The 72,089-nt window shown below is 25.6% G+C and overlaps 2 protein-coding genes and 10 non-coding genes across 12 annotated transcripts; 11 read left to right on the top strand and 1 right to left on the bottom strand.

Annotated features, from left to right (window-relative positions):
* Positions 1-1,690: 1,690 nt before the first annotated feature.
* Positions 1,691-8,258, bottom strand: LOC145836648 (N-acetyltransferase ESCO2-like). The gene is made up of 5 exons (XM_082944435.1): positions 8,070-8,258; positions 6,423-6,801; positions 5,030-5,176; positions 2,999-3,318; positions 1,691-2,003 (listed from the first exon to the last, which is right to left on the bottom strand). Exons 1-5 carry the CDS (start codon positions 8,256-8,258, stop codon positions 1,785-1,787), a joined length of 1,254 nt encoding a protein of 417 aa, XP_082800561.1. The 3' UTR covers positions 1,691-1,784.
* Positions 8,259-18,900: 10,642 nt separating this feature from the next.
* Positions 18,901-19,004, top strand: LOC145837323 (U6 spliceosomal RNA). Its single transcript, XR_014369960.1, has one exon. It is a non-coding gene; the product is annotated as a U6 spliceosomal RNA (small nuclear RNA).
* A 1,116-nt stretch (positions 19,005-20,120) lies between these two features.
* LOC145837347 (U1 spliceosomal RNA) lies at positions 20,121-20,284 on the top strand. The gene has a single exon (XR_014369982.1). It is a non-coding gene; the product is annotated as a U1 spliceosomal RNA (small nuclear RNA).
* A 1,055-nt stretch (positions 20,285-21,339) lies between these two features.
* On the top strand, positions 21,340-21,503 carry LOC145837340 (U1 spliceosomal RNA). The gene has a single exon (XR_014369975.1). It is a non-coding gene; the product is annotated as a U1 spliceosomal RNA (small nuclear RNA).
* A 12,492-nt stretch (positions 21,504-33,995) lies between these two features.
* Positions 33,996-34,160, top strand: LOC145837375 (U1 spliceosomal RNA). The gene has a single exon (XR_014370008.1). It is a non-coding gene; the product is annotated as a U1 spliceosomal RNA (small nuclear RNA).
* A 902-nt stretch (positions 34,161-35,062) lies between these two features.
* On the top strand, positions 35,063-35,226 carry LOC145837305 (U1 spliceosomal RNA). Its single transcript, XR_014369944.1, has one exon. It is a non-coding gene; the product is annotated as a U1 spliceosomal RNA (small nuclear RNA).
* A 9,126-nt stretch (positions 35,227-44,352) lies between these two features.
* On the top strand, positions 44,353-44,455 carry LOC145837321 (U6 spliceosomal RNA). The gene has a single exon (XR_014369959.1). It is a non-coding gene; the product is annotated as a U6 spliceosomal RNA (small nuclear RNA).
* A 1,136-nt stretch (positions 44,456-45,591) lies between these two features.
* LOC145837343 (U1 spliceosomal RNA) lies at positions 45,592-45,755 on the top strand. The gene has a single exon (XR_014369978.1). It is a non-coding gene; the product is annotated as a U1 spliceosomal RNA (small nuclear RNA).
* Positions 45,756-52,303: 6,548 nt separating this feature from the next.
* Positions 52,304-52,467, top strand: LOC145837317 (U1 spliceosomal RNA). The gene has a single exon (XR_014369955.1). It is a non-coding gene; the product is annotated as a U1 spliceosomal RNA (small nuclear RNA).
* Positions 52,468-55,640: 3,173 nt separating this feature from the next.
* Positions 55,641-55,805, top strand: LOC145837351 (U1 spliceosomal RNA). Its single transcript, XR_014369986.1, has one exon. It is a non-coding gene; the product is annotated as a U1 spliceosomal RNA (small nuclear RNA).
* Positions 55,806-56,518: 713 nt separating this feature from the next.
* LOC145837373 (U1 spliceosomal RNA) lies at positions 56,519-56,682 on the top strand. The gene has a single exon (XR_014370006.1). It is a non-coding gene; the product is annotated as a U1 spliceosomal RNA (small nuclear RNA).
* A 9,032-nt stretch (positions 56,683-65,714) lies between these two features.
* Positions 65,715-70,410, top strand: LOC145836212 (DNA-directed RNA polymerase III subunit RPC8-like). The gene is made up of 5 exons (XM_082944030.1): positions 65,715-65,849; positions 66,966-67,079; positions 68,029-68,147; positions 68,289-68,356; positions 69,751-70,410. Exons 1-5 carry the CDS (start codon positions 65,752-65,754, stop codon positions 69,904-69,906), a joined length of 555 nt encoding a protein of 184 aa, XP_082800156.1. The 5' UTR covers positions 65,715-65,751; the 3' UTR covers positions 69,907-70,410.
* The last annotated feature ends 1,679 nt before the right edge of the window (positions 70,411-72,089 follow it).

The following is a 72,089-nucleotide window of genomic DNA, read 5'->3' as shown; positions in this document are numbered from 1 at the left end:
AAAGTTGTCCAATACTATCCTAAAAGTTTCATTAGTTTCAAAACATTTCATATTTAAACAGGATTGATTACAGAATACATAAGGCTTTTTTATAATTAAGTATTTTAATACATTTTATTGGGCTTATAAGAAAACAAATGTAACTTATTTTCTCAAGCCCTATAAACTACTTTGAACACAGCCCAAAAAGGCGTGCATAAGAAGTACCAGACTAAATTACATTTCGAACACAACTTTTTCGGCTCAAAAATTTGTACTCAATAGAAAAACTACTTTGTAAAATCGTGGGGGGCGATTATTTTTTAAATTTCTGAAAAGGGGGCGATTTAGAAAATGAGTTTGGGAAACCCTGTTCTAAACAGACATAAGTTAAATGTTGATAAAATAAGATACGTTCTGTTCACTCAGTAAATACATTGTGGAACAACTATAAATATTTAGTGATAATGGATCAATAAACACTAAAACTTAAATTATCAAAAACAGTTTATATTTAAATAAGATATCTTGTACAAGAAAAATTTAATTGAATAAGATTTTAATTAAATCTGAAGTTCTCTTTAAGAATGTTTGGTAACAAATATCCTTGATACATAGTATCTGTATCCTTGAACTCATGTTGAAAACTCTTACTGTTAAACAGTAATAAATTAAGTTTTAATAAACGAAATTGAAATACGAATTAAAGTTCTGAGCACAATGAACTTCTAAGCTTATACTAGTTTTTTAAAAACTTATTATATAGTATATACATACTTAAGTATTTAATAAAAATAATTAAACTACTTCATTTAAAAATAGAGAATGCCAACCAACCTTATAAAATTTTCCATACTTTTCCGCATATCATAAAATATCTATGTATGGTTCCAAAATTAAAAAAAAAGTTTTATGAAATTGGTAACTTAAGTGTTCAACATCGTTTAAGTCGTTATTAAAACGTTCAAGTGAAATAAACAAAGCATACACTCTTTCTTAATCAATTATCTAGTTTGCATTTTTATTAAGTCGACTTTTTTTTATAATGTTTAAATAATTTCTAGTTTCCGTGTTTAAAGTAGTTAGAAACATCTTCCAATGTAGTTACTTGATATCACTTGAAATCGTATTAAAATGAAATACATTACTTTTTTAGTTCAAATATTTAGTCAAAAATACATGATCTTTTTCTTTTTGAAATACTTTTTGTTTTTAAAAGTTCCTCAAAAAGTATTTCTATGCTAAAGTTTTTTCTTATTTGTATTTACTTAATTTAAAGATAAACATTTACAGTTATAAAAAAATATTATATATATTTTTAAATATATTTCAAATTGGCGACCGATTTAAAATATCACAAAAAGAGCTACTGAAGTAATATTATTAGACTCATATGTCAAACAGTAAGCAACATAAAAAGCTTAAATATAAAACTACAGTGAAATTGTAAATATCTTTAGACACTGAAAAAAATATTTGAACACTAAACAAGTACACCAACTTTAAAATGCATATTCTCATATACACCAAAAATAGAAAAAAAATTATGAACTAAAGAAAATTTTCAAACACTTCTGAAAATCGTTAATTTATTTTTTGCACTAGATTACAATAATTACTTATTAAAATAACCAATAAAAATTGTGCTAAAAACTGTCAAACAAACCAAATAATTTTGTAATTTTATATTGAAAAATGTTGGAATGTACAAAACTTATATAGTAATTTTAAATTCAAAAATTGTAAAAAATCAACTAAAATATTGCTAACGATAACAAGGCAAAAAAACAATAAAGACCGTAGTTCTAGAAGTGTGACGTCATAAAGGTTTTGTTGTAGGTCAAAAACTGGCTGCTTTCGTTATACTTGCTGGCAAACTTCATTCCGTCCTGGGTGGGGTCGCTGAAGGCAATTTGATCACGTGATAATTTTGAGCCACTCACAAACGAGTTTCGCATGCAATCGACCAATTGCGTGGCGACACCCCTTCTCCTGTAGTTCGGGTGCGTCCAAATCCTACTTACCTGATTTGTTAATTTTTTTAGCTGAATTTAAAATATTACAAACTATGAAAAAAATTTTGAAGTCACTTCTTAGATACACTTGTCAGCTTAACTAAGTTACATGATGGTTACTAGACCATCCAAATTTTGACAACTCAAATTCTTCTTAATAAAAAAATTTAAGAGGCAACATCTCAAAGAGTATAAATTAGAATAATAAAAATGTATTGTAGCTCTAAGTAATAAGGTTATGAAAATCAGAAATTTTGTATATTTCAAATAACAGTATTAAAACTTATTTTAGCAATATCTCAAAAAATACTCAAATTTTGAAAAAATAAAATGCTCTCGTAAGTAATTAATATAGTTACAATAGTATAAAAGATTTGGAAAAAAAATAAAAGAGATACATAAAAATAACTAAATTTGTAGAACTTGAATTGTCTGAATTTAAATAGTCGTGCACCCTGATATAATATCTTTGTGTTTGTCTAGTCAGTGTTATTTAACTACTTAAGCAAAATAATAAGTTTATACAAGTTCACAGTCTTTATAAAACATATTGCAATAATAGTGAACTAAACTGTTATACAATAATACTTTGAAATGTTTACATCTTTGTTTTAAATACTTTTAAATAGTATCATAAGCTCAATTACAAAGAAGTAAAGAAGAGCTTGAAGAAAAGTACTTTACAAAAAAAGATAGAAATATACTAAATAGACTTTTAATTATAAAAGTTTTTTTTATTTATTTAGCGTTGAAAGACTTCGACATGCAATATTGAAAATCTTTAAAATTTATTGAAATTTAGGGATTTAAGTAAAGGCCAAAGGGCTAAAATTATTGAACTAGTTTTATTTAAAAATTACTTCAATTTCATTAATTTCTATAACAATGTAGCTGGCAAATATACAATGAAATTTTGTAACCTTTTTTTTGTGGATGAAAAAATATATAACTTGAAAAATACTTTAGAACTAAAAGTAAAACTTAATAAAAAAAGATCAACAAACCCCACAGTCAACCGGCTCACCCACTTTTGAGGTCACCATCGCCCCATCGACGCGCCCTGACGACGAGGGGATCAACCTGAACGCGATTGTGAGCGGCTCGCAAGCGACCAAGCCGATCACGTGACCGTCGTCGTGCACGTATAAGTAGTGGGTGAGGGAATTACTCATGGTTAAAACTTCCCCAGCTTCGAAACCGAGGTCTTGGTCCACCACCTCCCTGATGCCGACCACCTTGTTGCGCATGAATTGGGGGTCGGTAGGGAGGACTTTGATGACGCGGCCGTTCATCAGTGACGTCACAAGACGTTCCTGATTCCAGCCTGGAATTGTTTTGTTATCATGATATTTATTTTGGGTCTTTAAAAACAAACTATTTGCTTGCAATAAAATGAAAAAAAAAATTTTTATGTATAACTCTTTTAACATTTTTATTTATAAGATAAATTGTTTTACTTATTCTCTAACTGTCCTGTTAACTTTAAAAAATGTATTTCCTTTAAATTAAACAACTTTAATTTCAGTATGCTAATTATAATGCAAAACTAAAATATAAAATGCATTCTAAACGAAAAAGTTACATTTATTACCATAGGTTGTTATGAAAAGAGTGTGCTAAAACTCTTTTTACAACTAAGAATGTCTATAGATACTCAGGCAAATTTTTTAATTAAACAGTTTCCAGGGTTCGTGCGCGAAATTTTTTTCATTTAGCCTGACTGGGACCAATTTAGCCTGACATTTTTTCAAAGTAAGGAAAATCCCCTTTAGAAGTCATTTTAGATATTGAGGGGTCTTAATTAGTACTATTGTAGTCTCCGACTTCAACTAGCTTTATCTCAAAAACATTTTGAGCTTTAAAAATCTGCAAAAAGCAACTCATAGCTTAGTTACAACTTAATAAAATAAGAAAATTAAAAAAAAGGTGATTGACCCCCCCTATGCCCTTAACATAACAAATTCAGTGATAAGTTTTAAAACAAGTGTTATATCTAATACTAGTGTAAAAACTTAATATATATTACTAAACACATTTGTTCAATTTAATTAAGCACTAAGTAAAAACATTATAAACAGAAAATTTTTTACAAAACGACGTGTGCATTGTCGTGTTTTATTAAAATTTAAAATGAAATGCTTGCACGAGTATTGAAATTCAAACAAACAGCTAAGTTGTTGAACTAAACTCTAACGTTTAAACTGTATTTTTTTTATGAATTTTCATAATTATGACGTATATAATCTACTCAAAACAAAATAACGAAGATAGAGATTCAACAAAAGGTTTTAAGCATTTATTTTTACAAATACTGACTGATTTGGTCTCTAATAAATTAATCATTATTTAGAAATAATTTCACATCTTAATTTGATCTTAAAAAGATTTCTTAATTCTTTTTAATCAAAAATTTTGAAGCATTTGAACTGAGAAAAACTGAGATTCTCAAATTTTTAAATAAAAAAACTGATTTAGCCTGACGTTTTTCAACTTTTTTCAAAAAAACTGATTTAGCCTGACTTAGCCTGATGCGCACGAACCCTGAGTTACACACAACATCTACAAAAAACCAAATAGTTATAGTTAAAAAAACTATAGTATTTAGAAAAACATTAGTTGGTTTATACTTTGTTTTTAAAAAGAAGTTAGCAATTGTTAAAAAAATACTTTTTATTTTCCAGCAATGAAATTTTTCTTTGTTTAAATAATAAACTTAAAAAAATTAGTATTCATTTAACTTCACATTTTAAAGAAGCATACCAGATAAACAATAATAAATAACTAAATGTATCTTAATTATCTATTTTAATTTGTATGCATGAGTAATACCTGGGTTAAATGACTACAAAGATATTTGAAAAAAAAAATTGAAATAGGAATTGGATCAAAAAAAAACTACATATAACTTGTTCTTACTAAAATATATCTAATTAACTACTTCTTTTGATAAAAAACGTCGGCAGTTCAAAAGCATTAACCAGTGCAGTCAAAATGAGAACTTACATCAAATTGTTACAAACATTAAAGAAACAAACCAGGGAATTTAAGGGCTTTTATAAATCTCTGATGATAGTAAGTGTGCTGCTTGCTGTCTGCAGGGTCGGAGCTGGAGTAGACCATCCCGCATAGCTTGCACTGCTGAGCTCCAAACTTCTTTTGCCCTGCGTCTATTATCATCTGACCTGATTGTTGTAAAACAGCAATGTAATAATTGAGCTTATTATTTATTTAAAAGTGGATTTTATTTTACTTTATTTATTATTTATTTAATTTTTTTATGCAGTTTTACTTGTGTTTTATCTTGGTTTTTATGTTACGTAGTTTAGATATTATCATTGTTGTGAAATTTTGATACCATTTTAATGGATATGTTTTTTCTTTCATGGAAATAACTCAGCTTAGTTTAAATAATGTTTATGTTGAAAATGATATAAATTTGTAACAACTTAGTTATTAATAGGCATTAGTTAAGCTAGTTTGTTCAACCAAAAACTCAAAATGACTAACAAAAACAAATAACAGCATATAAATAAGCCATTAAAATTTTTAAAATAAAAATACAGATAAATAATTTTTCTAAATAAATTTAACTTTAAACAGTTAAAAGTCTAAACTTAAAAAATAGTTGTTTAATGAAAATTATCAAAAATATTGGAACAACATTCAAAAAATAATGTTAGGCCTTATACTGAGATAAACTTTCCATAAGTTTTACGAGAAGTAGTAACAAAATAAATAAACATTTTAACTTGATTATAGTTTTTAACAAAAATTACCAATAACATGGCAATTATTTAACAATATTATTTGTAAAAAGTTCATTTTAAATTTCAGATAAATGTAAAAATACTAGTTTTCTGTTTTTTTTTTTCGTTTCAAAGAATTTATAAAATACTTTCAACAATAAGAAAACTTAAAACACTTTCAGTTTAAGACTTTTTATCAAAAACAATAACAATTTTTTTTAGTCTTCTTAGTTACTGACTGTTAGTTACTGCATCTTACAAATCTCTACTGACTCTTTTCAGGTTTTAATTAATGATTATATGAAAAAAAATTAACAAGAAAATATTTTTATTGATATAAATGTGAGATAAAATTACAAAACTTAGAAATTAATAACAGTAGAATTTAGCCTAAAGTATAACTCAGTAAAAACATAGTCCTTAATTAAATAAAAAATATTAATTATAGTACTACTTCAACATATAAAAATTGTAAATTATTTAAATTTAAATTAACTTTTATATGATGTTAATAATTTATTGCTTCTGTTATAAAAATTTATAGCTTTTTAAATTTGTAAAAAACTTTTTTTTTAATAATAAAAAGTTTAAGGAATAACAACAAAAAATTTAATTACTTTTTTAGAATTTACAGTTTATTTTTTATTACTTATTATAATTAAATCAATATATTTTGACTAACCTTGAATTTCTTGTTGTAATTTCTTTGAAGTTTTCTGATTATCATTAACTAAAGTTTTTTTTGATCTTGGACTAATTTGGCCAAGCTTTTTAATTTTCTTTGAAAATTTGTAATTAAACACAGGAAACAGTTTATCATTTAGCTTGGTTAGACTATTCTTTTGTTCTATCTCAGATTCAGAGCTCGAGCTTTTTACTTCAATATTTGAATCTTTAACATCTTCAACTGATGTACACTTTTTCAAAGCTTTGTTTTCAACATTTGTTTCTGCATTTAAATTAAGATCCGGCAAATCCATAATGTTTGAAGGCCAGCTCACTTTAACTGAGGTAAACTTTCTTTTGCTATAATCATTCACCTGGGGTGATTTAGACAGCTTCTAAATTTAAAAAATTATCATTAGCTAATTATCAAATAAAAGAAAAATTTTTAAAATGAGCTAAATATATTTCTAATTTTAAGATAATAACAGAGTTGCCACTATTTTAGTCAAAAACAACAAACCTGGACCTGAAAGACCAAAATCTATTGAATGATCTTAAAATGTCCTAAACTATCCTGAATTTTAAAAACCATTGTCAACATTTTTTATTTCAATTAACTTTAAAACTAGATTTAAATCATGTTTTTGAACAAAGTTGGCTATAAAATATCATAATACCAAATTTAGAACAATTAAGGCCATAGGGGGGTAGGCCATGTTTTTTACAAGTTGATCTTATTTTATAGAGATTTTACTAAGCTTCAAGTTGCTTTTTACCGTTTTTAAAAATTCAAATTAGTTTTTGAGATATGACCGGCCAAAGTTGGGCCGCATAACAGGTTCCTTATGGGGAAGGAAAAACTAAAACGGCGAAAAAAGACTAATGCATTCAAAATCTATCTCCTCCTTCATTTTTTAAGCAATCTTTTTCAAAATTTTACAGTCTATTCTTTATACAATAACAAAAAAACGTTATTTGTGACTTAAAAAAATTTCAAGTAAAATTACCTTTTTTTTGAAAAAAAAAATTTTTTTTGAAAAAAAATCACTTTTTTTTTTTTATTTTTGTCATAAAATTTTTATTTTTTTAAATTATTAAAATTCACAAATAACATTTTTTTCTCATAATGTAAGGAACATTTCCTTAAAATTTGAAGAAGATTGCTTGAAAAATGAAGGAGAAGATAGATTTTAAAGCTCGTTTTTAAAAACTCGAGAAAAACGGCTTTAAAGTTACCCCTTTATATACCCTTTATAAAGACAACCCTTTATATAACCAGTCATAAAAAAAAAGTTACTAAATATTTTTAAAATCTAAAAAAAGCATCTGAAAGATTATAAAATTTACTATAATATAAGTCTATATGTTATTTTTGGTCAAAAAATGGCTTCTACCCCCCCCCCCCTATGGCCTTTAACTTTTTGTTTTCTTTTCTAGAAAAAAACTAATTTATATATAAAAGTTAGTTGTTTCTAAAACTACCTGTTCATAAAAATAGTAAATTTTATAAGTTCTAATCTATTCGTACTTTAATTAGTCAGTTTATAATATACATGATGAAATTTAGATAAAACTTTTAATAAAAGTGAACACTAATTAAAAAAAATTATCAAGACTTTTAAATTTTGCTATTATTAAAATGTTTTTATATCTATAAACTAACTTTCTTTTTGTGCTTTTTTTTCTGAGGAGGCTCATACTCCATGTCAAAAACTTTCATTTTAATTTTTTGCTCAACTTTGATCCTCATCTCTTCTTGTTCTTTTTTAACTTTTTCCATATCTAAAGGAGCAAGATATTTAAAAATACCTACAGGTTTTTCAGCCAATTCTTTGTTCTTTGTACCTCCCATAATTTATTTTTTTAACAGAAGCTGATTATTTAAAAGTTTTGTTAATTGTATTACAATATTTACTTATTTTAATAAAAATTAATCTAATGAATTTTTTTTTTAAATATTAAAACCAGATTTATGCATGAAAATATGTTGAATAAAATATAACTTAATTTGCAATACCAATGTTTATTCTAAAAAATTATATAAATTTGATTAATTTTAGCAAGAAATTAACACAGTTTTTTCTTCAAATAAAGATAAATCTATTTTGGTCAAAACCAAAGAAAAAGGTCTGAAATTTTACATAATAGTCAAAATTATTAAACATATAAGATAATTAAGACAATAATAACCTAAATAAAGTAAATTCAATTTGTATTTTAGCTTTAACAGCATAAAAAAAGGATTACTGTAGTATTTTTCAAATAAAATAACATAATTTTTAGTTAATAGTTAGTTTACAATCATGAAAATTAAAACATAACTAAATCAAGTTTGTTAGTTAGTGATTAATAACTAAAACTTAATTATAATAATTTTATGTTGGTTCACATAATGACTTTTGCCTTACCAAGTAAAATAACTTGACATATTAAATGTGCTAAACTAGTTTAAATTCTGTCACTTAAGAAGCACTGTTGTAATTCTAAAAAACTCATCAAAGTTTTTTATAAAATATATGGTGTGAGGCTCAACGACTAAAAGGTCTTTCTCCATACCAATCATTTGACAATAGTTGTAAGTGTTCACATTTTTCTTTCTTTCTTGTACTTAATTAGACATGACGTTTAACTGTTCTGGTGAGTGACTTGATAACCAAAAGGTTTTATTTGTACACTATGAACTAAAAATTATTACTTGTGTCCTTGAACCAAACTTTTTGAACGTTTTTTTTTTGTCTTTCAATAAACAATATTATAACACTAGACTAGTATTTGTACACATTGTCAAAGTCTTAGTTTAATCTAACTAGTAAAAAAAAGAATATGGGATAGCTTATTTTTTTACTATCAGTTTATCTTGTATTTCAACACCGAAAAAACATTTTCATGTCTTTCAAATTGATAATAATAAATTTCTGTTGTTTGTTATTTATATTTGAACTCAAAAAACCGCCAGTCGAAATCATGCCATTTCAGAAACCTCCCCTAGGCTAAAACTATCTCGACCGTTTTATCAGGGAAATTTTTAAAGCAATTAAAAACTTTATTTAATTTGTTTTTAGTTTACTTATCTAAATAAACAAAAAAATTTCTCCGCTTTTTCTTAGAATTTCTTTTTTTTTTATTTCCATCCCTCTTTACCCAAAGCAACCTATTTGATCTCAACAATAAAAGTTGAAATCAGTTATTTTTTAAAAACAGCTTTGGTTTTTTACAGGTAAAAAATATTTTAAGTGTAATTTTAAGTTTTTTTATGTAACTTAAGTTGTTAGAAATAAAATAGTATCTACTTTTTAAATTTTTTTAGAATACAACTCTTTATAAAAGTAAAATAATTAAACCTTTTAAAAACCTTACTTTGCTAAAAACCTCTAGATTTTTTAAGTGTTATAAGTTCGTTAATGTTATTACAATCGTTGATCATTGTTTTTGCATTATTCTTTTACTTTACAACAACACCTTAATATTTTAGCATCTATATCTGATAAAAGAAACAACTTTCAGTAAATAAATTGATAAATATATAGAATTATATTAATAGTATGAAATTTAAGACTAGTTAATCCGCTTTCAAAATAAAATTAAGAGTTTTCGGTACTTATTAAAAATTAAAACTTTTTAATTATCATAGCTGGTGACATGTGATGTGAGGAATTGTAGAGGGTGTGAACTCCAGAGTAACATAAAATAACTTGTATATACTTATATCTCAAAATTTAACATTCAATTTGTTTTTAATTTTTACATAACTGGGTTGGGTACATTTGAGTACAAATATAATCGACGGTAGTTTAAAATAATCTTAATCGCTATATCTCTTGATTATAATGAAATCTATTTGATCAGAACTGTAGTATAATATATTATAGTAAAGTCTATAGTTTATAGAAAACACTGTGTCTGAATAAATATATTCAAGTGAAGAAGTATTCATAAATACTTAATCTTATTTGATTTTAAACAGGTAGAAGAACTTACAAGCAAGCTAGTAGCGTTTTTAAATTCCTGGTTTAAAAATTTATTTTTTATTAATAATTTATTTAAATGTAAATTTACAACATACTTTTTTTCTAGACTTTTTTTGATATTATTACTATTATTATATTGTTTATTGTGCAATGTTGAACTCAGGCATCAAAACCTGCGCCACTTGAACAGGACACACAAAAAGAGAAAAATAAAATAAACTTATATTCAACACTTTAAGATAAATTATATATATATATACAAAACATAATTTAAATGAAAACACAAGTTAAACACAATATGATATACAAATGAACTAAATTAAAAAAAATTCAATTCAAAAAAATCAAACTTATATATTACTTAGTACACACAATAAAGAAGTTTGTCTAAAATCATCGCTTATAAAACAAAATTCATAATTACAAAATAAATAAAAGTAAACTAATAGATTGTAGGGGGGGGGGGTAGGGAATAGAATATTTTTTTCTTTTGTTTATAGTGGAAAATTGGTGAATTTTACTGGTATTTATTGTATTTAAATCAAATCTTTTTAGTTTTAAACGAAGTTGTTCAACCCCCTAACAAGATACTATATCCTGAGGTAGTCTGTTCCACATAGCTTTTGCTCTGTGAAAAAATGCGCCTTGCCATTGACTGTTTTGAAAATCATGTTTACATTTTATTTTCAAATTATTTCCTCTTAGTTGATATTTTATTTGGGAAAAACTAAAAACTGGTTAAAAAAACTTTTATATTTGCAATTGATAATTTTGTAAAGAGTTAATAGATCAAATTCCCATCTTCTATATTCCAGTGAATCTAAGCCAAATTTATCATTCTATCATTATATGATGTGTAAGATATGTTGCAACGATTACAAATATGACGGGTAAAACTCCTTTGCACAGATTTAATTTTATTGATGTCATTTTTTAAATTGGGGGGACCAAATTTGAGTATTAAACTCAAGTTTAGGGCGAACGTTTGTTTTAAATAGTTTTGTCAGAATTGAAGCAGAATCAGTTTTAAAACTTTTTAATATTTGATAGCATCAAGTTTGTGCAATCTTATATAAATAGTTGATATGTTCATTCCATTTTAAATTTTTGGAAATATAAATTCCTAAATCTTTAAAAACTTTATCTTCTGGTAACTTGGTGTTATTGATTAAGAGGTCAGTTGGAGAAGATTTTTTTGTTTATGGTTAGAATTTTACATTTGCTGGGATTTAAGAGTTTAGCTTTCTTGTTTTTAACCATATGTAAATATTATCTAAAGATAGTTGTAATAAAGTATTTGACTGACTAAAGATTTTGGTATCATCTGCAAATAAGCAAAACTCACTTTAAATATCAATGTTTGAACAAATATCATTAATATAAATTAAAAAAAGAAGGGGACCAACTACACCACCTTGTAGTACTCCATTGTAGATTGTTAAAGAGTCAGAAAGCGTATTATTGATGAGTACTCTTTATGATCTATTATTTAAAAAGTTTCAAACCAATCAATTAAGTTTTCATGTAGCCCATACTGTTTAAAAATTTTTAATAATCTTTTGTGTGATACTGAATCTAAGGCTTTTTGAATATCCGTATAAACTACTTTAGTAAATTCATTTTTGAGATAAGGAACTAACCAAGAATGTAAGCATGTTAACAGTTGAATGGTTGATGAGCGGTTTGACTAAAAAAAATATTATTGTTATTTTTATTATTATTATTATTGTTATTATTTTTGCTAATTTTATTGTTATTGTTGTTGTTATTGTTATTATTATTATAACTGTTGTCGCTATCTCGTAGAGGTTCTACTTATATACTTATTTTTGGCCTGGTTTAATACGCAACGTGCGCTCTAACTTATATAAAGTAGAAGTCCCCAAGATAACGCTTAAATTATAATTGCTTAAATATACTAATATGAATTACTTACTATTTACTAAATGTTTAAAAAATCAGTTACTTAATTTAAATTGAGTTCGAATTTGTGATCATGAATATATTTACAATGAAATGCGAAACGAAAAGATGATAAAAAACTGCACAACATTACACTAGAATAACAGAAACTAAACACTACATGTTTAAACCAAACTAAAAAAACATTCTAAAATCGTAATCACTTCAACAAGATTGAAACCATTAAAACTTAAGTGCAGCAAAAAACTGCACTGAGTTCAGACCACTCAATGAAGTAGAAACTAGAAAAACTGAACTGTACTGAACTCAAGACCGTTCAATTTATATCGCTTGAGAAAAAAGAAGAAAGTAAAAAAAAGACAATTACCGCTCACGCGGTACAGCTTCAAGAAGTAAACAAGTCAGAAAAAACCCCTAATTAGAAACAACTCTAAACCGCTACCAAGCGGTTACACTGTTATTATTATTATTATTATTATTATTATTATTATTATTATTATTATTATTATTATTATTATTATTATTATTATTATTATTATTATTATTATTATTATTATTATTATTATTATTATTATTATTATTATTATTATTATTATTATTATTATTATTATTATTATTATTATTATTATTATTATTATTATTATCATTATTATTATTATTATTATTATTATTATTATTATTATTATTATTATTATTATTATTATTATTATTATCAAACGTTTTCTGAATGTCTGTATAAATTACATTGATAGATTTTTTAGTAAAAAAAGATACTAACCATGAATGAAAGCAATCTAATAATAAAATACAGGAAGTTTGTTTAAGAAGAAAACTAAATTGTTTCGGAGAAATAAGATTATTTAAAAAAAGATGATTAAGTATTTTTAAGAAATTATATGTTCAAAAGATCTGCAAAAGCTACTAGCTAGTGAAATTGGTCTGTAGTTTAATGGATTAATTCTGTTTCTTTTTTTGTACATTAGTATAAATAAGATATTTTACATTGTTTTGGTATGAAAGATATAGCTAAAGAGCGATTAAAAATTAATGAGATTGGAAAAATGAGAGAGCAAGTAGTTTGTTTTAAAAAATATTTAGGTATATTTTTGCTGTTCTAAGTATTTTATCTTTTAAATGATTTACAGATTCAATTATTTCATTATTACTAATTAAAAAATCTTGCATTTCAAGACAATTTTTATTAATAAGTTTCAAATGTTCATCTTGACAATCTTTACTAAATACTTTTTGTAATGATTTGTTAAAACAAGAGGCTTTATCAAAGTCAGAAGTTGATAGTAAAATGTTTTCATTTAGTAAAAGAGGATAGGAAGGTGTTAGATTTAGCTTTGATTTTACAAAAGAGTAAAACTTTCTTGAATTTGTATTTTAAAAAAAGCTTTTTTATGTTGTATGTCGATACTTTTTACAGCCTTTTGGTATGCTTTTGAAACTAGCTTGTATTTTTTAGTAATATGCTGATCTAACTTGCATTTTTTGTATAGCTTTTGCTTTTCTTTTAGTAGCTTTTTTAAATTAGAAGAATGCATTTTTCTTTTTAAGGAACAAATTTTTTGGTTGCAAGATTAATAATTAAAAAAGTTATCATAAAACTCCTGTAAATTTTCTGATTTATTATAAATAAATTTCTAATCTATACTTAAAAAATATACGTTAATACACTTATAATCCGCTCTGGAAAAAGCTGGGTAAAGTGTCACAGTAACTGATTTTATGCTTTATTAACATTAATCCCAAAATATATAAGGGAATGGTCATTAGTATTGGTTAAAGGTGAATCCACTGAATGAAATTTAACTCTATCTAATCTAATGGAATTACAAAGCACTAAATCAAGAATACCCCTTACGTATTTTTTTTCCAGACTTTATTTGATAAAGAAATTATGATTCAAACTAAAAAGCTATAAGTAGCTATAAACGTAACAGACTAAAGCAAAATTGTAGATAAAACTTATATAAGAAATACTTGGTTTATATCTTACAAGTAAAACTGCAAAAACTGAATTCAACTAAAAAGGAAACTTAGTATAGTGAATAAATTACTAAAGTGCTTGAGTTTATTTTGCTTGCGAAAATGATGGTATTTTGATTCAAGCATATACTCTAAGATTCTCAGTAGCTTCAAAAATTTCTTTTGACCATTTCTATTCATCTATAAATGAGCGTGCACTTAGAAAAATTAAAGTTTTAGATCCCACCGACAAAGATCTGATATCACCTGACATTTTTAAAGATAGAGACTTTAAATCGACAAAAGCGTTATTAAAATTATTAAAAACTTCATTTTCAGTTACGTACAACTTACTTTTTACATTTACTGAACTATGGTCTTCCCTTTCTTCTATCATACTTGGCATTAGTGTCCATTTATTTTCAAGAGATTTCAAAAAGTTTCTACTGTTTTAAGCAATTAGTCAAAAATCTCTTTACATCCACCAGAAAGCTGCATTAGTTCTTACTAATTTTGAATTCATTTTTCCAACCTATTTAACTTTGTTGTCATTAGTATCAAATTGTAAACAAATAGTAGTTTTTGATCTAAAGCTAAGTATTTAGCCTCCAATAAAATATATTTTATCTATAAAGGAGCATTCGCATGGGAGTTTACGATCCAAACAAACCATAAGTATTTCCTTCCATTCTTTTGTTAGACTAATATTTATCAAAAGACAAATCAAAGCTGCTAATACCACTAAATTTATAAACTTTTCCTTTTAAGCAAACTGTATTGAAATAAGAACTTTTTTTTTTAAATTGGTTTAAGACTGTTTTTCTTTTTTATATTACCTACATTAAACTCTTTTACTTGGTTAGCAACATTTTCAGATATAATGCCCCCAAAGATTGTTGTATTAAACATGTCATGGTTACAATTTATATTACTATTATACTTTGTTTGGTTTAAATCATATTTGTTATTTAAATACTTTTTTAGAGTTGTAACACATTAATTTCTTTAGAAACAGATGATGAAATATCTAACAAATACTGCAAAGTGTGGTTTAATAACAAAAATAACTGACCTTTCAAAATAATATTTTTTCATTTTTGCTACTTCTTTAAAAACTTAAATCCTGCCATTTATCAACAGCATCATAGACTTGAATTTATGTGGCAATGTGTAAATTAAAACTTGCAAATATTTTTTAAACGGAATTATACTCAAGGTTCCAAAAGTTATCTGTCTAAACTGTTACTGCAAAGTTAAAGTCTATGTAGCTAAACATAGTGTTTAAAACACCTGATAAACTGAAAAGTTTTGCTAGTTTATAAAAATATGCTGCTTTTTGAGTTACTAAAACTGCTTTAAGTCTACAAGTTGCTCTATTTACGATTTCAATTACATAAACTTTGTTTAATTTCATATCTAAAATTCTTATACAACCTTTTTGTGCCATATCACCTAAGAAAAATAAGCTATTTAACAATATATATTGTATGTTTTAGCTTTTTGTTGATTGCTGTAATAATTTTTAGAAGTTTTTATCGTAAAAATAATACATGTACTACAATACATAAGAAACAAAAGAGGTAACACTTACGTTATAGTTTGTGTATGTAATTTTATAAATAGTAAATTTACTTACTAGTCCATGTTTTACAACAAGCCTAACTTTCACTGAATTTTAGAACAATATATAATTCTTTTTAACAATTAAAAGATAATCTACTTAAAAAAATAGTTTTAAAACTTCTTAACCTTTTAGTTACAACCTTTCAGTTTAAAATGTAGTATGCGTAATAAAATTTAGGATTGGTGTAACTTTAAACATAAATGTTTATACAATGGAAAAGAACAAAAAACACTTGCAGACAAAATTTATGAACTACTTAGTACGGGAAACACTAGTTAACAAAGTGTTTTAGAAAATAAAGTTATTTATGAGAAAATTACTTTCTAGAAAAGTTTTTTATCTAAGAAATCTATTTATTAAACGAGTAAAAATGTTAAATGTATACTTTAACAATATTTTAGTGAATTTTTGAATTTTTTGCAGTAAAAGCAAAATACATATTTTGATTAATTATTTAAAGCTAACTTTACGAGTACAACAGTTAACTAATTTTTACTAATATTAATAGATAAATATCTGTTCAACACTTACTAAACTATTCTAGTTAGACTATTAAGTGTTTGTTCGTGCAAAATAATTTTTCCGTATAGCCTACAATAGTCAACAAAAAGTACTTGTTTCATTTTTTCGTACTTTTTAAAAGGGTTAAGTGTCACACAGGGGCGTCGCGTGGGGTGGAACGCTGGATCTACTGCTCCACCTAAAAAATGAAAAATAAAGCGTACAAAAGTTTAAGTTTTAGAGTTTAAGATTTTGAAACACGCTGCTTTAAATGGGTTCTGCTTCAGCTGTACAACCCCAAACTACGTAAAAATAACTTTATGTTAAATCTTAGAAAATGAGCTTTAAAATGATGTAAAAATATTTATGGTAGCTTAAAAACCAAAAAAGGTATGTTATTATGAAGTTGTACAAAAGTTACAGCCAAGTGTATACATGACCATCGTTAATTTCCCTGCTAAATTAATTTACTTCGAATATCTTGTTTGATGTTTAAAATGTTTGTAAAGTTAGAGCTGCAAGCCCAATCTGTTTGAGCTGCATCTTAAACGTATTAAAGTTTTCAATACAAAAAAATGTTGAACATCTGAATTCTGGAGCTGCATGAACTTTCAGCACTATGAAAATTACATCATAACCGTTGTTAAAAATTAACTACAACACAAGAACAATAAGACAAGTTGAACTCGAGCAGGAGCAACTCAAACAGGGACAACTCGAGCAGGAACAACACGAGCAGATGAAACTTGAGTAGTAGAAACTCAAGCAGAGACAACTTGAGCAGGGGCAGCACGAGCAGGAACAACTCGAGCAGGAGCAACTCGAGCAGGCGTAACTTGAGCATTGGCAACTCGAGAAGGGTAACTCGAGCTGGGGCAATTTGAGCAGGAGTAACTCGAGAAGGGGAAACTCAAGCAGGGGAAACTCAAGCAGATGACATCGAACAGAGGCAACTCGAGCAGGGGAAAATTGAGCAGGAAAAACTCGAGCAGGGCCAATTCGAGTAGAGGCAACTCGAAAAGAGACAAGTCGAGCAGGGATAAATAGAGCAGGATCAGAGTAGATTTTATCCGGTAAAAAGTAGTTAAAATTTTTGTGAAATTGTAAGTTTTTCCATTACATAATTACTTATTTTTTTAATCAAACAAATATTTTGTTACATTTACAAATTGATGTAGTTGTATTTATAAAGTCCTAACTAGTTTAAAATAAAAGTTTTAAGTTTGAGAATTTTTCTTTAATTTTCAGCACCCCCTAATAAAAATACCACGCGACGCCACTAGTTTCAAATATGCATTAAGAGTCACTTTTGCACGAAGGGTCACTCGGGGATACACTTCAAAAACATAAATTTTTAAGTCATAAGGCTGTGTTGCAACTCTACTTATTTTCTTTAAACAGCGGAGCATGGGAAAAATGTTGCTAAACTGGTGGCTGAAACGCCGATGAATTTAAAAGCCGATAGAATAGAATGGCCTGATGCGGAAACGAGGGCTGCAAGCAAATTGGCCGCTTCTCTTAGCTTACTGATTGTCCTTGATGTGAATTTCTTCAACTAGATTTGGTGCGTGGGCCAAATTTAAAGTTGTTTTTTTTTTCTGTTTAATTAGGTAGGTATTTTTTTTTAATTGAATTTATTAAACCATGTATCAACAAAGTTTAATTAACAAGTGATTTTTTATTTATATAAAAACTTTTATATAAATAAAATATTTTGAATGTTTTATTTATAAGGTTTTTTGAAATCTAAATAAAGAATATCAAATTGCTGATTTTCAACTTCTAATACTTATTTTCCTCAACTTGAAACTTAATATTTGTTAAAAATATTTAAGTCAAAAGTAAACAAAATGCTTCGATGTTTATATTTATAGTTAGAAAATCTATTGGTAAATATATCAGAAAGTTTTAAAAGCAAGTAGTTTTTTTAAACAAAGTTTAGTTACATATTTTTTACTTTTAATAATCTAGTTATTTTTTTTAAAAGCTAAAATTCGAAATAAAATGACCGTTTATTAACTTTTTTTTGCAAATACATATTTAGTTTAGTTTTGTTAATAAACAAAAAAACACATAACTACAATTTTAAATATCACTTATTCTACTTAATCTTAACTATGTATATCACAAAACTTAAGCGATTTTTTTGATGTCATTATCATTGTTTAACAAAAAAAAAACACTTATAAAGAAAATTCAAACCTGCCAGGATTTTTGTAATAAAAAAATATGTATTAAAAAAACAGTTTAAAAATCAATTTCAGACAATTAAAATTCCCACAATTCAAATTCTTAAAAAATGTTTAAAGGGCCACTATTTAAAAATTTTTATATATTGGAGAAAAAAATTAATTGCGTATGTAGGTCTAACTAATGCCTCCAAAAACTCATTTTGTTTTTGGAAAATAGTGTTTTTTATAAAAGACTTTTAAAATTTTCTTAAATTTTTATGTTAGAAAACTTATTTTAGCTATATACTAAAAAAAACTTTGAAATTAAAAAAAGTTTTTGTAGGCAGTACATATACTAATTTGGCATCATAAAGAGAAGGTTTGAATGGCACCTGTGCAAGGATGACACTTAAAATCGTGAAGCGTTCCTACTTTTTTGTTACAGTAGTTAATTTTTCTGCAATATCAATATAATACCACTTAAGAGTTAATACTTTTAAAAGTCGCATACATTTCAGAAAATATTAATATAAAAATAAATTCAAAAATTATCAAAACTAATTAAAAGCATTTAAACATTTTAAAAAATTACTGAAAACTAAATAAAGGGAGATTAAAATAAAAAAATGTAACAACCTTCACGAAATAAAAATTATTGTTTAGTTTTAAAAAGGTTAGAAGTAATTAGAAAGTTTCGTTAGCTACACTATTGTAATCAATTACATCAATAAAGAATTATAACATTTTTGTTTCAAATAAAAAAACTAAATTTTTCAAATTTAAAAAAAACTCTCATTCTTGACTTATTACTAAAACTTATAAAAGTCAACTTAAAGCAAAACATTTTAAGTACATTTATAATTAAAGTTCAGAAAAATGTTAAGTAAGGTGTTTTTTTGGTATATAAAATAACTTAGACAAAATTTTAGATTCGTTTTAGATATTTAGTAATGTGTTAAATTTGAAAATTGTGAGAAAAAAAATCTTTATTCAATTTTCTTTATTCACACCTCATATAAAAATTTTAGTATTTTTCGTTTTAAAAAACATCTTTGAAGAGTTATCTTAACATTACTAGCCATATAAAAAATAAAAAATGTTCCAAACAAATTAATAAACAAATGAAAAATTTTTGTAAAACTTAATAAAATTTTCAAAACTAAACTTTTTTAACTAAACATTTTCAAATAACGATATAATTTTTGTAAAAAGTTTTCAAATAATATAATTTTATGTTTTGTAAAACTTTCCTTTTAGAAATTTTATAGAAAAAAGCATAAATGTTAAATTATATCCATAAACACTAGCTTGTATTTTTAACTTTTGAATAAAAAAAATCAAAATATATAAAAAGTTCAGGTTCTGAAATTAAAAAATAAATAAATTGGGATGAGATATTTTTAATAACTTAATAATTTTTTTAAATATAGACTACTTCACAAAATGTTTTTCTCTCGTTTTACCGCTCTACCTTATTATGACGTCACTTTACTAAACACGCAGCTGATAAAACACAGTGAGTTAAACATATTGAGGTTGATGCAGATGACGCTAAACTTACTTGGCGATGGCTCAACTGTGATCAGGCAGGCAGTTAGTCCAGGGCGAGGTTTTATCATTGCACATTGATATAACTGACCCTTGCGATTGTTCAAAATTGAGCAATTCGGTCGTACAATTTCTGACAGTGGGTTGGCTGCGTTCGCGCGCTTCCCGCACAAATCTAAATGCAAAATAATTTATTGGTGTAATTGATTATTATTGCTTTCAATATTATTTTTTAAACTAAATCTATAAAAATGGTATGTATGAGGTATTTGAATTTATACATGTAGTATTTTTACTTATTAATAGAAATAATGTTAATTTTCCAAAAACATTTAAAGTTTTAAAGAAATTAATTTATTCGTATAGTCGACACAAAACTTTTAAACTTTATACGATTAAGTACATACTAGATGAGTTGTAAAAATAGGAAAGTGTTAAAGTCTTAAAAGTGGGTAGCTTTCAAGTTTGCACGAGCGTACAAAGTTGCATGAGTGGACAAAATTGCACGAGTGCATAAAATTGCACGAAGACACTTTTGCACGAGGGTATAAAATTGCACGAAGATTCGCACGGATATATTTTTTTTAAATATTCTAACAAAATTGCTTTTTTTTAGTTAATTCTTACTATCACTGTAACCCCTAGCCCTTACCCTCGATCGGTAACTTATTTTATTTATTTTTTAATTTTTTTATTTACTAACTTTATTTAATTAAAACGTTTTTTGTTTTTAATTTTGTTATTAATTATTATTATTCTTCTTTTTACTATCACTGTTACCCCTAACCCTTACCCTCGGTAAGTAACTTTTTTTTTCTTTTTGTTTTTTTGTTAACTAATTTTATTTTTTTCTTTTCCTGTTTTTTTTCTATTTATTTTTACTCTCGTGCAAAAATATCACTCGTGCAAAATTGAACCCTGGTGCAAAATCGACTTCGTGCAATTTTGTTCCATCGTGTAAATTTGTTCTCGTGCAATTTAGTTCCCGTGTGCAATTTAGTAACCTCGTGCAATTTTGTCTTCGTGCAATTTTGACCCGTTCACCTCATAAGTTTTATGCAATAAAATATGCGTATTAGTTTGCATTGCGTGGTAGTACAATTAACTTTAATATTCTCTTCTATTTTTGTGGTAAACTATCTTTTATTGTGACGTCATAACACTTCTCCTTCTAATCATGATTTCATGTCTATTGGTTGGTTAGCTGCTGATGGCTGCAAAGTTAAACTTACCTGACGGGAGTCTTAACAGCGATCAGGCAGGCTGTTGACTCAGTGTGAGGTTTCATCATTGAACATTGATGAGACTGACCTCTGCGATTGTTCCAAATGTGAACAACTCGGCCGTACAATTTCTCCCACGGGGAACTTGCGTTCGCGCAGTCCCCTCTATTTAACAAAAATCATATGCATATACGTAAAAACAAAGTTTGTTGATTACATAAATGTGAATATTGATCAAATAGAAAACATTTATTATATGTGCTGAAAAACTATCTTAAAACTTAAAAAAGAACCGGGTACAAAACATATAAATTTCAACGAAATGTATTTTGTATAATTTGTTTATTTAAACATATTTCAGCAACCATACGGTAAGTTAATTATTTTAGAGCATTAAGTATACAAGGCGGTAGAAATAAATCAATTCATTTACCACAATTCTATACGAAAATAAACTGAAATAGTAAAAAAAAGTGTTTTTGAAGGTAAATGTGAAAACACCTCGATCAATTATACCACATAAAATATATGGGAACGGGTCTAAATTTCACGAAGCCAAATTTGCACAACGCCAAAATTGCACGAGGGAACAAAATTGCACGAAGACGATTTTGCACGAGTTACATTTTTGCACGTAAAAAAAAATAAGAAAAAAATAAAATAAACAGAAAAAAATACTATAAAATAATTAAGTAAAAAAAAAAGTTACTGACAGAGGGTAAGGGTTAGGGGTAACAGTGATAGTAAGAATGAAAATAAAAATAACAACTAATAAAAAAAAAAATTAAAATTAAAAAATAATAACCCGTTCAAAAATATATCCGTGCAAAATCGTCTGCTCGTGCAAAAGTGTCCTCGCGCAAAAATTACCCTTCGTGCAAAAGTATCTTCGTGCAATTTATCCCCTCGTGCAAAAGTATCTTGGTGCAATATTGTTCCCTCGTGCAATTTTGTACGCTTTAGCAGTTTAGATAGCTACTCGAAATATATATCTGCTAAAATTTATAAAAATGAGAACATGGAAATCTATGTAACTTGATTGTCGTCGTGATAACCGTTATTTGCAGAAACTTGTATTATAAAATAATAATTGTAAACATTATAAACTACTACAATAAAAATTTGTATTATGACGTAATAAATACTTTGACAAGCTGAAATCATATAGGAATTTCTTTTTTAACTTTTATTGTTTTGAACTGTGTAAAGTTTGTTTTACATTTAAACGCACTACTCGCGGGCACGTGTCGTATCTTTTTAGCTTTACAATTTTAAACCTTGTGGAAACAAAATAAAACAGAGCTTTTTAATAAAAAATGTTTTTAAATGGGCGTATAATTTCGGTTTCAGTACAAATTGGTACTTTTTATTATTATTTATGTTTTATTATTTTGTTGCAGTTTAGCTTTTAAATAGCTCTCTTTAGATTTTATGATAATTTTTTTATTACTTGTCCCGCTAAAACTGTTGCTTAACAAGTCCGGCCAGAGAAAAATTAAATTCTAGTAGATCGACCGATTCGAGCCGGATAGAAAATGTTTACAACGACATTTTAAAAAAACAAATGTACTTTCTTTAGAACAAAAAAATATTATTATAACTCAAAGAATAGAAGATAAAGTCAACGTTTAAATTGGATAAATTTAGTAAAGTTAAATAAATTTAGTAAACTTGAAAAACATTTTAATCATTAAAAAGCATGTCTTCATTGTTTCTATTGTTAACTGTTTTTATCATTAGAAAATATGGTCAAATTTAACAAGAAGAATTAATATTAAAGTAATTAAAACTTGTCCATAACATTTTTCTAAATGTAAAAGATATTCATAGTCTTTATTCTAAAATAATTCATTTAACACACAATTATTCTCAACAAAAATAAATAAGAAATGAAAACCAAAATGATATTAATTATGGTCAATAAACCTGGTGAAGAGAAAGAATTTTCGGTTATTAAGCTACACATTATAGTTTTTTTTTATTTTTTGAGCTATATATAATATCATACGATCATAAGAAAAGACACTTAGTTTAAAATAATTGAAAAATTACACAACTCATAAACAGTTAAGCAGAAAAAATTGTATTTATATATATGCTTAAAGCTAAAAACTCAGAAATGCTAATTTGTTTTTATTTTGTTTTAAATTAAAACACTAAAATATTAAAACTATGTAGTTTCAGAAGCAAAAAATAACAATGTTGAAAGCTTTTAAGTTTTTAAAACTTTATTTATATCTAAACCAAAACAAAGCTATTTGAACAAAAAGACCATAGAAATAGACACAAAAAGTTTAAATTTATTACAGTAGTCTACCGCTTAAGTACGCAAATTGAACCAAACCAAAAAGTGCGTACTTAGCACGGGTAGTGCGTACTTTTTGACGACATAGTATATTATGAAATTTAGTTGTTTGTTTTCTTTCTTACAACTAGCCACCAAATAATTAAGCAAAATAAACAAGTCTTTTTAATTTAAATAAAATAAAAAAGTAATACATTTATTTTAATTTTCCATTAGCTAAAAAGTGTTTAATTTTTTTTTGAAAGAAAAACGTTTCAGGACTGTTTTTTTAAGAAAGTTTATATCAGTAGAAACATTTATAGTATAAGTGCATAATAATAAGATGCTCATTAATTTTTTTTTAACTTTACTTTTTTGTTGCTGTTGTTTCTTTTTATATGTTTATTTTGACTTTATAAAATTAGTAACTAGTTGTTGTGGTTAAGTAGTTTAATATTATGTCACATTAATATTAGCCTTTCCTTTGCAAATGTTCTGAAAGTTTTTGAATAAAAAATAATTAAGAAATGTTAGAAAAATTAAGAGAAATTTAGAAACATGGATGAAAAGCGTCAGAAAATGACTCTATGGAACAAGTCTAATGATAAAGGTAAAGTCGCACCACCAAAGTCAACATATGAGATAATATGAGGGAACTTCTTAGGGTTTTCAATGCTGAAATGAGAATGAATTCTCAATTTTGTCTTTCTGGATAAGTGCGTACTTAAGGCGGGGTGCGTACCAAAAAAAGTGCGTACTTAAGCGGTAGTCTACTGTGTATGATAATTCAAGAACTTAAATTAAAACGTATTACAAACTTGTAAAATTTATGATAGATTTTGAATATCTAAATTGAAAATTTATAAAATTGTAGTATATATTTCATTATATAGATTCTTTTTGAGATGAAATTAAATTTCTATATTTTAGCTCTGTAAAACTTACTTATAATTGTTTACAAAACTTTACATTTGTTATAGTTAAAACTTCTTAAGTCTTATTATGGGTTTACTATCATTTCTAACTCGCTATCATTTCTAACCCGATTACTTCTACCCCGATCACTTCTAACCCGATCATTTCTAACCCGATCACTTCTAACCCGATCACTTCTAACCTGATCACTTCTAACCCGATCATTTCTAACCCGATCATTTCTAACCCGATCACTTCTAACCCGATCACTTCTAACCCGATCACTTATAACCCAATCACTTCTAACTCGATTACTTCTAACCCGATCACTTCTAACCCGTTCACTTCTAACCCGATAATTTCTAACCCGATAATTTCTAACCCGATCACTTCTAACCCGATCATTTCTAACCCGTTCACTTCTAACCCGGTCATTTCTAACAAGATCATTTCTAACCAGATCATTTCTAACCCGACTTAACCTGATCATTTCTAACCCAATCATTTCTAACCCGATCATTTCTAACCTGATCATATCTAACCCGATCATTTCTAACCCGATCTGACCCGACAATTATTAACCCGATCTGTATTATAATGTTTGTTTATTATTGTTTCAAAATTAGGGTTTGTTTTAAAAACAAGTTAACCTCAACAAAGTTGTTTTTTAATAAATTTTAGTTAGTTTTGTATAAATTTAAATTTAATGTTCAGACAGCTTTTGTTAAAATTTAATTTTTGATATTCATTGCTGTTGGAAGTTTTTTATTCTACGCTTGATCTAGGCATCAAAGCTAAGCCATGATGAAGTGACTAAGAATGACACTTAAGAAAGAGACGCAAATTTATATACCTTATTCAAAAACTATAGTATTATCTAATATTTATAGATTAGCAGCAAAAAACATTTATACTTTAGTATAATACTAGTTGACTTATTTATGATTTGAAGGAAAAGGATTTTAAAACATTTGGTTTTGACTCCACAATAAGCAAGTTTAACATCAATTCTTTCATCGATCAGTGAGCTCCAATAAAACCAAACACAGTTGCACAATCTTTCAATTTAGAGTTAAATTCCTATTTCTTTTCAACAAAAAAAATTCTCTTAAAAATTCAGCAACACATGTTGAGACAATTTAGTAAATTATTTCAACGATTTAGTGCAGCAATCAACAAAATAGTCTGATCTACGCACTTCTTCATTGAAAGAAGTTACATAGATACTTTTATAAAATTCTTTTAGAACATACTAGAATGTCAGAATTCAAACAAACTACAAAAGTTCATGAATAAAACTTATTCTTGTTCAAAAATCAACCGAATATACACATCTTGACTTTTAGAGTTAGGTTCTTTACATTTGTTTAACCGTTTGGTATTTCATTGTTTTTTTATAAATTATTTTTGTCGCTTTGGCAAACCACAATCGATACAATTAAAATAAACATTATTGAAACTAAGGTACAGACAATTGTAAAAAAAACAAAAAATTTAAGTGCATTGACTAACCACTAAATTTAAATTCCAAAGCACATTAGGAATACAGGTTAAAATAAATATCTATCGAAAATATTGAAAAACCTTTTATTATTTAAAGAGGAAAGCCGCTACTAATAAAATCAAACTATAGAATGAACCAAATTCTACATATTATATCAATGGTTTATAATGGTTTATTTTCGTGGTAATAATTATTTTAAAAAAGTTTAACAATGGATTATTAATTAACTGTAGTTAATTCGTTTTAAAAAAGAATTAGGAAAAATATAAGTCTTCTGTTTTCTAAAGATTAAATATTAAGTTTTGATAGCTGGATTGTAAGAAAAATAATGAATATTGCAGCGGTTAAAGACTATTATTTACTTTTTTTTGAAGATATTCTATATTTTTTACAATTAATATACATTTTTTAAGTATAGAGACCAGATTGGCAAATTTAGGGCGAATTTATATGAAATACAACTTTTTAAGAATAATAATATCAGTATCTATGAAGCTTGAAATAATACACTAAATAAAATTTAGTTATCGTATTTAATATGGTCGTTTCATTTGAAATTATCATTATAAAATTTTAAGTTCTTAAAACGAAAATGTACACTGTACAATAAGTGAAAAGTAGAGGTAGATGTTTTTAAACATTTTGAACCCGTAATTTACTAGAACTTAATTCTAATTTTCTTTCTTTTAGCCAATGGTAAATTATATTTAGAGATTAAATAAGACATATTATATAATAAACTTAAGTATAAAAATTAAGTGCCGAAAACTTATGATTTTTTTTTTTTTTTTTTTCAAAATATGAGGTATATAGAGCAAAACAAATTTACATTTATCATGAAATTTAAAAGTTTTCAAAATTTAAAATTGCTAAAGCGGTTTCTCACGATTAATAATAGATACTTCTTTAAACAATTTCTTGATATCTTTTAGAAGTTATTGTTTCACAGGTTTCCAAAAACACAAAAACTTAAGTTTATTTAGCGATAATTAAATATGAAACATAAGCATAAGTTACTTGATAAATTTATCTATTTTAAAAACTTTTAATAAAATAGCTTTGTGTTGTAAAACTGTAGTATAGGTTTTAATTTATAATGAAAAAAAAACTTATGACTTTTATAGAAATTTAGAGGTGCAAAAAAACACTGAGAATAAAGTCAATAGACTTCAAGCTGGCTTTACTGCAATGAATAAAAAGTAAATACGTGTAATAATTGTCTGAATAAATAGTTGATTGAAGGAAACAAAAATAACTTGATGTAGTTTTTATAAACTTCTGCTCCTAGTTATACTTAATTTAACTATAATTAATTTATTACTCTATTTAAAAATATTTTTTCAGTATTTATTTTGTTTTTACTTACGTTATTTCAACTGTTAATAACAAACTAAATTTTAATAAAATTTTTGTCAACTAAAGTACTAATTTAAGTTGTAATTAAAACATTTTGTATATTATATATATTTAAGTGAAGGGTGTAAAGAAGATTACCTGGGCGAGATTTAATTGACCTCGGACTTGTTATACAAATAAACATGTCTGTTTAATTGTTAGTTACTTTTTTGCTCTAGGACTAAGTAGGAATTAATTATTGATGTGAAATCAAGACGTTTAATCGACGTAACATACTTTTGCGGTTTGTTATATGACATAACGGTTTTAATATCTAGGTTATAACTAAAAATCAGGCTTTTTTACTTAAATAATAAAAGGATTTAATTTCTCCTAGTGTTTGTTTGAATTCCATTATCTTAATAGGCCTATGCAAGTTGTATAACAATTTGTAAAAGTTAGTAAAATGAAACTTAAATCTAACCTACTATAAACGTTAATACACAAGTCAGCAATAATACAACATTTACAACAGACTTACAATGTAGTTTTCTGACCATAGTATAAAAGTTTTTGTATCTGAATACTATTGCAAAGGTTAACTTTTGTAAATTTGCTTATGTTAAAATTATTATAGTCACGTGAATATATTATAAGATCCAACTTAGATATAGTTATAAGGGCTTACTTTAAAATCCTACGAAAAATTTTTCAAAATATTATAAAGTAAACAATTTAGTGAATTGTATATTATTAACGAGAAACGTCTGTTAAAGAAGATTGAAAGAACAAAAAAATATGAAATAATGAAAAAATTTTTTAAATTTATTGTAGAATGAAATATCAGAAAATAAGGTGAAAAAAATAAATTAAACCTTTGTTAAGCTAATACTAAAATTAAAGTTATACTAACAGTGCTATAATAACTAAATTTTTACGTAACACATTAAAATCATAATGTTAAGAAACTAATAAAAAAAACTTTAAGAATTTTATTAAGACTAGTTTGTTTTAGAATAAAATCTAGATTAAAAAATTAAAAAAACAAGTAAAATGGGTTAGAAATGATCAGGTTAGAAGTGATCGGGTTAGAAATGATCGGGTTAGAAATGATTGGGCTAAATTGGGTTAAAAATAATCGGGTTAGAAATGATCTTGTTTGAAATGATCGGGTTAGAAGTGATCGGGTTATAAGTGATCGGGTTAGATATGATCAGGTTAGAAGAGATCGGGTTAGAAGTAATCGAGTTAGAAGTGATCGGGTTAGAAGTAATCGGGTTAGAAGTGATTGGGTTAGAAGTGATCGGGTTAGAAGTGTTCGGGTTAGAAGTGTTCGGGTTAGAAGTGATCGGGTTAGAAGTGATCGGGTTAGAAATGATCGGGTTAGAAGTGATCGGGTTAGAAGTGATCGGGTTATAAGTGATCGGGTTAGAAGTGATCGGGTTAGAAATGATCGGGTTAGAAATGATCGGGTTAGAAGTGATCGGGTTAGAAGTGAACGGGTTAGAAATGATAGCAGGTTAGAAATGAATGTTATAAATGATCCCCTTATTATGTGTATCATGTAACCATAAAAGATATTAATAACTTTTACAACAATTTTTTTTTCTATAAAACTAAAATTTATCTTAAAGTTTAAAGAAAACTGATATTTTCTAATAACTAGTTAATTTTTGCTAATAAAAAATAAGTCTATATATTTTTTGAAAAGTAAAGGGTACACTTTACACGGTTTACTATCATTTCTAAGACGATCATTTCTAACCCGATCACTTCTACCCCGGTCATTTCTAACCCGATTTCTTCTAACCCGATTACTTCTAACCCGATCACTTTTAACTCGATCAATTCTAACCCGATCACTTCTAACCCGATCACTTCTAACCCGATCACTTCTAACCTGATCACTTCTAACCCGATCACTTCTTACCTGATCACTTCTAACCCGATCACTTTTAACTCGATCACTTCTATCCCGATCACTTCTAACCCGATCACTTCTAAACCGATCATTTGTAAAAAATAAATTCTAAACTGATCATATTTTACCCGATCATTTCTAACTCGATCATACCTAACCCTATCATTTCTAACCTAATCGTTTTTAACCCAATCTAAGCCGACAATTATAAACCCAATCTGTATTAGTATGTTTGTTTATTATTGTTCTAAAATAAGGGTTTGTTAAAAAAACCCAATAATTTTATCAAAGTTGTTTTTTTAATGAAATTTAGTTTGTTTTGTTTAAAATAAAACTTAATTTTCTGATAGATTTTGTTAAAGTTTAGTTTTTGATATCTATTGCTTTTGGAAGTTTGTATCCTACGTTAGACCCAGGCATCAAAATATGGACCACTTAAACTGATTGACACTTAACAAAGAGACGAAAACTTATATAACTGAAAATCAAAAACTACAGTTTTATCCAATAGTTATAGATTAACGGCAAAAGAAACCAACACTAATTGACTATAATACTAATTGACTTATTTATGATTTGAAGGAGAAGGTTTTAACAAATTTGGTTTTAACTCGCTAATAAGCAAGTTAAACATCAGTTCTTTCATTGATCAGTTAGGTTCAATAAAACCAAACACAGCTGCACAAACTTTAAAATTAGAATTAACTTCCAACTTCTTTTCAACAAAAGACCTTATCTTAAAAATTCAGCAACACATATTGAGACGATTTAATAAACTATTTCAATGATTTTAGTGCAGCAATCAGCAAAATAGTCTGAATCACGCCCTTCTTCATTAAAACAAGGTTCATGGTTACTTTCGTAAAATTCATTTAGAACTTACTAGAATGTCAGAATTCAAACAAACTATAAAAGTTCATGAATAAATTTATTCTTCTTCAAACATCATCCGGATATACACATCCTGACATTTAGAGTTAGGCTCTGTACATTTGTGCAACCGTTTGGTATTGTATTTTTTTTTATCAATTATTTTTGTCGCTTTGCCAAAGCATAGTCGATACAATTAAAATAAACATTATTAGAATTAAGGTACAGACAATTGTAAAAAAAATCAAAAACTTAAGTGCATTGACTAACCACTAAACTTAAACTTTAAAGTCCAAAGCACATTGAGAATACATTCAAACAAATATCTATCGAAAATTTTGAAAAACGATTTATTATTTACAAAGAAAAGGCGCCGCTAATAAAATCACACAATAGAATGAACCAAATTCTACATATAAAATCAACGGTTTATAAGTTTAAAAGCTTTTTAAATTACTGATAGTTTCTAGTATAAAGTATTTTATCTTAATCAAGTAAACTTAAATCAAAGTTGTTCAATTTTTTTGCAAAAATTAGTTTTGTTTGAAAGCTAATTCCACATTTAGACTGAAAAATAATTATAACTGCATGAATTATTTGATTTATTTTCGTTGTAATTAATTATTTTAATAAGGTTCAATTGTGGATTGTAATTAGTTGTAGACAACTAGTTTTAAAAAGCACTAGGAAAAGTATAAGTCTTTTGAATTCTAAAGATTAATTATAAAGTTTTGTGATAGTCGTCAATGTAAGAAATATAATGAGTATTGCAGCCGTAAAAGACTACTCCGTCTTTTTTTTGAAGATAAATATATACTTCTATATAGTTAATATATATTTTTCAAGTATGGAGACCAGATTGGCAAATTGCATTCAAATTTAGGGCGAATTTATATGAAATACAACTTTTTAAGAATATTAATAACAGTATATGAAACTAGAAATAATACAGCTAATAAAAATTAGTAATCGTAATTAGTGTGGTGGTTTCATTTAAAATTATTATTTTTAAATTCTAAGTTCTTAAAACGAAAGCAAGTACTGTTTAATAAATCAAAACTAGAGGTAGACGTTTTTTTAATATTTAGAACCTGTCATTTACTAAAACTTAAGTTTAATTTCTTTCTTTTAGCCATTGGTAAATTATCTTTAAACCTTTAATTAGATATATTATATAATAAACTTAACTATAAAAGTTTAGTGTCGAAAACTTATTATTTTGCTTTCTTTCTTTCAAAATATGATGTATGTAAACAAAGCAAAATAAACTTACATTTATTATGAAAATTTAAAAGTGTTCAAAATTTAAAATTGCAAAAAAAGTTTCACACGATTAATAGTAGAAACTAGTTCGAAAAATTTCTTGATATCGTTTAGAAGTTATTGTTTAACAGGTTTCCAAAAACACAAAAACTTTAGATTACTAGCGATAGTTAAATATGAAATATAAGTATAAGTTATTTGATTTATTTATATAATTAAAAATCTTATAATAAAGTAACTAAATTTGTTTGTATTGTGAAACTCTAATATAAGTTTAAATTTATAACGAAGAAAAAAGTCATGACATTTATAGAAACTTAGAGAAGCGAAAAAACACCGAGAATAAGTCTATAGACTTCAAGCTGGCTTTACTGTAATGAATAAAAAGTAAATATGTTGCGTGTAATAATCGTCTGAATAAATAGTTGATTAAAGGAAACAAAGAACTTGAAGGAGTTTTTTTATAAACTTCTACTCTTAGTTATACTTAATTTAACTTTAATTAATTTATTACTCTATTTTAAAATGTTTTTTTCAGTACTTATTTCATTTTTACTTACGTTATTTCAACTGTTTATAATAAAATAAATTTTAAAGAAAATTTTATCGACTAAAGTAACTTGAGTCGTTAGTTAAAACATTTTGTATATTAGATAGATTTAAGTAAAGGTTTTTAAGAAGATTATCTGGGCGAGATTTGATTAACCTTGGACTTGTTATACAAATGAACATGTCTGTTTAATTCTTAGTAACCTTTTTTTGCTCTAGGACTAAGTAGGAATTTATAATGATATGAAATCAAGACGGTCAATCGACGTAACATACTTTTGCAGTTTGTTATATGACGAAACTTTTTCCATATCTAGGTTATATCTAAAAATCGTGTTTTTTTTTACTTTTTATAACAAAAGTATTTAATTACTCCTAGTGTTTGTTTGAAATCCGATATCTTAATAGACCTATGCAAGTTGTATAACAATTTGTAAAAGTTATAAAAATGAAACTTAAAACTAACCTACTATAAAACGTTAATACATTAGTCAGCAATAATACAAAATTTACTACAGACATAGAATGTTGTTTTAGATCGTAATATAAAGGTTTTTGTATCTTAATATTACAATTGTAAAGATTTACTTTTTAAAATTTGCTTATGTTGAAATTATTTAGTCAAGTGAATTATTTAGGATCGAATTTAAATATAGTTATAACTACTTACTTCAAACTCCTACAAAAAATAGTATAAAAAACTTTTAAGAACAAAAAAAAAAGAAATAATGAAAAATTGAAATTATGTGTAGGATGAAATATTAAAAAATGAGGTAATAAAAATAAATTAAACTTATGTTAAGTTAACAGTAAAATTAAAATTTATACTAATATTGTTTTTACGTAACACATTAAAATCATAATGCTTTAAAGAAACTAAAAGTTAATAAAAACAAATATTTTAATAAATTTATTAAGACTAGTTTGTTTTTGCATGAAATCCAGATTAAAAAGTAAAAATAAACTAAACAAGTAGAATGGGTTAGAAACGATTGGGTTAGAAGTGATCGGGTTAAAAATGATTAGGTTAAATCAGGTTAGAAATGATCTTGTTAGAAATGGTCGGGTTAGAAATGATCGGGTTTGAAATGATCGAGTTAGAAACAATCGGGTTAGAAATGATCGGGTTAGAAGTGATCGGGTTAGAAGTGTTCGGGTTAGAAATGATCGGGTTAGAAGTGATCGAGTTAGAAATGGTCGGGTTAGAAGTGAACGGGTTAGAAATGATTGCGGGTTAGAAATGATCGGCTCCCACATTACACATAATCGAAAAGTTTCTCAAAAATATTTAAGTCATGCTATGTAATGTCTTACTATGTGATTGTGCTATTAAAAAATATTTAGAACATAATAAAAAAGAATCACAATTTATGTTAAATTTTTTTAATAGAATTAAAATTTTATCCATAAAGTATTTATTTTGATAAGTGAGGATGCCCATAGTCAGAAAAAACAACATATAAGTCATAAGTTACTCATAAAAAGTCTAAATATTTATTTGAACGACAAAGTTTTAGAACTATTTTGATTATCAAAAAAATGTTCATTTAATTTTTGAAAAGTAAAGAAAAACAGTAGTTTCAATTAAATTAGATAAAAGCAGAAAATTAACCATAAAAACTAAAATAATACATTAATGTATTTTAAAAAACTGTTTTTTAAAATATATACAACCAATAGTATGAACAAAGCTACACACAAGTTTTAAATTACCGATAAAAAGTCCTAAAGTATTGAAAAGAAAAAAATGTCCAAAACTGCAATAAAATTTAAGTATAAGAAGTCAAGATCCGTGTTAAGTGTAGTTAAAAACCTTATTGCTTTTGGCAGACAAGACACAAACAACTGCAAAACACAAAATATGAATAACTTGGAAAAACAGGTCCATGCAATGCTAAAACATTTTTCTGCTTTTTTTTTTTCAATGTTTTCTCGTATTTTGACGTCACAGCAGTGTACGCATAAGTAGTATACTGTTGTGTTTGAGTTGGTAATAAACTGTTCCACTGTCTAGTTAAACTAACCTGACGGGAGTCTTAACAGCGATCAGGCAGCCTGTTGACCCAGGGCGAGGTATCATCATTGCACTCTGATGAACACTGACCTCTGCGATTACTCAAAATTGAGTAAGTCGGCCGTGTCATTTTTCACTTAGGGAAGATGCTTTCGCGCTCTCCCCGAACAATCAGTATCATGTGCCCGTATATATGTTCTGTTTATATTTATAGTTTTATTTTTAAGTTTCGTTCAAAGATGCTCGACAAGTAAGACTGGAGCTATATATTTAGTTGTACAATAAACAACATTTTTATACAGCTGTTTCATATATGAAATATTTTTATCTCATTTATGATACAGATGTATATAACTGTTGTTTATTATATAATTGAGTATATTCTGTTTATTTGTTATTGTAAAATAAACATGTAAAATAAAATGTAGTTGCTAAAAATCCAGTAAAAAAGCTAAATTTTTAATATAACTGTATTTACTATGTTTCAATCTAAAAAAATTAGAAAATAACACAAAAAGTACTTTACTTATTTTTTGTTACTAATTCAATTAAATTTTTAAGACTATCTTTGTATAGCAAGTTAAAGACAGTACAGCTGAATAGGTATTTAAAAATTACAATTACTCACATATCATATTTTATTTTTGTAAATAAAAGAATTAGAAAACTTTTATGAAAACACTTTTAAAGAAATTAATTTTTAGTATACAAGTTTATTCAAAATATTTAAGAATGGCGATACAAAAGCTTTATAAATGTACAAAAAAAGTTGTTAAGTTAGTAAATTTTTTAAAACTTTGTTAGTTGACAAAAAAAGTGTTTAAAGAATTCTAAATCAAGAAACAAAACTAGAAAGTTGTGGTCTATAAAATAAAGCTAAAACTAAAATTAAATAAAGTTCAACATTTATTAATAAATTGATAATTACTACCGTTTAAATATTTAAAACTTATTTCATAAGCTAGTTTTCTCTTTTTCTCAATCACTCATATTGTGACGTCATAACAGCTCTGCTTCTAATCATGAATTCGTGGCTATTGGTTGGGTAGCAGCTGATGACTGCAAAGTTAAACTTACCTGACGGGAGTCTTAACAGCGATCAGGCAGGCTGTTGACTCAGGGTGAGGTTTCATCATTGCACATTGATGAGACTGACCTCTGCGATTGTTCCAAATGTGAACAACTCGGCCGTACAATTTCTCCCACGGGGAACTTGCGTTCGCGCAGTCCCCTCTTAATAATAAAAATTCTACAAATTTACTAAGTCTTTTTAACAATCAACCGAATGATGTTAATACTTATATTTACGCAATGCTGGTTATTATCTGACTTCGTGAGCGTTATAAATATTATCGGTGATGTTATTTAAATGTTTAGATATGACTTAGCTAAGTTATTTAGCTAAGCCGACTTAATGAATTGCGAACTAAACTTAGACTATCTTTTAAGCTTAGTTTAATTAAATAGTTAGATTGTTAGAATGCTAACTAATTGTATATAAAGAAATCGAGTCTAGAAACACAAAACTGTATTAAAATGAATATAAACTGCGATAACATGGTAACAAAATATACAAATAAGCTACTCCAATTCACAAGTTAATATAAAAAACAGTCGCCTTCGTACAAGAAGTACGAGGCGAACACAATCTTTTAAAACGATATGTTGTTAATACAAGATAAAAACTAGACTGCCCGTCATGCTAAAGCAGTTCGAGAAGTAAACAAAGAGATAAAAAGTCCATAATTTGAGAAAACTCTCTAGCGCCCTTTTTTATTTAAACGCAGTGGCGTTACATCTTCACTGATTATTTATTTTAACAGTTTATTACTAACAAAACAATATTTAACTCCTATATTTGCATATAGGAGATCCTAAGTTGTTGTAAACAAACCTGAAAATTTTTTTGAATAATATTCTAAATAAAATATTGAACTAATCGTTAAACAACAAAATTAAAACTTAAAGATACTAAACTTGAGTAAAAATTTAATGCTTATGTTACGCTTTTAAGAAAATTGTTGGTAATATAGACAAGAAAAAAATTGTTTTTAATTTAGTTTTACTTCCATTTATTTTGTTCAAAAATTTTTTCAGATTTGTTTACAACAACTGAGGATCTCCTATATGCAAATATTGAAGTGAAGCATTGTTTTCTTAATAATAAACTGTTAAAATAAAGAATAGATAACAATCTTGTTAAAGACATTTAAGTCAAGAATTTTGAACTGTTTGATTTAAAACAAGTTACAATATTAAGTCTTAACGTAAAATCAGCTTTAAGCTAAAATAATTGGGTAGCTGTCAAAATTTCACAAAGACTTTTTTGCACGGGTGGAATTTTTTTTTTTTTTTTTACTAATTTTAAATTCTTATTTATTTTAATATCACTGTTACCTCTAACCCTAATTCTCGGTCGGTAACTTTTTTAAATAGTTTATTATTTATTTTTATTTATTCACTTTTCTTGTTTTTTTTAACAATAATTTTTATTAGTTATTTTTACTATCAATGTCACCCGTAACCCTTACCCTCGCTCAGTAACTTTAATTTTCTTTTTTTATTAATTTATCTTTTAGCTTTTTGTTTTGTTTTTTTAAACTCGTTCAAAATGACCTTCCGTGCAAAATTTTAACTCGTGCAATATTTACCCTTGGTGCAAAATTTTCTTCGTGCAACTTTGTCCCCTCGTGCAAACTTGTCTTTGTGCATAACTATCTTCGTGCAAAGTTGACCCTTCGTGCAATATTTTCTTAGTGCAACTTAGTCCCCTCGTGCGATTTTGACCCGTTCCCAAATAATTATATTATAGTTATCAAATAAAAGCTTAAAATAAATTATCAAAAATACAGTTTTAATTAAGTATTTATGAGTTTTACTAACTTACATTTGTGGTATGTAGCTTGATTCTTTTTTTTAATAAATATATTATATACAGTACACTACCGCTTAAGTACGCAAATTGAACCCGACCAAAAAGTGCGTACTTAGCACGGGTAGTGCGTACTTTTTAAAGACATAGTATAATATAAACTTTAGTTGTTTGTTTTCTTTCTTAAAACTAGCCACCAAATAATTAAGCCAAATAAACAAGTCTTTTTATTTTAAATAACATTTAATACATAATTCTAATCTGCAAAACTTTTTATTAGATTTAAAAAACATTATTTTGTCTATAAAAAGTTTCTACATAATTAATACATACTATTAATATAGAAAGTCAATGTCAGTCAATGGTATAAAAAAGAATATTAAGCCATATTTTGTTTTGTTAGAAGTAAAGTACCAAACTACATTGTGTTTACCAAACATTTTGAAAACATCAATGTTTGTACATTTAAATTAAGTTATGACTTAACTATGTTGTATTTGTAGGTTTTTTTAGCTTTGTCATCTAGATTTATTAATTTAATAGCATTACAGCTAAAATATCATTAATTTTTTCAGTTTTCTTCAGCCACTATATAAGTATTTTGTTTATTAACATTTAGCAACAGGACTGTCACAATTGGCCACTTAGACTACTCAGGATTACTCACCCTAATTTGAAATTTGTGAAAGTCTTAGGCTAACTCAGCAGGTTGGCCATTCTACCTTTCTTGATAAGTGCGTACTTAAGGCGTGATGCGTACCAAAAAAAGTGCGTACTTAAGCGGTAGTCTACTGTATTTAATTATGACATCTTATTTTTGATATTACAACAAATTAGTACGTCTGACTTTATTACTTTAAGTTATTTTTAACAATTTCAATACCGTTTTTTTTTTGTTAATCTAAGTCAAGTGTATTACTTTACTTTATTTACTTTGTTTTTTTTTACAATTTTTGTAACTATATAACTTTTATTTTAAAAAGGCAAAAATTATAATGCTTGATTTTTTACACTTCAAAATATTGAAATAAAAAACAGTGAGTAACTAATATGACCAAGAGGTCTACCTATACATGTATGTACTTATTGTAGTCTATAATTTTTGAAAACATTGTGTTCTTGATAAATCTAATTAACTTCATAGTTCAAGAGATATTCTTAAATACTTAACCTTGTTTGGTTTTATACAGATAGAAGAACTTACAAGCAAACTAGAAGCGTATTTAAATTATATGTTTCACTTTTTATTCATTTATTAATAAACTATTAAAAGTAAACTTACAATATAGTTTTTATTTCCATACTTTATTTAGTATATAAATTGCGATTCAAAATAGCTATAAGCGTAGGAACTGGTTGAATATGCACGAAAAAACTTTTGCACGAAGGGTCAAAAATAAACGAAGGGACATTTTTGCAAGGAGGGTCACTTTTGCACGAAGGTCCATTTTTGCACGAGAGTAAAAAAAAAACAATATAAAAAAAAAGAAAAAAAAAGTAACACCGAGGGTAAGAGCTAGGGATAAAAATAATAGTAAAAATAATGATTAAAAAAGACTAGTTTAAGTTATTATTAAAAACAAATTAAGAAAATTAAATAAATAAAAATATATCTTAAACAAAAGTTATCGACAGAAAGTAAGAGTTAGAGGTAACAGTAATAGTAAAAAAAAATACAAACATAACTAAAATAAAATAATAAAAACAAAAAAACTAATAAGAAAAAAAAAATCATCGTCCGAGGGTAAGGGTTAGGGTTTGTATAAAATTCTTTACTAGTGTATTTCAAAGCACATGGAATTGGATTAATTATGACGTGTTCTTTGACAAAAGAAAACAGTGACGTCGAAATTGTTCTTTTAACAAAAATTTATTTGTTTTTCATATTTGTTTAATTTACGATAAATTTTAACTTTTTAGTTATGTTGCAGTTTTAAACTTCAAAAATGTTAAAAATTCAAAAGTATTTTAAAAAACAAGTTGTAGCTCATTATACTTAAAAATATATATAAATACAATAAACTATAAAGCTACTTGAAATTAAAAGAAAAAGATAAAATAATATTTAGAAAAGTTATCATCATAATACATCAGCAAGTTTTAAAAGCAAGTAGTTTTTTCAAACAAATTTTAGTACATATTGTTTACTTTTCATAATCTGGTTAATTTTTTTAGCTAGAATTAGAAATAAAACTAATGACCGTTTATTAACTTTTTATGCAAATACATATTTAACTTAGTTTTGTTAATAGACTAAAAAACTAATAATTATAATTTTAGATACCACTTATTAGTTCTGCTTGAAGTTTACTACGTATATCACAAAACTTAAGTATTTTCTTAAATATCATAAATCATAGTTTAACATAATAACACTTATAAAGAGAAACTCAAACCTGCCAGGGTTTTTGTATTAAAAAAATTATTAAAATAACAGTTTAAAGTTCATTTTCGGACAACTAAAATTCCGCTAATTCAAATTGTTAAAAAAATGTTTAAAGGCCCACTACTCAAAAATTTTTGTACATTGGAGAAAAAAAAATAATTGCGTATGTAGGTCTAACTAATGCCTCCAAACGCTTCTTTTGGTTTTGGAAAATAGTGTTTTTTATAAAAGATTTTTAAATTTTTCTTGAATTATTATTTTAGAAAACTTATTTTAGCGATATACTAAAAACTAAAAAAAGTGTTTGTAGGTATTAATTAGGGTATACTATCAAAATCCACCAGCTTTTAAAGTCCACCCGATCTAAAACCACCCAATCGAAATCCGTCAGATCAAAATCTACCCGGTCAAAATCTACCCGGTCAAAATCTACCCGAGTCAAAATCCACCCGAACAAAACCAACCCGAGTCAAAATCCAACCGAGTCGAAAATAACTCGCTTAATCTATTTCTTTTTGGATAAAATACCATTTAAATAATTCCCCCACCTTCAATTATCAATCTAAAACAAACCTCATATGTAGGAACAACTGACACTTACTAAAATTCTATTTTTTCTGTCCTTTATAAAACGACTTAAGAATAAAGAACTGTACTTCAAATTAAACTTTTTATGTGATGTTTTTAGAGTTGTTATTTAGTTTTTTTGCTTGTTATATGGAATGATTTCGTACGATTTCAACCACAATCACACCACAGTCAATTAAATCTTACTTTTTATTAGTTATAAAAACTTAGATTAAGAAATTTTTTAAAGTAATTTTCTATTTAATATGTCACATGATAAGATTTTTATAAAAACTGTGTATTAAAAGTGAAAGCTACCATATTCTATTTTTATTTTAAACCATTTAATCCAGGGGTCGGCAAACTGCGGCCCGAGAGCATGTTTTTTATTTAAATGGAATGCGGCCCGCGAAAGAGAAATGCTCCGGCCCGCGAGCATGTAAATTTTGCCCGCTAAACAAAACTATTTTTAAATTGACTTTTACGAAAAAAAACAGTATTTTTATTAGTTCTGTTTTTATGTTCCTGGATATCGTTTAAAACCATTTATTTTCTTCACTGTTTAAGCTTAAATATGTGAAAAAGGACAGATAGTAGTTCTAGCAGTTTAACTTTAAAGTTTATATTTTGCTTTTCCTTTCAAACAACAACGTTTTGGAGTGTATACAAAAGCTTACGTGCTGGATTTAAAATTTTCTTAGATCCAGAAGTTTGACAATGCAATAAGTAATGTTATTAAGTATAAAGGCTTTTATGTGTACAAATACTGTTCAAACATTACAGTGTTTTACTAACATGTCAATTCTTTATTAGTTTAGGTCTTTGCTTTGACAAGTGATTAAAAAAGTTTCTTTTATAATTATTTTATAATTATACAGAAATTTGCAAAGAAAAATTTGAAAGAAATCAAAAGCTATTTACTAAAACTAAAATATTTTTTAATTTGTAACATTTTGAAACTTTAAATTTGGCCCAAGAGAACCAATTGCTTGCCGACCCCTGATTTAATCCAACTGCATCTTCGACAGTTTTCATTAAAAAAATAGTAAAAAGCATTGTGGAAATTGCTATTATTCAATTTTTTTAGTTGTGTTTTCTTTTATATAATTTTTTATGTCAAAGGTTTTTACAATATACTTAAGTACAGAAGTAAGTTTTCAAATTTTAGCTTTAAAAATAACTAGTTTCTATTCAAGAGACAACTTGGCGAAGCCAGCAGAAAAAGTCCGGAAAATCTTGTGCCGTAAGGTGAGCTTTGTTTCACATAAATGCTTGATTATACCAATTCGATCATCAAACCACAATCACTTGGTAGACTGTGACCGGGTTTCAGTCTACCAAGTGCTTGTGGTCTGATGATCTAACTGGTATGATCATTACTTTATATTAACTAGTTTCTTTGTGAACTATATTTTTTAGAACTTTAAAGCATAATTTTGAAATTTGAAATAAAAATGTTATTTATTAGAGATGATGCTTTTAAACATCATTTTATACCATTAATAGAATTTCTAGTACAATTTTGTAAAATTTTAAGAACATACAAATACAAACTCTTTTGTGTCATGTTGTATTACCGAAAATTAATAAAATGTTTAACATCTTTATTTTTTACATATATAAAATTTTATTAACCTTTTGAGCTATTTAACTTTTTAAAAGTTATGATTAGGTTTTAAATAGCCAATGCTATAAGCTTTTAATAAATTTATAACTACTTACGAAAATTATACACTACTTGATATTAAGTTATCAATATTAATAATGATACTATAAATATAATTATTAAGTTAATATTTAAATCTATAAGGTGTTATCTATTATATACGTTGATAAGTAACATAACATATCATATCGATCAAATTGAAGTTGTTTGCTTAGCGGCCTCGATTATAAAATTTCAACATAATAAGTACTATACAAATTCTTTAAATTGTTATGATATTGTGCTCTGTTATTGGTAACAATTGTGCTCTTTACCGTTTAAATTTGTTATTACCATTATACAATATTGTTTATTTTCAATTCAAAATATTAAAAAAAAAATTAAGAAATGTTCACCGTATTTTTTATTCCAAATACAAATGTTTTTTTTATTTGTTAATAAATGTTAATGAACAATATTATATTGTACAGTTTATAATATTTTATATTACTTAAACGCAATTTCTATGCAACTTAATATTTATAAAAAACATAAAACGTTTGTAACTAATTAATTGAAAACATGCAGATAAGAATTACAACTTAAGTTATCGGAAATTAAGTTAAAGATGTTTATCGCATGTAAATTAGAAATTTTATATAAGTAAATTTTAAATTAAATTTTAAAACGTTAACTAATAGAGTTTAAATTTTATAAGATTACTTAAATAATCAGTTTTAAAACTGGATTTTGCCTATTAATAAAATAATAGTTTTTAAGTTGATACAGTCTAGTACAAAATTTTATGAAAATAACTTATATTTAAAACTTAAACTCTATAGTCTGTAGTACATACTTTATTTAATCAACATATATACAAATAAAAAAAATTAAAAATTAATTGGCAAAACTATAACAGTCTTTTATAGTATTTTCTTATAAATAAAGTGTGATATCTGACAAAACTTTACTTATTTGTTTACTACTACTTACTTTAGGTATATAAATTCCCTAGCTTAAATCTAATTACTAACTTTTTTAGGTGCAATTTACAAAATAATATAGCAAATTCAATGAACTGTAGAGACGATGTTTTTTATGTAAAAGACTGTAAAACTGATTAAAAAATGTTAAGCTTTTAAATTTGTACTATCATTCTTTTATTGTTTTTCATAAACACTGTTGGTTGAAATTTCTTATATAAAAAAAAATTAAATTCAGTTAGTAAAAAAATTAAAGAGTTAAGTAAAACAATATAATAAAACATCAAATATAAATTGAACACTCAAAAAAAGAATAAAAATTGCAATAAGTGCGATTTTTAAGGTAAACTATAAAAACAATTTGAGTGTTTAAAAATCAAATCTAGTATATATAAAAAAAATTGTAAATAAAGCACAAGACACAAAACACAACCCTTTTTTTTATTAAAAGATTTTTTTTAAACTTTAAGTTTATATTTCTATTTTCTTCTTGTAACTTTTTAAAAGCTTTTTCTTAAGATTACATTCTTTTGTATATATTCTTTTTTTTCGTTAAATGTTCAACTGTTATTAAAGATTGTTCTAATTTATTAACTTCTCTATTTTCAATTTTTTAATTTTCTTTAGTTTTATTTTAATAAAAATTTTTTTTTAACTATGAATGGCTTTCGAATAATAGAATTAGGAGGGCATTTATTTGGACTATCACTAATTATTTTTCACTTTCTTTTTTTACTGTTTTCTTTTTTAACTATTACAAATGTTATTAACTTCAATTTAGCATTTAAAATGCTGCTTCTTAAATTATTATAAAAATATCTTTTTTTTTATACACTAGGTTTGATTTTTATACTTTCAAATTGTTTTTATAGTTTACCTTAAAAGTCGCACTTTTTGCAATTTTTATTAGTTTTTGAGTGTTCAAATTATTTTTGATGTTAAATTATATTGTTTTACTTATCTCTTTAATTGTTTTACTAACTGAATTTGTTTTTTTTTCTTAAATATTTACTTTTATTCTAATATTTATTTAAACATATAAGTAGTTTCGGTTTTACAAAGTTCTGTTAGGAATTAATTCTTATTTCCCAAAAAAAATGAACATGCAAACTGCTGACGTTGAACATTTTTGGCGTGTAAAAGTAAAGTTCTGTGCAAAAGTGTTGCCGTGCAAAATTGAAGGTTGTACTAAAGTAAACCTTGTGTAAAAGTATGGCCATGCAAAATTGTAGCAGTCCAAAAGTACCACCTTCGTTCTAATATAAAACTGTGCAAAAGTGTCGCTAAGCAAAACTATCCCCTTAGTGTAAACTCTACGCTTTGCAAAAGTGGAGCTCATGCTAAATTGACGCTAAGTGCAAAAATGACGCCGAACAAAAACCTCTGCAATAGTGACCCAAAGTGCTAAAAAGTCAACCAGTGCAAACGTGCGAGGTGCAATTCTGACTTTCTGCTGATTTGGGTTAAATTAAACAGGTTGATTTTGACTCAGGTAGATTTCGACTCGGGTAGATTTTGATCGGGTGGATTTTGACCGGGTAGATTTTGACTCGGGTGGATTTTGATAAGGTGTATTTTGATCGCGTCCCAATAATTAGACTAACATACGCATTTTTAAATATTTTTAATATATACTACTTTCTTAGTTGTAGCCCTTTATAAAAAATTCTAGAATTTGGTTTGTTCGAATTTGAGTTGTCCTAGAAAGTCAAGATTTGAATAGTCGTGCACCCGATTTGCTGAAGTGCAACTGAATTAAAGCAACGTTCTTTCAAAAACAAGAGAATAACGTTTACTGTTAAAAGAAGTTCTCGTAATGAGACGCTTTAAGTTTTCTCACACAAACAATTGTTTTGAACTGAACCGACACGTATATATGCTAGCTTTGTTCATATACCTTCCGTACATGCTTCAGCAGCTCATATACTATAATTAGTGTGATACAGAGAAGATTAGCATGGCCTGAGCGCAAGGATGACACTCAAAATCGTGAAGCGTTCCTACTTTTTTGTTACAGTAGTTAATTTTTCAACAATATCAATATAATACCACTTAAGAGTTAATACTGTTAAAAGTCGCATACATTTCAGAAAATATTCATATAAAAAAAAATTCAAAAGTTATCAAAAATAATTAAAAGCATTTAAAAATTCAAAAAAATTACTGAAAACTAAATAAAGGGAGATTAAAATTAAAAAATGTAACAAACTTCCCGAAATAAAAATTGTTGTTTAGTTTTAAAAAGGTTAGAAGTAATTAGAAAGTTTCGTTAGCTACACTGTTGTAATCAGTTACATCAATAAAGAATTATAATATTTTTAATATTATTAATATATTTTTGTTGCAAATACAAGAACTCAACTTTTTAAATAAAAAAAATCTCTCATTATTGACTTATTACTAAAACTTATAAAAGTCAACTTAAAGCATAATATTTTAAGTACATTTATAATCAAAGTCAAGAAAAAAGTTAAGTAAGGTGTTTTTTTGGTATATAAAATAATTTAGACAAAACTTAAGATTTGTTTTAGATTTTTAGTGATGTGTTAAATTTGAAAATTGTGAGAAAAAAAATCTTTATTCAATTTTCTTTATTCACACCTCATATAAAAATTTTAGTATTTTTCGTTTTAAAAAACATCTTTGAAGAGTTATCTTAACGTTACTAGCCATATAAAAAAATAAAAAATGTTCCAAACAAATTAATAAATAAATGAAAAAAAATTATAAAACTCAATAAAATTTTCAAAACTAGACTTTATTAACTAAACATTTTCGAAAAACGATATAATTTTTGTAAAAAGTTTTCAAATAATATAATTTTATGTTTTGTAAAACTTTCCTTTTAAAAAATTTTATAGAAAAAAGCATAAATGTTAAATTATATCCATAAATACTAGCTTGTATTTTTAACTTTTAAATAAGACAAATCAAAATATATAAAAAGTTCAGGTTCTGAAATTAAAAAATAAATAAATTGGGATGAGGTATTTTTAATAATTTAATAATTTTTTTAATTTAGACTACTTCACAAAATGTTTTTCTCTCGTTTTACCGCTCTACCTTATTATGACGTCACTTTACTAAACACGCAGCTGATAAAACACAGTGAGTTAAACATATGGAGGTTGATGCAGATAACGTTAAACTTACTTGGCGATGGCTCAACTGTGATCAGGCAGGCAGTTAGTCCAGGGCGAGGTTTTATCATTGCACATTGATATAACTGACCCTTGCGATTGTTCAAAATTGAGCAATTCGGTCGTACAATTTCTGACAGTGGGTTGGCTGCGTTCGCGCGCCTCCCGCAACATTCTTAAAGCAAAATAAATTGTTTAATTGACTATTATTGATTTCAATATTATTTTTTAAACTAAATCTATAAAAATGGTATGTATGAGGTATTTGAATTTATACATGTAGTATTTTTACTAATTAATAGAAATAATGTTAAATGAGTGCTTATTCACTTTTCCGGACACGTTGTGCAAGATTTTTCTGTAGACATGTAAGGATAACCAAAATTCCGGATAAGTACAAAAAATAATTTTTCATATAATAATATAACTGCTGCATATAATGCAATGCATAGTAAAAGTTTTATGGTAAAAACAAATACATAGTAACTGTGAGTAATATATAATAAAATGATTTTTAACAAAAGCTTAAATTAAGGTTAATTAATTAATTTTACAAGGTAGAAAAACATCAGACTTACTAACCCTCTGCTCAACTATATACGTTTTTTGAGGGTCAAGCAAGTAAAATTCATCATTTGCAATTCCACCTGCCCTAAATATTAATTTTAGAAAAAGATTAATTTTAGTTTAAGAAAAAATATAAATTGAATTTATCTTTAAAATCAAAAAACAATGTAAACCTATCTATTTAAACTAAAAAAAAAAGCTTTTAAACAAAGATAAAAAACATACATAAAGAAAAACGAGAAACTTTGACTAAGTTTAAAGTCAATTTAACGGAAAAATATCACTCCTAAGAGTCCTAACAAACTAGTTTTTATTGGAAGTTTTACTAAAATAAGAAAGAATAGACGTTAGTTTTATAGTTTTTTCACGTTTTTCAGCAAAAACTTATTGAATTAAAAAAGTTGTGAAACTTTTTGAATGAATTTTTGTGTTTACTATTATAATTTTTTGATTTATCTTCTGATCGAAACGGGTAGAACTTTTTATGGGTAGTTTTTTTTTCGAGCAATGTTAGGTACTTTTTCATGAGTATAAATGCACAATTTTCAAAAAAAAAGGCTTCAATATTTTGATGACGTCATACCATATTTTGGGTAGTTTTGTTTTAAAAATTATACAAAGAAGTTACAAAAATACGTCGCGCTGAAAAGTAAATTGTACAATTTTACATTTAAAAATTCTTCAATAAATGGCTTTGTACTGAAATCGCTGTTTGTCCCTGCGTTGTGATAATAGTGAATAAGTTTACAAATTAAGTAGTTGTAAACACTGAGAAGTTTAAATTTATTAAAGCACTATGACGTTTGCTTAACGACCAATTTTTAATACAAAATGCTATTCTTGTTGTAGCAATGGCAGTTACTGATGTACTCTGATTGATGACAGCACTTTCCACCTTCGAATTGAATCTCTGAGTGGAATACAGTTAAGCGTTTGAACTTTTGTAAATTTGTTGCTTCAAAAGAATGTACTAAATTATAGATTAAACTTTGTTGCTTATTAAAGAAAGTACCAAATTATTAAATTATTCTTTAGCTTTATTAACTTTTTGTACAATTTCACTTGAGTTAATACGTATTTTTTAAATTACATTTGTTATTAAATATTATATATTAAATTGTGCTGTGTAACTTATAACCAGTTGTTTTTAATTTAAGTTACTATTTAAGTGATTACTATACTATTAAAAATGATTAAGACTAAGAAAGGTTTAAGACAAAAAAAATAAGTTAACGGGTCTTGCAGATACTGAGCCATCAGTATCTGCTGACTTCAGCTTCATTACAAGTCGTGCTGCTAGTTTTTGGAGCTTTATTTTTATCAACACAAGCGTCTCTGCTTATAAAAAATACACTTTTTATCTGATTTTAAATTGTAAACAAATTCAACCACATGCATAGAAATAAAAAAGAAAACTATTTTCAATGTTTACTAAGTTTTAATGAAATGTAATAACAATTATAAAGTTGGTCGTTTTTTACTTATGTGTAATTTTCTTTGAGTCATGAGTACTTTCATAAACGTGTTTACCAGTTTATAACTATAGAAGAATACTAGTTATTTTATAATTACTAATAATTTTGAAATTATATACTTGAAACTTATTTAATATGCTCAATATAACTTCCTTATATCATGATTTTCTTATTAAAGCATACTTGACCAGTTAATATAATGAATTAAGCCGGTGATGTGATGTGCATAGGTTAACTAAAATAAGGCATAATTAACCAATTTAGTTTTAAACTAAATTTAAAGAGACTACTCGCATTGTGATTAAAAACAAAAACCTAGTAAAGTTTTAATTGTTGTAAGCTGTTTATCATATTTATTTAAATAATACTTTAAACAAGCCATAAGGGTTCTAAAATTTATTTTTAACATATTTTATTACTTGCTCTTGTTTGAAAGCGTAAGTTGAAACTGTAAAATTGTTCAATTATAACTATTACATTTTATTATACTCTAAACTTCAAGTCGAATTAAAAATAACTTTAGTTGTATACAAAACTATATATCTCCTTTAATTTTATTTACTAAATACCGAAATGGAAACATTTTCGTATTTTTTTAAATTTATTATTTTAAATCATGTTAATTTCTTCACACACATTAAACATTAAAAAAAGATCATTATATTTACCTAGATGTATAAGATTCATGCTTTATTATAAATCATCAAAATAAATTGACTAGTTTTCTTTAGTATTCAAAATAAACAAAATATATTTTGAAAAAATTGTTTTTAAGCAGAAAATAAAACATCTATCTATTATACTTCTCAAATTTTAATTTTTTTATAATAAAAACAAACAATTTCTTCCGTTAAATTTGTTGAAAAATAAAGAAAACGTAAACATAGGTGTATTAACCTAAAACCTATACTCTTTAGTATAACAAAAAAAATGAAATATCATTAATCCTACGTAATTATGTTTAAGATAAGTAATTTTCGGTTTTTAATATTAATACTACTTGATAATTAGACAGAAAATCAACACAAAAAATCTAATTTCAATGATTATTGGTAGTTATAGATCATAAAAAAACACAATCCTGATTTTATAAAATAAACAGTTAAGTATGTAATCATTATTTACTTTTAATTATATAATCAATAATAAAAATAGACTAACTCAGCTAAAAATTATTTTTATAATTTAACAAAAACAGCACTTAACAAAATCAAAGTTAAATCTAACAAATAAAGAAACTAAAACGAAATACTGAAACAACTTGTGCATTACTAATTTAAACAGTCAAATATAGTTCTTTAGTTGAGCCAAAATAAAAGTATGTCAAAAAGAGTTCAAAGAATTTTATTTAAGTGAAGTTCCTAAGTTTTTTTAGTGCCACTTAACACATGACAAAGTGTACACTTTGAACCAACATATGAAGTTGATAAAGTTGCCATCAAATTACAATTGGGATTACCCATAGGTAGTATTGCAATCCTGAATTAGAGAAAAATAAATTGTCTAAAAGTATTTGCTTGGATTGTCAAGAATAAAGATGCTGTTGTTTAAATAAGAGAAAAATACATACACTTTACAATGGACTCAGTATTTTCTTTTAAAATTCAAGAGTGAGCACCACAAATGTGGATGGAAGTTGACCACATTGCACGCAGTTGACACTAAATTTGACACTTAATATAGTAATAAATTCTATCCACATGTACTTTTTATAATCTTTGGTACAGCATCTTACACTTTGTCACACTTTTCTAAAACTTTAAAATTATCCTTTTGCCTTGTAACTTCAGTATAAGGTTTGACATATATACCATCTATTTTATTGACTATACCATTGTTATCTGTTTTATTTTTTAAATAAGGTTTTTGAACATTACAACAACTTTTTTTTTTCTTTCAATAGGCTTAAAAAAGTGTTTTGTGTTATAAAAATTACCACCATTTTTTTAACAGTAAAATTATTTACAAAATCATCTGAACTATCACTGGAATAAGTTGTTTGAGGCTTATTTTGTTTATTATTAACTGTTTTTAACAATATCTCACTTAAACTTGGATCAACATTAACACTAGCATTTGAAAAATGATCACTGTTTTCATTATCGCTGTCAACAATTATAATTGTCCTTTTACTTATTTTAAAATTACTGTTTTGCTTAACTTTACTTACCAAACTAACAAAATGGTTTGGCTGCCAATATATATATTAGTATCAAAAGTTATTGAAGACCATATAATTATTATACTTACTTCATTTCCATAAACTTTACAATTAAAATTTTTGTTAAATAATTTGGCTGTAGTATCTTCTAGATATAGACCGTTTACATATGGGTAGAACGCATTAATATGTATATTAAGTGCCATTGCACTGCATGCAATGTGGGCAACTGCCATCCACGTATGTGGTGTTCCCACTTGCATTCTTAAAGAAAATACGGAATCAAATTTAAAGTGTACGTACTTTTCTCTTATTTGTACGACCGGATCCTTATTCTTAATCATCCAAAGAAATAATTTTAATCGAATCTCTCTATGATGGTCTTCAACACCATACAGGAACTGTGAAATAAGCTTAAACAAACAATCCCCAGCCACCAAGTTTTTGATTGGTATACAGTCCGTGGGTAGTCCCAATTGTAATTTGACTGCAACATCATCAACATTATGAGGTGGTTCAAAGTGTACATCCTTATAAATTGTTTTTATTTTATTTATGTTTAGTTTTACTGTAGATCAATTATAACGTAAATGGACTTATTTGATTTTAACTTTTACTAACTGCTTTTGTCTTTTATTAATCTCTTGATTACTTTATGATTACTTGGTTACTATATAAGTGTGTAAAATCTTTTTATTTGTTGGCATTGTACTCTACTGAAGAGAATTGCTCGAAAAATATATAGTGCTTTTGAAATTGTGTGTCTTGTGTAACTTATTGTATATTTAATTAAGCTATAAGTTGCTTTTTACAGAAATTTTATATCAAAGAAGTTTTGAGAGAAATAGCCTGTTTAAGTTGGAGAATACAATAGGTTCCTTATGGTAGAGGTAAAAAAATACCACTAAAAATCTATTTCCTTCTACTTTTTTGAGATCAATATCACAAACAGACTTTTTGAAAATTTTCTCCATGTTTTCAGAATTTCTTCCAAGTTTTCAGGCAACAAGTATCTCTAAACCTATGAATTCATAAATTAAAGGTAAATAACTATCTTAAACAGTATAACAACGCTGAAGAGATACTGTAAAACTACTTAAAACTGTATTTTTAATTAAAAAAAATATTGACTTATCATGTCATATCAAAATTTCATTGTTTTACATGTAGAAGTAGTTTAAAAATTACAGATTTTTGGTGATTTTTGTTTTAAATACCAGACTTTTTCAATTTTTTTTAATTTCACAAATTCAAGGGATTTACAGTTTTTGCTTAAACTGTCAAGTTCCTGGATTCCAGGTGTTTTGGCAACCCTGCTCAAATTCTAAGGAAAATTATGTACAATATTTATTAAAAAAGAAACAATATTAAAAGATGACAATAAAAACCTACTGTACTCTCCTACTTTAATGTTACATATCAAAAATTTGTTTAAGTGTAAAAAATTTGTATAAATCTACTTGTAGTTTAGATTAAAATTTATAAAGTGACATCAGCTTGTAATAAAAGTGATCTATACCCCCCTGTACCCAAGGTGGCTCCTAAAGTTTTTTTTCAAATTTCTTTCAATTTTTCTAAATTTAACATATTTTTTAAATGCAAGTCATATTTACTTTTCTAAAAAAAACTTCAGAATTTTAAGTTATTCTAGGATTTTATACAACATTCCAAAGTTCCCATAAACTTCTAGGTTTGATGGCCACCTTTATTTCAAATTTAAAAAAGTAGCTTTTATTGAAGTACATAACTTATGTATAACTAGTTTAAATTTTTCAATGACTCAAATTCATCAATAAACTATAAAAGAAAAATTAAAAAAATCAATAGCTTAGTTTGTGTTTGAATTTGGAATTGTAACTTACACAAAAAATATCAAGATTAAAAACTATATTTTCATAATATTGTTAATACAGGGAAATGTTTAGTATTATTCTATTGTTTTATTTCATATATAATTATTTTCATATATAGAAAAAATAAACAAAGTAAATTTATCATAGGCCAAAATATCTTTTTGTTTTGTTTACAAAGTTTAAGCTTTAAAACTACCTCAAGTAAAGTTAATTAGTCATCAAAATATTGGGTACTTTTTTTTCAAAATTGCTGCAATAAACGTACCCAATATTTACAACTCCCATAAAAAGTCCTACAAAAAATCTGGTATTTATAACAAAAATCACCAAAATATCTGTAAATTTTTAAACTACTGTACGAAAATATTTGTTAATTTACTTAAATAAAATTTTCAACTTTGTTAAATGCCAAAAAAATCTTTTTATAGATCTCAAAGCCAAAAAAAAATTATTATCTATAAAACAAAACTGAAATTTAAAAAAAATAAAGTTATAGATATACTAATAAATTGATAATTTATACCGTTTTAGCATTTACAACTCCTATCATAAGCTAGTTTTCTCTTTTTCTCAATCACTCATATTGTGACGTCATAACAGCTCTCCTTCTAATCATGATTTCGTGGCTATTGGTTGGGTAGCAGCTGATGGCTGCAAAGTTAAACTTACCTGACGGGAGTCTTAACAGCGATCAGGCAGGCTGTTGACTCAGGGTGAGGTTTCATCATTGCACATTGATGAGACTGACCTCTGCGATTGTTCCAAATGTGAACAACTCGGCCGTACAATTTCTCCAACGGGGAGCTTGCGTTCGCGCAGTCCCTTCTATTTAACAAAAATCACGCACCATTGCTTTAGAAAAAAGTTTGTTTGATTACTTAAATGTACTTTTTGATCAACTAGAAAATATTTGTTATAAATATGAAAACTTAAAAAAGAACCGGGTACACAATAAATAAATTTCAACAAAATGTACTTAAGCTTTTAGTATAGTTTATTTATTCAAACTTAGTTCAACAACAATACGGTAAATTAATAATTTTAGAGTATTAAGTAAACAGGGCAGTAAAAATAAATCAATTCATTTAGCACAATTTTATTCAAAAATAAACTTAAAAAGTAAAAAAAAAACATAATTTTACCTTTTGGCTCGAACCTAGGACCGCGTTCAAGGTAAATGTGAAAACACGTTGATCAAGCTTAAAACATGAAATATATTGTACTGCTAAAGTTTAGCAAAATGAGATCATGGAAATCTCTGTAACTTGATTGTGGTCGTGATAACCGTTATCTGCAGAAACATGTATTATAAAATGAAAATAATGAATACTACAAGTTATCAAAAAACCCTTATGCATTATGACGTATTAACTATTTAAAAAAACTGAAATCGTACAGGAATGTCCTTTTTAACTGTTATTATTGTGAACTGTGTAAAGTTTGTTTTACATTTAAAGTAAGAGTAAGAAACGTACAGCCCGCTCGCTCGCGACGTTTTTTTTTTTAGATTTTAGATATACTGTGATTTTTTTAAATTTTAGTATAATTGTTTTTTTCAGTTTAATTTTGCTTTTAATAGACTTTTATATTTTTTTTTCAACAAAGTTTTTATTTTACACTCATTGTATTGCTTGGAGTACTTTTAAAACTATCGTCAGCAAGCAAGTTAGATATAAAACGAAAGAACCAGATGGGGATTTATATTCTACTTGCTTGCTGACGTTAATTTTGAAAGTACTCCAAGCAATTTAATAAGTGAAAAATAAAAGCTTTGTCGATTTTTAAAGTATAATAGTAATTGTATATAGTATTAAGATAAAGAAAAAAAAACACAAAAAATAATTGATACACCTAAGGACGATTTGAGAATTTTGAATACTATACTATTTTTACTGATTTATTTTTCAATACTTATCCTGCTTTTAGAAGTTTGATTTACAAGTTCGGCCTGAAACTTCTAGTTGGTCGGGCCCGCTGACTAGAAAAAAGGTATGACGACAATTTAAAAAAAATATATAATAAAACAAAAATAGGTTTAAAACAACAACTATACAACTGAAAAAAAAACTCAATATTAAAGTTGGAAAATTTTAGTAAAATTACTAAAAATATTTTATCATCAACTTTATTAATGTTGAAAAGCATGTCTCTTTTGTTAGCTGTCAATATAAAAAAAGGTAGAACTAAACAAGCAAAAAAACATATATTTATGTTTTTTAAACTTGTCTGTAAAATATTTGTTAATGTAAAAGATACTTAAAGTTTTGACTTTAAAAAAAGTTTATTGAATAACAGTTATCTTAACAAACATAAATAAATAAGAAAAATTACATTAATATTGACTATGGTCAGTAAAACTGCTGAAAAAAAAGCAATTTCAGTCGTTGAGCTACACGTCTATAGTTTTTTATATGTTTTGAGCTATATTATTGAACAAAATTAACATTGTAGATGCTAAACTTAAAAAGACACTTAACTCAAAATAAATGAAGGATTACACAACTCAATAACAACTAAGCAGAAAAACTTGTAATTATAAATCAGCATAAAGGTTTGAATTCAGACATTTTAGTTTTTTTAGTTTGAATTAAAAAGAAATAAAACAAAAGCTAGTGGTTTAAGAAAAAAAATCACTTTATTATAACTTCATTTATACCGATACCCAAAATAAAGCTATTTGAACCAAAAATTAAGTAGAAACAGATTAAAAAACACTTTAATTGATATCATATTAATTCATAAACTTAACAAGACTACTTAAATTATCTTTGAGTATTATGTACAATACTTTACTAAATATATGTTTAAAAAAATTGAATAGAAAATTTCAAAAAATAAAATAAAGTTCAAAGCAAGCTTGGATCATGTGAAACGATATAAAAAACTTGATGATCAATGTTAGATTAATTGGATATATACTTATTACTTTCTTATAAATGTTTTAATGGGTTATAAATACTTAAAAAAAAACATTATTCAATATAATATTTCAGTATACGGACAACGATTTTTCAATAAGACTAATTTTACATCTTGTAAAACATACAAATAATTTAGATTAGAACTATACACTAATTACAGGTAAAATATCTAAAGTCTTAAAATTGGTGTTATTTAAGAAGAAAAGTTATTAATAACCTTTACAAGATTTACTTTCCCTTTAAATTTTTGCAAAAAAAGAAAAAGCACAATGTTTTTTATAACTAATTAGTTTTAGTTTTATAAAATAAATGTATAAAGTCTTTGAAAAAGTGTAAGATAATCAAATTCAATAAGTGCCAAAAAATAACTTAGTCTTATTTTGAAGTTGTATAGTGTTAGGAAAATTCAGAACAACAAAAAAATACCCTCAATTTATGGTAGACATTTTTATAGATCCAAAGTTTATCCATAAAGTTTTTATTTGGAAAATTAAAATATACACTTATTTTAGATTAAACTACAAATGATTTATAAGTTGACCAAAATTTTTCTTAATTTTAATTATTTATGTACTTAATAAAATATTAGAATCGACAGTTTTTTTTTTTATCAATTAGTTTTATAAAGTTTTTGAAAATTTAAAAAAGACCAGTAATTGGAATTAAGTTACATAAAAGGAGAAATTTAGCCATTAAAAAAATGTAAATATTACAATGATATCCTTTTGAAAGCTTCCTTTGAAACAAAATACAAACCACAATACTATACACAAGTTTTAAATTAGCGTTAAAAAGCCTTAATGTATTTAGTTGACACAATTTTCAAAACTGCAATACTATTCATAAGAAGTCCGATCCGTATAAAGTCACATAAAAACCTCATTACTTATTGCAGAAAAAAAAAACTGTAAAACATAAAGGTATCAATAACTTTGAAAAAAATCCACACAAAACTACAGTTTTTTTTTCTGTTCTCTTTTTTAAAGTATTTTCTCACATTATGACGTCACAACAGTGCTCGCATAAGTAGTATACTGCGATGTTTGAGTTGGTTTCTGAATGTTCAACTGTTCAGTTAAACTAACCTGACGGGGGTCTTAACAGCGATCAGGCAGGCTGTTGACCCAGGGTGAGGTATCATCATTGCACACTGATGAACACTGACCTCTGCGATTACTCAAAATTGAGTAAGTCGGCCGTGTCATTTTTCACTTGGGGAAGATGCGTTCGCGCTCTCCCCTATTAAACCATATCGTGTACTTGTGAATATATTATATTGGCAAGTTATTATAAAATAAAATTGTAAAATAAATCCTAATTATTAAAATATTAACTATATAATAATAATTTTAGTATAACTATATTTCAATTTAAAAGATTACAAAAGACCAAAAAAGTATATTTCACTTAATTTTTTCTTACTATCTCAACTAAATGTTTAAGAGTATCTTTGTATAGCAAGTTATAGACAGTATAGCTGAATATAGATATATAAAAATTACAATTACCACTAAATATGTTATCTTTTATTTATATAAATAGCTGAAATTAAAAAGTTTTTACTTAAACGCTTTCTAAGTAGTATTTTTTAACTATACAAGTTTATCAAAATTTTTTAAAGTAAGGTGCTGCAAAAGCTCTTTGAGTGTACAAATATATTTTTTAATTAAAAAAAAATTATAACTTTGTTAATTGCCAAAAAAAAATTGTTTATAGAATTCTAAGCTGAAAAAAAATCACAAGCTATTATCTATAAAATAAAACTGAAATTAAAAAATATAAAGTTATAGATATGGTAATAAATTGATAATTTATACTGTTTTAGCATTTACAACTCATTTCATACGCTAGTTTTCTCTTTTTCTCAATCACTCATATTGTGACGTCATAACAACTCTCCTTCTAATCATGATTTCGTGGCTATTGGTTGGGTAGCAGCTGATGGCTGCAAAGTTAAACTTACCTGACGGGAGTCTTAACAGCGATCAGGCAGGCTGTTGACTCAGGGTGAGGTTTCATCATTGCACATTGATGAGACTGACCTCTGCGATTGTTCCAAATGTGAACAACTCGGCCGTACAATTTCTCCCACGGGGAACTTGCGTTCGCGCAGTCCCCTCTTTTTAAACATCCATTCCATATATTAGTATTATAAAAATCCTTAATATATAATCAGTCTTATACTATTAAAATAGTGATCATGTAGTTATGCTTAAGGTTATAAATATACTATTTAGATAGAAATTAAATTGCTGAAAATACAGATTTAATTAAGTATTTAGTAGTTGTACAAACTTATGTTTGTATGTTATACCTCGGTTCTTTTTTTAGAACACATATATTTTATATTAAGTTTTTTTGTTATTATGAAAAATAAATACGTATGAATTGATTACTCTAAAAAAATCTTTTTTACAATTTAGATATATATTTTTTTCGTTTAGTTAATCTAATTAAGGTGTATTAGTGCTAAATTTTTTAAATTAAAAATAGTAAAATTAAAAAGCAGTGAAAAGCTAGTATAACCAGAAGGTCTATCTATACATTTATGTATTTTGTCGATATTAAGAAAAATTTAGACACACAGTACATTTTTAAACTAATTAATAGTTGTTGTAAAAACGTAAAAAATAATATAGAAGTACAATGGTTTTTTAAATTTCTGAAGTTAAGTTCACTATCATTAAACTGTTTAAAATAAAAATAAAAATTTTTAGTATGATTAATGTTTGAAAGTTTAAAAGTTTTAAGTTTTAAAACCTAACTATTTCTTAGCATCATTTAGTTTTATTAATATATACCAGTGGTGTAGCGTGGTGTTTTAGTCAGGGGGTGCGCAAATTTTTTCTCAAAAAGTCCCCTAAATTAAAATTTATTGTAGTTAGCTATGAAAAGATCTTTTTATAAATAATATAATTGAAATAAATTCATTAAGTAAAATAAGTTCGAATTAACTGTTTGTTACTTTAAAATTTTTAAGTTCAAAGTATACTTTTCAAATTTAATATATCAGATTGTATTTGTTTAAAATAAAAATAAAAAACAAAGTTTATTTCTCATAGACCGACACGCTTTTTCTTGTATGTTTATAAAAATAAAGTTCAGAAAACTTGCAGTAGTCTTAATATTTATTGTAGCATAAAAAAAAACTTGTAAAATTGTTTAATTTTCCTTTAAGCGTGACGTATTTTTCTATGAAAAATCTGTCATAAGGTTATACTACTGCGGTGCACTACATTAGTTGCGTGCTTTTTGAGTCACTCAAATTAGACATACAATAAAACTTTATACTATTTACAAAAAAAAAAAATCTTTTTTTTTTTAATAAATAATTTCTTAAATTCTACCATTTTTTAATAAAAATTACTCACAGTTTTTTTAAAACTTGTATAAAATATTATATTCTGCTGTCTTTAAAGCAGGGTTTCCCAAAGGTTCCCCCTGGCGGCGATTTAAGTAAGTCGGGGGGCGCTAATTAGTAAGGGGGCGAAAGGGGGGCGATTTTAAAATTTTGGGCTGGTATAAAATTTTTACTCTTTATATTGCTATTTTACTAATTTTAGCTTGCAATTAAATATTTGACCCTGATGTAAAATTTAAACAAAAAAAGTTTGTTTTGTTTATGTAAAATATAGAGAAAAAATCAAGTCATTATAACTCTTACTTTCAAGTAAATTATATATTTTCATTCTTATGTTTTCTTATTTAACAATTACATAGACCATAGAAGATCGGAATCCCTCTCACTATTTTATAACCTGACATATATGTTATTTGGGATCATAAATAATGTGTAAAAAACTGTGTTATATATTATTTTATTTTTTATTGGAAATATCATGAGGTGATAGTTATATCACCTCATGATATTTCAAATTGTTTTTTGAAAAGTCACTAAGATAGACTAAGAAATAAAACTATACAGGGTTGCCAATTTACCTAGAAACCTGGTTAAACCTAGAATTTGACAATTTACGCAAAAAAAACCTAAAAAATCTGGAATATTTAACAATTTCAACATATTAAGTAATTAAATTTCGATTTGACACAAAAAAGCTATCGTATAAATAATAATATGGATCCCTTCGATGCAGATCTTTGTAAAGTAAACTACTTACAGGAAACCTTCTGAGACTTACAAACTGACCTTGAACTTAAAGTATATTTTTCCAAAGAACGATATAAAAGCTTTTGGACTCAACAAAAACTAAGGCAAAAGTATCCAATCATTTGAGAGGAATTAAGATTGTTGTGTGTAGTTTTTCCTTCTAGCTATGTTGTTGAGAAAGCTTTCAGTTTAGTTATTTACATCTTGAGCAAAAGATCTAATCTATATATTTGTAAAGGAGGCTTTATTTTACTGATTAAGAATCAGATTAGAAAAACTTGCAAGCAGTCATGAACCTCATCCTTCACATTTTATTAGACTTCAGTAGCAGACATTATTTTATGAAAGTTTTTTTATTTTATTTGATCTAATAAAATACTTCTTATATAAACTGGTTTGTATTGTATTTAAGTAGTCTTTTTATAATGAAATTTTATTAATTTATTTATTCTACAACAGATTTGCATAATGCCTGATAAATATTAATTACGGTAGACTTTCTCTTGAGTTGGCACTTTTTACCCAAAAAAAAGTGCAAATTTATATTTTCAAAAATTTAACTTAAATAAAGTCTATTACTAACTAAGTATTAATCAAACAAAAAAAAACATAATATTTAATAGCTTATATAGACCTATTTTTTAATGAATGTTTGTTTTGTGTTTTAGTTGATTTCATGTTAAATGCATAAGTTATTGAATATAACATATTTAAACTTATCATTTTGTAAAAAAAGTGGTAATAATTTTTGAGTTTGCACTTTTTGATTTTATTCAAAGTGCGAACTCAAGCGGAAGTCTACTGTATATATTAAATGGTTTGTGCTTTAAATCTGTTAATAGTTTTATTTTGACCTGGCTAATTTTGTAGTTTATATTTGTCGTTTTACATTACACTAAAACTTTTTATATCATAGTGATTAAAGTATTTGTTTGAAAGAAATTTATTTGACATATTTTTGTTATTATTTGTTTAACCTGTATGAATAAAAAAATGTTGATAACCATTTGAGTTTTTATTTCAAAAAACATTTTTTTGGTTTTAAAAGAGTATAGATTTGAGGTCTCTATTTGAAATGACTTCAAATTTTTCATTTAAAAGATTCTTAAACTCAATTTTATTTTCTAACTTTATTTATTTTTGTTAAAAAAATCAATATATTAAGAAATTTTAAAGTATTAATACAACTGTTTTGTTTTTTTTCTTAATTTTTAATATATTAGCAATTAGAATGTGATGTTTATTTTAATAGTTTAACACTAGCTTTTAGTTTTTCCGGTAAATTATTATAGGCTAATAACAAGAGAAAAAATAAACTTAAACAGTATTTAATAAGCCATCAAAAAGACTGCTACAGTTGCAAAACAAAATTTTAACCTAATTATATAAATTTTTTAATCGATTAATTTCTGTTCACAGAATTAACTGTAAAACTTTAGATTTTTTATTATTTTTGAATTTAAATTAGGAAAAAAGAAAATGTTAAAATTAAGGTTTAGTTTCCTAAAGGTTATTCCAAAATATTTTTTAATATCATTCTACTACCAAACATATAGTTTAAAAAAGTTAAAGTTAAGTTTTTAACTTTACAACTAACTTGCTTATAATATATATATCTTAGCATTGAAATTAATAATTTTACTGCATTAACTAAAGCTGTTGATGAAATCACTTTTCATGTGAGATAATCAACCAGTCGGTCAAACTTCCTCAAACTAGATCAGAAATTATGTTTTAATGTTTATTTTATTATGTGTAAAATAAACTGTTCAATCTTTTATAGTATTTTAATCTCTGATATAGTAATTTTAGAATATGCCTATTGAAAAAAAAAATTTTAAGTATTTTGTGCTGCTTAAATAAGTTACTTAATATTAGCTTCTGAGTGTCCGAAATTCGTTATTTGAGAGATTACTATAATGTTAGGTTTAAGTTAAGATTTAAGATGGGTAACGTACGGTTAAGATCCAGTCAAATTTCGACCCGCTAAGTAACTTAAAAACTAAATGTGCAAAATAAACAAAATTTAGTTTTTTGATACTTAATATTTAGAAATACACTTTCAATTTGGTTTTCAGTTCACAATAGTATTTCCAAGATCACAATAATACTAAATTATTTTATTAAAATTCTGTTCGAGTTTTTTAATTTTCATATATGTCATTTTTTAAATTATGCAGCCCGCAATTACATTTTTTTAACGAGTTGAAACTAAAAAAGATTTTTTTAGTAAATATGAATTGCTGACTACAAAAGTTGTCCACCACTACCCTTAAAGTTTCATTAGTTTCAAAACGATTCATACCTAAACAGGATTGATTACAGATTACAGGCTTTTTTTTAGGCTTTTTAGTAATTAAGTATTTTAATACACTTTAGTGGGCTTATAAGAAAACAAATGTAACTTTTTTTTTTATATTAAAGCCCTGTAAACTACTTTAAATACAGCCCAAAAGTGCGGGCATAAACTGTACCAGACTAAATTACATTTTGAACACAACTTTTTCGGCTCAAAAGTTTGTACTCAAGAGAAAAACTATTTTGTAAAATCGTGGGGGACGATTATTTTTCAAATTTCTGAAAGGGGGGCGATTTAAAAAATGAGTTTGGGAAACCTTGCTTTGAAGATTAAAATAACGTGTTAAATAAAAAGTATATTGAAAGTTTTAGTTACTAAATTAAACCTCAAAATTAATTAAATTTAAAGCAACAATTTTTTATCTTAGTTGTATTGTTTCACTTTTTTTTTTGCCTTAGTACTTAACCTACATAAAAATTATTAGAAATACTAGAAAAAAGTGTTTAAAACCTATGTGCACATAAAAATAGTTTGTACCGCTAGTTATATAGTGACAAACCTTTGTTTTTTATAATAAAAAAAAACAATAAAGTTATTTATAATAAGCAATATAACTTTTTTTTTTGTACTTTGAGTAGCAGGATTTTTTTTTATTGTTCAATATACTTATTCATATCAATTAATATTTTATTAAATCAAAACTTTAAATAAATTGTTTCTAAATTTTTAGGTGTTAAAAGTTCTTAAAGTTTTTCAAGTTTTTTATAAATGTGCTTAAAACAAAGAGTATTGCTATTTAAAAGAAATAAAGTGTTAAAAAACCTACATTTAGTGTCAAAGTTTATTAACTTAAAGTTTGACATTTACTGTTCAGTCTTCTAAAATATCTATTTCGGGCAACCCTGCTGCTGAGTGCTGGAAATAACTTAAGACTTTAAGATGTTTCTTATAAAAAACCTTAACTTTATTTGGTTTTTAAAAGTTTTTTTCAAGCTAAAAAGTACGTATAAAGCTAAGCTGCATAACAGGATTGCAAGCATTCTCACGCTACTATGCCAATTGAACAACTTATATTTAATAAGTTTTATAAATGACAACCTTGAGAATTTTGTTTATTCCTTAATGCCATATCGCCAGATTTGTATGATAAAATCATAATTCAACTACTTTTAGCTTAAGTTTAAAGAAGCAAACGGTTAATCAGTATCAAAACTTCTTCATTTATTAGTTTCTGTTCTGACATCCATGTTCTCCGGATAATTCCTTTACCTATAAGATGAGAAAAAATACACCTCAAATCTTTTAAATAACTGTTATAAAATATCACTAAAATACTAAAAAAATATTTTAATTGTAGATAATAGCAGCATACTTCTTTACAGTTCAGAATGATTTATTCTTTTCTGTAAATATTGCACTTAAAATCTATTTTATATTATAGTTTTCATTTGATGGTAAAAACAGTAACTATAGTTAAAAAAATTAAATCAGGTTAAAAACTTTTTTTTTATAACTCTAATTTTTAATTTTTGATTTATAATTAGTTATTTGTTTATAAATTATTAATTATAACAAAAACATGAGATTAAAGTTTGTTAAGACAAATTGATTTTTACTATGTACATAACTAATTATAAACTAACTTTGTTTATTCAAAATAAATATCTTACTATCAATTACTTATATTTTTTATACAATAAAGTATTAAATAATAAATTTATACTTTTGATCAATATATTTTTTAGTTTGTTGTGTTGTATTGCAATTTTTAGTTGAAGTTTTATTCTTGTTTCATTAATTTTAAGTAATTTTATATAGTTTTATTAGTTTTAAGTTTTACTCTAGTAGAGTTATTTTTTACCTGGCGTGTTCTTTTATTAAGCCAAATTTGCAAATATTAGCTAAATGCTGAATTGGGGGATTTTTCTAAAAAAATAGTATGTTTTTATTTTAAAATAATTTTTACAGAAAAAAACAACTTTTGAGATATCTTAACTTATGTGAAAAGTTTTCAATGCAAATGTATGGAAGAAAAATATGTTGTTGTTGACTTTCTTGGAATTTTTAAAATTATGCTAAAAATGTATCTTCTTAATTTATTTGTCAATTAACCTCAAATTTTCAGGATATGTTCTTTGCATTAAAAACAAATCCTATGGTAACAATTATAAAATTTGAGGTATAAGAAACTTGTGACCAAAAAAAATAGGTAATTCCCTAGGATGATGTCGCACCAATATTAAAGTGAAAATATATCTTATCATATGAGCTTTCTTAATTATTTTATTAATATTTATTAAATAAAATTGACTTTTTTTTAAACTCTGGGGATGACTCAGAGCTTTTTTGATTTTTTACTAAAATTTTAGGATAATTTGAAGATTATTATGAAGTTTCAGGGCAAATTTTTTTTCCAGATTAAAAAAAAATTAATATTAGCCTTTTTATAAGAAATACATTTGTATACTTTAAGATAATTTTCAAAGAAAAAAAAACTTTAGAGATATCCAGCAAAGTAAATTTAGTTGATTCAGTATTAATATTTTCTTATTGTATAAAACAGGGTTGCCACTTTACCTGGAATCCTGGAAAAACCTGAAGTTTTAACAATTTTCACATGTTTAGTGGTTTGACTCAAAAAATCTATCATACAAATAAAAAAATTTTGTCATTATCAAAATTTTTTTTTTTAAAAAGCATATTTAAAGTAGCTTTACAGTATCTTTTCAATGTTTTTATACTATTTAACACAGTTTCTTACCTTAAACTTAATTTTAAACTAAAAATAGACCCAAAATGTGTACTTTTAAAAACCTGGAAGAATTTTGGAAAACCTGGAAATTTTTTTTAAACCTTATTTAACCAATTTTGTTCAATAAAAAGATTTTTATAGATCTAAAAATGCTTATTTAATTTTATTTTAACCTAGCAACTAGCTGTTCACTATTTTTATAAATAATATTGTAGTTTTGTTTTAAATTGGATATTTATCTTTATCATGATTTAAGTTGACATTAAACAGAACAGTTAGAGATATAAAAGTTTAGCTTTCCACCAAAAAATTGTAATATATTTTATAATTTTAGATACTTTTATAGTATAGTGAAATTATTTTGTTTTATACTTTCCTAATTCATATATAAAGTAGTTTAATAAAACTTATAAATACTTGTTTTCAGTAAAAAAAAACTAAAAAAAATTAGAAAAGAATAGTGTTGTCTTACTTTTTGTTTTTTACACAAATTAACTTTTTTAGTTTCAGTTGGTTTAAAATTTTATTTTAGCATTTAATCTTCAAAAACAGTATTAAGTATAGTGAACATTTTATGCAGAAGCATACACAGAACACATACAACCTTCCTTTTAATTATTAAGAAAAAAATTAACATGAGGTATAAGTAGTTTGATCCAGAGGCAAAATACTTTTTTATAAGAGTTTAAAAAAAATCAAGATGACTCAGGGCAGTTTAATCTCCATTTTAGGCAGTTTTTTAACAAATTACTAAAGAATTAATAAGTAAACAAGTTTCAACAAAAAATATAGTTTGGTTTTTGAATAATCTGATAAAAAAATAATAAAAACAACTGACCAAAAAGAAGAGTCTTCAACATTATTAAACATATTAATAAATTTATAAAAAAAACATATTAAAGTTTTTTTCAAAGTGGACTAATTTACTTCTAAAGTTGTTGAATTTTTCATGTCCACTAGATTTTACATTTAAGCAGATTTTTAAATTGAAATAGATTGCTGTAACATTTAATCATAAGTTTTAGAAGAATAAATATTTAGGTACACATTGTGAAAAATTAAATGAAAATAGTGTTTTTAGATGTGAAATTTTTTTAGTTTTATTTAAATAAGATTTATATATGCATATTGGAAACTGGTCAAATATGCACAAAAACACTTTTGCATGAAGGGTCAAATATGCACAAAGGGACACTTTTGCACTAAGGGTCATTTTTGCACAAGAGTAAAAAAAATAATAAATATAAGAAAAATTAAGTTACTGACCAAGGGTAAAGGTTAGGGGTAACAGTGAGAGTTAAAATAAAAATGAAAAAATAACTAATAAAAATTTTATTATAAAAAAAGCAAGAAAGAAAATAAATTAGATAAAAAAGTAAAAAAAAAAAATGTTACCAAGTGAGGGTAAAGATAAGAGGTAACAGTTATAGTAAAAATAAAATATTATTAGTAACTAATAACTAATAAAAGTTAATAATAAAAAAAAAGTTACCAACCAAGGGTAAGGGTTAGGGGGAACAGTGATAATAAAAATAACATAAACAAAAATTTTAAATTTATAAAAAAAAATAATTAAATAAAAAAAAAATTCAAGCTGTGCAAAAGTAAATCTTGTGCAAAATTGGTGTTGTGCAAAAATTTCCCTTTGTGCATAAGTGACCCTTTGTGCAAAACTGTCACTATGTGCGTATTTGACCCCTTCCCATGCATAATACCTGATAATTTAATACTCCTGTAATTTAGTTTAATTAAGATAAAAAGCTTTAGATGTGTGTCCTGTTAAAAACAAAAAATAAAAATTTGTTGTTCTACTTCAAATGTCTGCAGTAAGTTTCTGATGAGTTGCAGTGAAAGTATATTAAAACTTTTATTGAAAATTGATTGTTATTTATATTAGTAAAAACTATAGTAGACTAATGTTTTTAATGTTAAATTTATTTTCTTTTAATTTTTTTTTGGTTTTCAAAATTTTTCTAAGAGATATATTTTTTGAAGATAATAAAAACAAAAATATATTTACTTTTATGCAATGTTTATTTTGGTTGAGCTTCAAGATAATTTGCAAGTGTTGCCTAAAAAATTTAAAGAGGACAAATTCAAGTTGTTTAAAAGAACACTAAACCGAAGGTATGTTTATTAGTAAAAAATTGAATTAAACTCATAATTTAATGAAAAAAGAGGAGATACAAGATTTTTCAAGATTATCATTGTACCTTATTGAAAAGCTCAATTTTTATAGAACACAAAAATTTTACTAACTTAATATATAGACAGTTTAGTAGATAGTTTCCAATACAAACAAAGAAACTTTTTATTAATAATTTTCTTGCAATGAAAAAAATACTAAAATTATTTGTTAAACAATGACCTAGTATTTAAGAAATTTATTTGGCACAGCAAGAAAAAAAACCTGTTGTAAAAATTTACTGGTTTGCCAAAAAACCTGGAATTTGACAATAGTGGCTAAAAAACCTGGAATTTTGAACAAAAACCTGGAATTTTTACATTTTAAGTGGTAAAATTTCAATTTGAAACAAAAAATCTATCATATAGATAACATTTTTTTATTATCATCAAAAATTTTATTTATTAAAAAACACATTTAAAGTAGCTTAACAGTATCTTTTCAATGTTTTTTTACTACTTAGCTTAGTTTTTTACCTTAAACTTAACTTTAAACTAAAAATAGTCCAAAAATGTGTATCTTTGAAAACCTGGATAAAATTTTGAAAACCTGGAGAAATTTTGCCAAAAACGTTTGGCAATCCTGAATTTAGAAAAATCATTTTGTGAGCAGATGTAAAAATAGTTTTTTTTTATTAAAAAGTAAAAAAATTGCTCAAATAAAATTATTTCTACAGTAGAATGTTCATTATTAAGTTTAGATTAAACTAAGAAAGTTAAAAAACAATTGCTTAAGAACTGTAAAAAACATAAGTTTTAATGAAAATGTATTTTTACTTTTTTTTAGCTTGGTCCTTTCATAAAGAACATATTGAACTCTTTTGTACTGTTATATCTTAAAAATTAATTTAATAAATAAATTGTAAAAAGCTACTTCTACCTTAGCTAAAGATCTTGAAAATAAGGTTAACTTTTAAAAAATATCTTACCCTCTATGACCTGACATTTTTCAACTTAAATAAAATATAAAAGGTATGTGTACAATTAGGTACTTTCCAAAGATTATAGTTATATTGTTAATAATGTATAAATATTTTCTGAATGTGTACTCTATTTTAGGTATGCAAACAAAGTAGTGCATAACATTGGACTTGTAATATGTGTTCAAGATATAATTCACTGTTCTGCAGGAAATATTGATAGTGAAGTTGGAGGTGCAAATTTTAAAGTTAGGTAAGTTTGGTTTTTATATAAATATTTTTTTTCGATTTTGTTTATATTTCATTACTTTGTAAATAGTTATAAATACAACTAGATATTAATAATTTTAATGATTAGTTAAAAAACAATATATACTTTTTATTCAGAATTTGTTAATGTTTTTTTTGTTTTACGTAACAAAATTTTAGTTTTAAAGCTATTTAAAAATTTTTGAATCTAAAAAAGATAGTGAAGTATGTCTATTTAAAATGATTAAATTATTATTTTTTTTGAAATTGTACTAATCTGTAGTTTATATCAGTTTTTTGGTAATGCTGTTTTGATATTTCTTAAAAATATCTATTCTAGTTTATAAATATTGACATTCAGTAGTCTAACTTTATTGATAATAAAACTTTGCATAAGTAACCACTGATATAGGCTTTAAAGTTGTTATTAAATTTATTTACAAACTAGATTTTAGAAAACTAAATATACACAGCTGATTAAAGTTTCATAGTGAATCGTTTTGTGTAATATCAAAAATTTTAATGAAGTAACTTTTAGTAAATTAAGTAGATATATTAGTCAACTCTTTTTTTGACATCTTTGTTTTACTGTATGTGTTTTTAATTAAAATGTAATACTTTTAGTTCAAAAGCAAATTTTTTCTTAGAATAAAAATAGTGTTTTAAAGTTTTACAAACAAAACTGCTAACTTAAAAATATATCAAAAACTTCAATAAGAAACAAACGTTTATTATTAGATCTGGAATTTAAAATTTATAAACAAAATAAGAGTTTTATGAGTTATACTAGTCTTTGTATTAACCGTATTTGCATGGTTGAAATTTTATCACAATATGCTCTATTCTACTACTCATGTTAAATAAAAATAATATCTTTGGAATTAATTTATTTTTTGTAACTGTATTAGTTGATTTTATAGTAAAGTTTATTTTTAATTATGTGAATAACACAGGTTCAATTTAGTAGTGTTCAGACCCGTGATAGATGAAGTAATAGAAGTGAGAGTTAAAAGTCAGTCTGAAGATGGTATTGTTGTTGGAACAGACTTTTTCTCAGACATATTCATTACAAGTTAGTTTAAAAAATACTTTTTTAGTAAATATATTTTGTATAAATCTATAAATAAACCAAGTTCAACTTAATTTATTACAATTAAAAGTTGATGTTTTAGTGTTTATATTATCAAGTATTAATTTTTTTTTATTTTTATAGAAAAGTCTATGAAAACTCCTTCAGTATTCAGCTTGGAAAAACAACAGTGGTATTGGCTCTATGATGAGGTTAGCATTTTTTAGTTTTTTACTGAAGTTAATTTCTATATACTTTAATCAGGAACGGGTCTAAATTGCACAAAGATAAAACTGCACGAGGTTACTAAATTGCACGAAGACAATTTTGCACCAAGGGTTAATTTTGCACGACTTACATTTTTGCACGAGAGTAAAAAAATACAGAATAAAAAGAAACAATAAAAAGAAAAAAAAAACTAAATAAAAAAATACAGAATAAAAAAAAGTTACTGACCGAGGGTAAGGGTTAGGGGTAAAAGAAAAAAAAAAAAGACAAATAAAATATATAAATTAAAAAAAATAAGAAAAAAAGCTACCTACCGCGGGTAAGGGTTGGGGTAACAATGATAGTAAAAAAAAAATTTAAAAAAATGTTTACCCGTACAAAAGTATCTTTGTGCAGTCGTTGAATTTTGTCCTAGTGCGATTTTGTACACTCGTGCAATTTAGACAGCTTTTTTTTTAAATTTTAAACATATCAATTCAAAAAACTTCTTTAATGTTTAATTTTTCATTAAAAACGAAAGCTTTTTATTTTAATTAGTAATATAAATTTTTTAAACATAGTTAGTGAAATTAATGAATTTCACCGCAAGATCAACAACAACAGCATATGATACATCCTACGACCGGTATCGTCCTAATTAGGACTCATCAGGCAGCGGTTTCTCGCGACTATGTCTGTCTGAGGAGGCCTAATTAGGACGAAACCGATCGTAGTTTGTCTCGGATGCTGTTGTTGTTGATCTTGCGGTAAACTTCATCGATGTTGCGAAACATCTTAACTCTGTTGATGATGGCCGTAATAACTACTGGCTACACATAGTTTGAAATGCTTTAAATTTTCAATATTTTCTTTAATTACTTTGTATGAAGGTAGGCTTAAGTTAAACAATAATTTATTTTTAAATATTTTAACTTTTTTTAGTAAACTTTACTTTTTAAGAGTCTTGAATTCTTGGATAACATTTCTAAAAAAATAAGGTATATGTTTTTTATATATTTAATATTTATTGATTAATATGCACTATAAAAGTTTTATAACACTTGATTATCAAACTTTATTAGTTGCTAAAGAAAAGCTTTGATTGTATAAGTTTAGTCAGTTTTTATAAGTAAGTCTAGACTCTTAGTCAATTCAATATATTTGTTGACTCTTAAGCTACTAACAACTATAATTAATTTAATAAAATATTTTAAATTTTTATATCTATATAAACACTTAATATTTTGTAAAGATGTTTATACTTTAAGGGCAGCGAAATACCGTTAGTCAAATTATGTATTTGCATACAAAAATAGTTGTTTTGTATTATACTTTGGACAAGTTGTTTTAGAATTAAGAAAGAAAGTGGTAACTATCTTACTATGCTTATTTTTTCCAGGAAAACAAAATGTACATAGAAAAAGACAACACGGTGCGAGTTCAAATAATTGAAGAAAAGTTCACAGATGCGAACAAGCTTGATGAAAATTCTGCTCCATACCAACTCACTGCCACCATAAAAGCTGACGGGTTAGGGCCTGTCCACTGGTGGTAGATGTATTAAAGCTGACGATTTTTTTAAAAGTATTTTAAGACTCTCATACAGTTAAAAATAGGTTATTAGTAAGATAGTTTCTTAGCTATTTTTTGTTTTTAACATTTGTCCGAGTTGTTAAGGCAACACAAAATTCGTAAATAAACGTTTTTAACTGATTAGTTAATAATTTCAGGCGCAAGTTTTATGTTTTTGTACCTAATTTTATCTTTTACTTACCATATTGGTTTTAGTGCTTTTATAATCTAGATGTTTAATTGGTAGGAAATTCCTTTTGAAGTTTTTTATCTTTTGTCTTTGAGCTTTGTTTAGCAGAAATACAAAATAATTAGATACACGAAGTTAGAGTTCATTCTCTGATTTCTAAACCTTTTTATTTAATTTGCAAAATAAATTAAGTATAAAAACACCTTAATATTTCGCTTTGCTACACTTGGTCTGAAAATTAAGTTTTTGTACTTTTGCATAGTTTTTGGTAAAATAGAATAAACGAAGTGTTATCTGCGTAGTGTTGGTATTAGTTTACTTATTTTAATTTTGCTATTTAGCTATATATTTGTATAAAGTATATTTTAGTCATTTTAATAATTTTAACTGTAAGCAAATACAAACCCATGTCATTACTAACAATTTTTAAAGTCTAGTTTTAATTAATGTTTTATGTAATAGAGTTTTAATGATGGTAACTCAATATTTAAGACATAGTAGACAAGTATATTTTTTCACAAATTGCTTCTCTGAGTTAAAATGTCAGTATAATACTTTTTTTTGATGATATATATTTTTAAAGATAGAGAAACATTTGTTAAATACATTTTGAAAATACAGAAATAATAGCTATTTGTTAACTGTTAAGTACTTTTCTTATTGAAATTTCGTTGATAAAGATTTTCAGAAGCCGTTTATGGTGTGCCTACATTGTTTAGTGTATAATAACATTAAAATACAAAGATCTGAGACAGAGTATTTATTTTTTCTTTGCACCAAATTTATAACAATACGACTTTAAAACTTTTATCAGTTTACTTTAAGTTCAATTTATTTCATAATTTTGTTTTCGAACATTCTTTTCTGTTTAGTATGAACTGTTATCATTTAAAAACTAGTCGCAAGCCTTATTTAGCCTGCAAGCTATATTTTATCAATGCATTTTCTATAGCAAAAATAGTTGAAATGATAAATTAATGCAACTTTATAGGAAACAAAAAATATATGCAAAAATTTTTTTTATTCCTGTATCTACTACGCACCAGTTCTACTACAGCAATAAAAAAAATTCTAGAGTTTTCTCAAAATAAAGTTTTTTAACAATCAATAATAGAAAGTCTCCTAAAGTGTGAAGCTCTCTTGAAATTAATTGTTTAAACCTCAATATATAAAGCTGTTTAGTTGTAGCTCTCTGTCAACATTAAATTTACAAAAAAAGTTTTATTATCAAGTTGCAATGGAGAAAATTGAAATTAATTACTCATCTAAAACTATATAAAGCGTTTGTCCATTGCAACTTGTTAGTTTGTTTACTTTTTTACTTGTAATCATCGCTCTAGCGTGAAACAATTGTTAAGTAATAAACTCAATTTAACTTTTGTCTTATTGAATAACAGAGAGTCTACTAAAAGACGCATCAAATTTTATTAAATACTAACCAACTAAATTCAGGCTTTATATGGGTTACATGACAATTCAAATTCGGATAACTCAAATTCCGACATTTCAAGTTCTTAACAAAATATTTAAAAGACTATATCTCAAAAATAGGTATAAATTTAAAAAAAAAATATATATGAAGATCTTATTAATATCTACAAGCCACTTTTTATTTTTTGTAAAATCTTAAATATTTTTAACGATATTTTAAAATTACTAAAAATAACGATGTTTTTTACTTTATTTAAGCCATATCTCAAAAATTATTTAATGTTTTGAAAAAATAAAAAAATGGCTTGTAGATATTAATAAGACTTACATGTATGTTTTTTATTTTTGACAAATACACATTACTATTTTAGTTGTGGTCCTTTCAATTTCTTTTTAAGAATTTGAATTGTCCGAATTTTAATAGTCGTGCACCCCTTTGTATGTATACTTTTGAGTAAAAAAAGTATACTATATTGATCGCTTCTAGAATTTGTAACTTAAAAACAAAACTGGTTTTAAAGATACTATCAGTAAATTTACAGATT

Source organism: Thalia democratica, chromosome 5, assembly GCF_965202585.1.
Source record: "Thalia democratica chromosome 5, ktThaDemo2.hap1.1, whole genome shotgun sequence".
NCBI classification, from domain to species: domain Eukaryota; kingdom Metazoa; phylum Chordata; class Thaliacea; order Salpida; family Salpidae; genus Thalia; species Thalia democratica.
This window is presented reverse-complemented; position numbering and strand designations above follow the sequence as displayed.

Coding starts and splice junctions, on each gene's coding strand:
- LOC145836648 (XM_082944435.1), bottom strand. CDS start 8,258: ATGGGAGGTACAAAGAACAAAGAATTGGCTGAAAAACCTGTAGGTATT. Junction 6,802..8,069: donor AAAAAAAGCACAAAAAGAAA/GTTAGTTTATAG, acceptor TTTTAAATTTAG/AAGCTGTCTAAATCACCCCA. Junction 3,319..5,029: donor AAAAGCCCTTAAATTCCCTG/GTTTGTTTCTTT, acceptor AAACAATTCCAG/GCTGGAATCAGGAACGTCTT.
- LOC145836212 (XM_082944030.1), top strand. CDS start 65,752: ATGTTTATTTTGGTTGAGCTTCAAGATAATTTGCAAGTGTTGCCTAAA. Junction 67,080..68,028: donor GGTGCAAATTTTAAAGTTAG/GTAAGTTTGGTT, acceptor TGAATAACACAG/GTTCAATTTAGTAGTGTTCA. Junction 68,148..68,288: donor CTCAGACATATTCATTACAA/GTTAGTTTAAAA, acceptor TTATTTTTATAG/AAAAGTCTATGAAAACTCCT.